Consider the following 72089-nt stretch of genomic DNA (forward strand, 5'->3'; position numbering starts at 1 on the left):
ATACTTATTCTTACATTTTCTTTTTATTTATTATGAACTTGAGTTTATTATTTATCATTTTATTTATTTACTATTATTATTTGTCTCAGTTATTTATTGTTTTATTTGTTTATTGTTATTATCTTTTATTTATTATTTATTGATTTATTAATACGGGGCATTACAACAACCTTTAAATTAGAAAACACACAAGCAATGTTTTAGTGATTGTGCCCTTAAAAGTACACAAGGATCCATAACTCAAAGAAGTACAGTGAGAATAAGTATGAGCATAAGTGATTTTGTGAAGCAACAAAGTCAAATTTGTAATAACTTGTGGGTTGAAAACATAGTGCCTTTCAAGTAAGTGATTATGTGATGCAACAAAGTCAAGTAGTATTTCATCCTAGGTAGTATTTCCAAAAATATTATTCAAAAGAATGTCCTCCACTCATTGAGAGAGATAGGTTCTATTTCAATGGTCTTCTTTGTTTTCATTGCTAGAATCAAATCCCTCTTCCTAGTAGAGAATATGACTTTACTAAGTTTCTTATGGCCAAATGCCACTCATAATTCTTGTAGATCAATAGGACATCAAAATTGTGGGGCATTTTTAAATTTTATAATCCATGAGAACAACCACTCAAATGACCTGTTGAAGACAGTATTGACCTTAATATAATTTTTGTTTTCAACTAAAGAAATCGCGTTTCGAGTGACTTTCAGGCATACATAGTCTTTCCTGGGATTGGACCATAAGATCCATGGGGACCAAACCATCTGTCCTAACTGTTGGACCACATCCCCAAAACTGACCTTAATATAACTGTTGTACACCACTTTGAGACACATTTTACCAACTTCCACTGTGTTGTATACACCAATTGTGCCAACTTAGGGTTCCATAAGTCACATCTATACCTGCGTTTGAGCACAAAATATGTCGAACTTAGGGTTCAATAAGTCACATATCTACTTGTGTTTGTGCAATATAATTGTACTTGCAAGATAATGCTAATATCTAGCAGTCGAGGGGCCATACGATTCAAATCAACTTGTAAAAATATGATGGTTTCCCCTCTCTGAATAACATCTTTCATAAGTTGAATGACTGAACCAACGACAACTTTACTTATGGTGTTGCCTATAAATACAATGACGATATCCATGGCCATAGCTTTCTTAGTGTTCATAATATCCATGCCCATCACTTGCCTAGTGTTCTTGTGGCAAGAGCATAGCGGAGTTGAAACAAACAGTGGGATAGAGTAGTAGACTCCGACAAGTGGGAGATAGATTTGACATAGGATCATCACAACAACGTGGAGCAGGACAAGCTCTAGATAGGTCATGGTTGCAATACATTTATGATTGTTGTTACATTTTTCTTGATGGCCATCGTGAACACGAAGTTTGCAATAGGAAAAGCCAAATGCATAGATCATTGGTACATGTAATGCGACATGAACTCTAAAAAAATTTGATTGAAATTAAGTTTAATAGTCAGTGTCCAATTTAATATTAATATAGTTTAATGTTAACACTGGTGGTGGTTTGAGCTATGGTTCTCACACTTGTATGCCAACTCTCAACTCCTTACCATCCATTCAAATTTCAATTCCTAATTAGGCCGATAACTTCGTTTTCAAATTTTTAATAAAAGTTTAGATAAATTTATTTATATAAATATAAAATCATTATTATAATCTTATAATTTTATATCTTAAGATTTTTCAAACACTTTCATTTTTATTAGGTAATGAATATTAAATTTTATTAATTTTATATTAAAAATATTATATTCAGTTGATACATATAAGTAGTGATGTTATGAATAGAAAATTAAAATAATATTATAATTTTTCAATATTAAATGATAAAAACCATTAACTTTTCTAATTATAGGGAATATAAAATTAATTAAATTTCATATAATAATATTATATTTAATTCATACATATTAACATCATTATTACAATAATGCATCCAAACAATACGTTCACGTCCAACAATATCATTGTTCCTCAATTAGAAAATAAATATTAAATAATGTAGGGCTTCAAGTTGTGCCTTCAGCCTCAATGGAAAAAATGGAAGGGCGGTGCTGTATCAATGACATCAGAAATGAAATTCCGGCAGCATTTTAATGATGGCGAATAGGTGTTGGCCAGCCAAATTGACGCGTAGGCATTCACTAGGGATTAATGAGTGAAATCCTTTTCCAATAAAATTCAATAGACGGGATTTGCTTATTTATTATTCATTCCCATGAAGGGAGAGTGATGGAGTCGACTGTGTTTCCACATTATCAATTTGAAATGCAAATTTTTGCCGTTCATCATAACAGCAGTTGAAATGGCCAGCTTCGTTTTACCTAGAAATCGTGATTTGAAATGGTTGTCAAAGGGCATTTGGTCTAGTGGTATGATTCTCGCTTTGGGTGCGAGAGGTCCCGAGTTCGATTCTCGGAATGCCCCCGTACCTGGTTACTCTGTGCGTGAGATAAGATTTGTCAAAAATGTTCGAGATCAAATTGTTTATCAGTGTAGGTGAAAGCGTAAGTATTCCTCACATCCGTGAAATTAAGAGCTGCAAGCGTTTTCCCAGGTCAAAATGTTTATCAGTGTAGGTGAAAATGTAAGTATTCCTTACCTCTTGGCTAAATAAATGCTCAACATAACAAGTGTTGAGATGGCTCTAAGAACTTTCAGGTGTTGAGATGGCCGAGTTGGTCTAAGGCGCCAGATTAAGGTTCTGGTCCGAAAGGGCGTGGGTTCAAATCCCACCCTCAACATTCTTCATCTGCCAGGGCTGGCTGTGTGGTCTATACGACTTTTGGTACTCCCTTTTAAAGAAAACAGTTCCGTTTTCCTGCACGGTTTCTGTTTTCCTTTGACATTATCATAGAAAAAGTAGTTCCATTTTCCTCCACCCCCATTCACCGTTGAATATACTAGGGTTTATACTGTTTGCGCTTTTAAAGATAAAAACAGTTCCATTTTCCTCCCCAGTTTCTGTTTTACGTTGACATTTTCATAGAAAAAGTAGTTCCATTTTCCTCCTGCCCCATTCACCTTTCAATATAGGGTTTATTTCAAAATACACTGCACAGTTTCTAGCTTCGAGCGCGGGAGGTCTCCATTTTGTTGCTTGAATATACAAGGGTTTATTTCAAAATATACCGCACAGTTTCTAGCTTCGAGTGCGGGAGGTCCTCATTTCGATGCTTGGAATGCCTCTGTTTTTGCCCTAATTAAAGCTTCCAATGCTTCTAATAATCAATTATGAAAGAAAGAAAACACAGCGTTCCAGCGGACAATGGTCTAAATCCCGAGTTCGAAGTTTGGAATACCCCTGTTGCTGCTCTATTTAGTTGCTTCTTACAAGTCTGGCTTTAATTAAAAGCACCATAGTTTTAAAACCGAGGCTTGACTATCGACCAACTAGGCTCTGGAAGGAGGACTAAGTCCCAACGCTGGAAGCACAGTATCAGCAGTAGCAGGGGCAAAGATAGCGAAGGCAGATGAAACAGTTGCAGCGTGTTTGAGTTAGGATCGCTTGGCAGCGACAAAAGGGAGACCACCCTCTAAGCCCAAGGTATTGGACTGAGAGATTTAGCTCAGAGAGGAGAACTTCATTGAGGCACTGCTTTCTTCCCCGACCCGAAAGTAATGACTCGCGGGAGGGCAACCCCACGACGCCTTTGCTAACCGGGCTCTCACAAGAAAGCTTTGGTTGTGTTGTCGCCTCCGCTAGGGTAGTCACATTGGTTGCTAGAGTCTGGGAAGCATGGACTCCTAAACCTATCCATCAAGATTACAAAGGGCCAAAGAAGAAGCTGCTTTGGTCCTAACCCTTCACCGTGGGGCATACGGTTGTGGGGCAAGCCCTATTCTTTGAAGAGTGAGCAGAGTCATTTTCACGTATATAAGATAGTTGGTCTTCACCGTAGTTTTAACGACAGCCGTTGTACTGAGTGTAAATGTGTGAAGTGGGTATTCTCTTCATTTGCGTAAGAGGTTCACTTGGTGAGCAGGATAAACATGGTATATATTTTACACAACTACCATATTGTACGATTTGCAATACAATTATGTATACTTTCTCGAAAATCATTGGAACTATACACTAGCATTTCATGGATATATATTTTTTGACCTTTTAGATATTCACCAACTAGAATGGCCCAAAGAGCTTTCAAGACTTGTAATGATCATCACGTTGTAGGTGTTTTTTACCTGGAAAACAAAGAGGACAAGGGTCTAAATCATCGTACGTGAGGATCCATAAGTTAGAGAAGTATAGTGAAAGTATGTACTAGCATAAGTGATTATGTGAGGCAACACAGTGAAGACTGTAGTAGCTTGTTGATTGAAGGTTGATTGAAGGCACAGGGCTTTTCAGGTAGGTATTTCACATTGCTTGCACCAAATGCTAGGCATATTAGGGAAGCTTACATTCTTCAGGGCCAAAAGAGGTTATGAAGATTTGTATCAAGCAAATATTTGAATATTATGTTGTCTTGTTAATTACCAATGGGTTGGTGTCATCGAAGAAAACAAAGTTCAGGAAAAAAATTAAAAATGAGATTGACAAGAAAAGGTTCACATTTCACTCATAAAGATAGTTTCATCATATTAGGTAGTACTTCCAAAAATATTCTTTGAAACAATGTCCATCCCTCATCTGGAGAGATAGGTTCTATCTCAAAAGACTTCTTTGCTTTCATCACTGGAATCAGATCCCTCCGATTAGATAATAGGACTTTGCTGTGTTTTTTATGCCCAAATGTCACCCCTATCACCCCTAATTCTTGTACATCAATAGGACTCCACAAGTCGTCTAATACCGAAGAAATACTTTGCTCTTTAAAGATGCAGACATCATCATCTTGTGTGTATCAATATCAAAATTGCTTCAAAAGTCTAAATTTAAATTTATTACAACCCTGCAATTTCGAAGTTCTATAAACTGCAAAAATAGCCGCATTCAGAGATGTCAACAGTTGCATATGGAAGACATGAATTGGCAAACAACACAAGAGGAGCTCACAGGTGCGGATCACCAGGAGCTCCTACAAGCAAATATGTCGCTTAGGCTTCACATTAAACTCCAATAATAAATAGATACACATTGTTAGGGATAGTAAATCAAATCCCTAAATGATAGGAACTGAATATCCAAGAAAATCACAATCATAACTACGTAACAATAATCACCTAATCTCCATTAATTCTAACACTCCCCCTTAATGGAGAAAGGGTTCTTAAACACACCTAATATGTCCCTAAACAAATCAAACTTCAGTCTTCCCAAAGGCTTAGTAAATATATCAGCCATATTATCACAAGAATTACAATATTCAACACAAATCTCTTTGGACTGCACCTTCTCCCTGACAAAATGAAATTGAGTGTCTATGTGTTTATTGTTTTTATGAAACATGGGATTATAGGCCAATTTGATGGAACTTTGATTATCGCAATTGATAACCATAGTTGTTGTCTATTCTTCTCCTACATCTTGGAGAAGTCTGTGCAACCAAACTGTGTCACATGTTGCTGCACACATAGCTTGATATTCTGTTTTTGCTGAGGATAATACAATAGTGTGTTGCTTCTTGCTGCACCAAGAGATGACCTCGAACCCAATGCTGAAGGTGTAACCTATAATTGATCTTCTATCATCTAAATTTCCTGCCCAATCAGAGTCTGTATAACCTGTCAAACTAATATCAAATGAGTCAGAATACAAAATACCAAAGTCTGAAGTTCCTTGCAGATACCTCAGCACTCCTTTCGCTACAATCCAATGGTTCTCATGAGGTCGAGTCATGAACTGACTCAAAACACTCACTGCATAGGCTAGATCTGGTCTCGTTGTAGTCAAATAAATAAGACTACCAACCAACTGTCTGTACAATGTTGCATCTGCATATTTCGAACCATCATTCACCTGAAGTTTGTTGTTCTGTTGTAAAGGCACAAATGCAGCCTTGCACTCATCCATTTTGAATTTAGTCAACAAACTCTTAGCATACTTACCCTGGGACAAGAAAGTTTGGCTTGAATCTCTCCAAACTTCTAGACCCAAACAGTGATGCATTTCTCCAAGGTCCTTCATCTCAAATTTCTGTGATAACTATTACTTGATTTCTTCAATGAGATTGTCTGCACTCCTGGTGATTATCAAATCATCTACATATAAAGAAATCAACACTATCTGTCCCTCATCATTAAACACAGTATACAAATTGGGATCATTTTTGCTCCATTTATAACCATGCATGAGGAAAAATGAGTCAATTTTTTCGTACCAGGATCTAGGAGCCTGCTTTAAACCATATAAAGCTTTCTTTAATCTACATACTAAGTGCTCTTCTCCCTTCTTAACAAACCCCTCAGGCTACACTAAGTATACTTCTTCTTTTAAATCACCATTTAAGAACGCAGATTTAACATCTAATTGATGTATTTTCCAATGATGCTTAGTGGCTAAAGCAATAATTAGTCTAATGGTATTTAGTTTTGCAACAGGGGAAAATGTTTCCTCGAAATCAATACCTTCTTTCTGGGAATACCCCTTTGCCACCAACCTTGCTTTATGCTTATCAATAGACCCATCTACTTTAAATTTCAACTTAAATGACCATCTGCAACCTATGGGTTGTTTATCATTAGAAAGCTTTACTAGATCCCAATTATTGTTCTTAATAATAGATTCATATTCATCTTTCTTTGCTTCCTTCCATTCATAACTCTTACTAGCTTCATAAAAATTAGAAGGTTCTGCAATGTTTAACATACCAGTGATGAGCGCACAATCCCTATATCGAGCTGGTAACTGTTTCAGCCTACTAGATCTCCTAAGCAGTGGGGGTTCAATTATTCTGTTGTGTTCTTCTCTTTGTGGACTAAACTCGATTTCTTCCTCTTTATCCTGCTATTGATGTTGCTGTTGTTGTTGCTGACTGATCCCTGTTTCACTATCCTCATCTGAAAGTAAGGGTACATGCCATTCTTCATTGTTTTGAACAGGATTTCCATCATCAACCTGTTCATGGAATACTACATCTCTACTAACAAACACCTTGTGAGTAGAAGGATCAAACATTTTATAAGCCTTATACTCACTGCAGTATCCAATGAAGGTACATTTAATGGCCTTTGAATCTAACTTCTTCCTGTTTTCTTTGGGAACATGCGCAAAAGCTTTACAACCAAATACTCTAAGGTGACTTACTGCAGGCTTGAAGCCAAACAATGCTTCAAAAGGAGTTTTATAATCAAGACTTTTAGTAGGACTCCTATTCTTCAAATATACTGCAGTATTGACAACTTCTGCCCAAAAACCATTAGTTAGATTCTTACCTTTCAACATACTGCGAGCACACTCCACCAGTGTTCTGTTTTTCCTCTCAGCTACTCCATTCTGCTGAGGAGTGTAAGGTGTTGTAAATTGCTGTTGTATCCCATGCTCGTTGCAGTATTTGATGAAAACCCCTTTCTTGAATTCTCCGCCTTGATCTGATCGAAGAATCCTAATGAACTTTCATGTCTGCTTCTCAATCATATTTCTATATTGCTTGAAATACTCAAAAGCATGACTCTTCCGTTTAAGAAAATATACCCATGTGAATCTTGTACAATCATCAACAAAGATTAAAAAATAGTAGACCCCTCCTAACGATCTTGTCTGCATCGGGCCACATAAGTCAGTGTGTACAAGTTCAAGTATATCCCTCTGTTTCCTATCTTTAAAGGCATGAAATTCATCTCTATGCTGCTTACTGAATGCACATGCTTCACAATCAATATGCAACTTTTTTAAAACAGGAAGACCATCTACCATACCTTTGTTCTGCAACAGAAGGAGGTCACTGAAATTGATATGCCCAAGTCGCTGATGCCACAAATTTTCAGCAGACTTATCCGATGACATCAAGGCTTGTTGTGGCGTACTCTTCACATCCAGTTTGTAGAGTCCTCCTATACGAATACCTGTAGCAATAGGCTTCATCTGGTCCAACAAGTCTTTAATAATACAATGAGATTTAAAGAATTCTACCTTGAGATCCTGATCTGTAATCTTTGACACAGAAATCAGGTTCTTCTTAATACCAGGAATATACCACACATCAGATATATTCCTGATCTTTCCATCAGGCAGAGTAACAAGGACATCTCCATGTCCCTTGATCTCGTACCCTCTATTATCTCCAAGGTATACTTTTACTCCAGTGTTGGATTCTCTAAAATTTCTGAACCATTGCTTTTTACCTGTCATATGTGAGGAGGCTCCAGAATCTACGAATCAGATATCTGATTCATCCTCCTCGGTAGCTGTTTAGTCAATTTAGTGTTATCTAAATTGCTAGTATTTATTGTCAACCCGGGGCTCGTAAGCTGATGAAGTGAGGGTGTACTATATGTACTTAAGTAACCTCTTAGAGTTTTTCTTATCGTTGGGGGTGTTGTTGTGGTTAATTATGTTCCTAGATGGAATGAGAATTTATAAACAAGTGAGTGATAGTGTGTGTGTAGAGTGAATTCTAAATGAGTGGAAGTGTGTGTGGAGTGATCTCTAACTAATTGCTTGAAAGGAAATGCTTGGAAAGAATAAGTGAAATTGAAATGACTTGAAATAAACTTGAAAGCAAATGACCACTACCAATGGCACTAGACACCGTTCAAGTTGCTGCTAATGAAAGAAAAGAGAATCACTTTTAAAACCCAAGAATAAAGATTATCTCTCTCTAACTCGATGCCTCAAAGCACATGTACTGTGTAAAGCACGGAAAGAAAGTAGCTTAAGTGGAATTATAAAAGTGAGAAAAATATGCTTGAAAGACTAATGATAATAATTTGCTATTTCTAATTCTCTACTTCAGCCATATGTACTATGGAAAGCATGATTAGAAAGTAGTGAGGAAATAGTCTAGGAAGCACTTTAAAATCAAAACTTCTACTTTAAAGACTAGTGGTAATGATTTACTCTTTCTAACTCGATACTTCAAAGCACATGTACTGTGTAAAGTACGGAAAGAAAGTAGCTTAAGAACAGTCCAAAAAGCATCCAAACAAGCTGCAAGTTAGTGATATTTTGATCTTAAAAGATAACAGTTTATGATGAAGATCATTCATGTATATTAACAGCTCTTTGAGAAATAAGATTAAAAACTAACTATAAAGACAAAATGGCAGCACTTGAATTGTCAACTTCAAATACCATTAGCTGTAAAGCAAACACAACACATATAAAAATAAATCCCGGGCTAAAAGAAACCTGCAAAGAAAGAACACTGATCAGCTGAAAATAAAGGAAAACAAGTAAATGAAACTATACATGCTTAAGGAAACAAATAAGAAAATAATGAAATGCTGCACATGAAATACTTTACAAAGGCTGAGATGAGCAGGGGCCCTCTGTTCATTCAGCCACAAGAGAACTCAAAGATCTGGAAACTTCAAAACAGTGCTATATTGATTCCTCCATTTGCAAAAAGTTTACAAAACAGAGTGCTGGAATAGCACTAGAAAACAGAGTTCACAAACGCTTCTAAATTCAACACAAGTGCAGCAAATTACAACTAATCAGAAGTTCTTTGAGCGTACGCAGACGCATCAATTTATAGGAGCTTCTAAGATAGCCTACGCGTACAGCTAGTTAACAGAAAAACAATAAAACAGTATGCGTATTAAAGGTCCTTTGACACATCACGGCTGCGTGGACGAGTTTAGTGGTTCTGTCGACATAATAAATCCTATGTTAGATTGCGTCCTCTGCCATCTGTAGAACATAGACAGATCACCATTTAAGGTGACGTGACCAAACAGCTCTCAAACACCGTTTAAACCACCTTGAGTTGACCGTGGCTAAACCAGCTTTGACCATGGGTGAAAGTGACGTGGATGGCTGGAACAATGGGACAGGAACCTCGAGCACACTGATACCTGAGTGCCCATGTGGCCCGTCTAGCAAACCGACACGTGGATCATAGTGTTTAACAAAAAGGCTGCAGGATCTTCAGATAGCTGCGGGATCATCAGATAGCTGCGGGATTCCTGCAAGTGAGTCAAAAACTAAACAAATAGTCATCCATTAGCAAAACTTGCTTGATCATGCTTATTGACACTGAATGTAATGATCTGAGAGGTTTTATGGTGAGAATGAGGCAAAAGTGAAGAAAAGATAAGGAAAAGTGGAGGAAAATGGTAGACAAATAGGTGTAAAATAGAGGTTCTACATACCCCCACTCCGAGGGTATTGCATGTCCTCATGCAATGAAAACACAATTCAGTCCATCTGCTGGGATGCCTCAGCTAGGACATCCAACCTCCTTCTCTTCCTTTGTGTAGAAACATTAACCTTTGGCCTCTTGAACATGCATCTGAATTTCAAATTAATTAAGGCTCTGTTCAGCCTTCTGCATCTCTTCTTGAGTTTGTTGTGTTTCTTCTGCCACATGCTCATGTGAAGATAGGTATTATCTTGGATTGCCTTGGCAATATCAGCTTGCTGCTTCATTTCTTCATTTCTCTGTTTAATGTGACGGTTCAGCACTTCAAGTTCATAGATTTCTTGTCTAAGTAAATCTATTTGCTGCTCATGAGGTATGACATTACTTGGGCCAGCAGTGTTTTGCTCTAATGTCTCATAATAGTTGTACACCTCTTGTTGAATTGGGTCAACAATTGGTGACTTCCTTGGACTATATTCATGTTCAATTTCAGTTTCAAACTCCGGCTGAAATGGACTGTCTTCTCTTGAAGGAGTAGCTGCCTCACGTGATGATGGACTATCCTCAAGGTCTGCTTGTGTAGCACCCTTCTCAGGTGTGCTAAGATCAACGAAGAGTGTCCTCGTGGCTTTCCTTTTATTCTGCAGTCTACTACTCCTTCTTACAGTGGCAGCACTCTGTGTTTCTTTTTGTGCCTTTTCCTTTGGTTTTTGAACTTTTATTTTCTCAGAGAGGGCAGTTTTCTCATGGAGTTTAGCTACCCTTTGTGCTAAAGGCTGGTTATCTCTTTCTTCACCACTAGAATGCTCTGGGGTCTGGTCAGTTTCTCGGATTATGGATTTCCCCTTATCTTGTTTTTGTTTCTTTTTGTCCTCTCTTTTCTTTTTGGCAGCTTCCTTGGCAAGTTCAGCGAGGGTTTCTGAGATGACCTCTTGAGCACTGTCTTCAGTGGGTTCAATCTCAGGTTCAGGATGATGGACTTCTATTTCTTCTACAGTTTGTCCTTCTAAGACATCAGTCTCAGAGATACTTTCCTTTCTCTTCCTTCTGCTTTTTCTAGTTATAGAAGACTCTCCAGGCTCTGCAAAATGGTTCCTTACAAGGAATTTTTCCCATGTGTCTTGTTTTTCTTTTAACTGTTCTTCTATCAATAATTTTACAAGACCATGGTGACAGAGGTAAGCTTCTACATTTCGTGGATTTCGTTGAGCCATGGAACACATTTTCCTAAGGCTTTGAAATAAGAAATAAGGAAGATTTATATCATGTTCTCCTTGAAACTGCAGCATAATTTTACCATGATAGACATACAACACTCCAAATCTCCCTTCACAGGTGAAAAACTTTTGTACTAATAACAATAGAATTTTCCATTCTTCTTTAACATGGGAAATTGAAATTCCTTTGGTGAAAACACTTGTGTCCATACCTGGGTTTTTAAAAATCCGCTTCCATTGTTGATCCTGGACTGCCCGGTTTTTGAACCAACGTTCACCGGTTTGTGGAAGAGAGGTAGCCCTTGCTATGCTTCCTTCGCTGACTGTAATTGTTAAATCACCCACAATTGCCTGACTGTCTTTATCCTCAAATGATCTTGCAAAGGCTTTGGTTACTTCTTTATGGTAGCCCTTAAACTTTCTGATACATTGTAACCAATTGGCCCTTTGTAGTGCCTCCTCAACCTGAGGATATGCCTCCAAGAATTTCGAACCTTCGGGTTCAGCCCTCAAAAGCTTTCCCATCGACGCCTCAGCTCTGTTTAAACACAAATTTGATGGTGACCTTACACAGTAACTCCGTAATTTCATACAGTAACTTCTCGGTCTCTGTTCAGACTCTGTGGAACAGAGGGTATACGGTGCATAAACAGCCTCAGACACCGGGAATTCACGGCTTGAATTTAGAGTTAAGCGGTGGAATTAGCGTGGACACGGTAAAAACGGTGACTAACAGTCGTAATACGACTGTATCACAGGTTTACGGGCTATACGGCAGAGGGAAAACAGAGGATGGTTTATGAAGGTAATCGTAGTGAGTGAAAACGAAACAAGGGAGATAATGGCGAGGAATAGGGTGTTATGAGCATAGAGGGTTTTAAAATGATGAACGGAACGGCTACATTCTCCAATTTCGGCTGTGGAATGACACATGGCTGCGGAACGAGAACTGAGAGACGTAATGCGGTAGGTTACGTCATTAGGGTACAGGACTTTAATGACCGAAACAGCCATATGTAATTTCAAAAATCGTGGTTATTATGAGCTGGTAGACGTGGAGGATTCGGAGATTTGTAGTCGCATGGGAAAAAGAAAATGGGTAATCATTACGTTTAGTGGCCAACAAGACATAACCCAGAAAGTTCGCATAATGAAATAACCATAGGTTTAGAGTTTTGAACATACCTCGGATCACATTTGATTTGGCTTCTGATGATTTACTAACCTTTTGTTAACTTTATTGCTAGCACATGATCTTTTCTCCTGGTCTTTGATGATTTTGAACTGTAAATATTTTCTTCAGACAAACTGTGTTTCTTGTGCAGGTACAGAAGGCTGCAGGAAAGCTAATTGGCTGCAGGATTGTCAAATGGCTGCAGAAACTGTAATGAAGTCTTCCAGCTGCATAAAATACTTTAGTTGCCTAAAAAAAACTTTATTAATGAAGTGAAATGGAATGAAGGAATGAATGAACGAATGAGTGAAAAGCGGTGAGGTGAAGTGAAGATGGTAAGATGGAAGAAAATGGTGAGATGAAATAAATGAAATGGAAATGAAAGAGAGAGATTTTTTTTGGAAAACATTAGGTGTCAGGTGACCCTGATTTTCACCTTATGTTTTCTACATGAGACTGCCAATCAGAGATTGGTTTTCAGGCTCATACATTTATTCATTTTTTTTCTCCCTTTTTTTTTCTTTTTTTTTTTTTTTTTTTTTTTCTTTTTTCTTTTTTTTTTTTTTTTTTTTTTTTTTTTTTTTTTTTTTTTTATTGAAATTGAAAGAAACAGAGATTAGGCTGATGGAGGAGAAGAATTCTTCTCCACCAGCCTCATTTCAGAATCGCCTTGGAATAACTTAACAAACTCCTCTTTTGAGAGTGGCTTGTGGTAGACTTTTAACCGGTGGCCATTCACAATAAAGGGAGTTTGAAGTTCATCAATAGTCTTCACTCTAACTGCTCCATTATTAAAGACTTCATCAATCTCATATGGCCCAAGCCAATGAGTTTGAAATTTTCCTTTGAAGTCCTTAAATTTTGAATCAAACAAGAGTTTCCAATCACCCTTTTGAAACTTCTTCTCTTTGATATGTCGATCATGCCATTTGCTTCTTTGGTGCTGAACTAGATCGGTTCTTAGAATTGCATCTTGTCTCATTTCATCTAGTTCATTTAATTGGTCCAATCTGTGCTTCTGGGCTTCTGTTAAGCTCATCCCCAATTGAACTGCTGTCTTGAAGGTCTTGATTTGGAACTCAATGGGGAACAGGACTTCCTTCCCATAAACAAGTTCATAGGGAGAATGTCCTGTAGTGTTCCTCCATGTAGTTCTATAGGCCCATAAGGCTTCAGGAAGCCTTTCTGCCCAATCTCTTCTATGAAGATGAACAGTCTTTGTGATGATGCTTTCAAGAACTTTATTTGTAGATTCTACTTGACCATTCGCTTGCGGATGGTATGGAGTAGATGTTCTATGCTTAATTTTATATTCCTCCATCAGCTTTTCTACCATCCTTGATGTAAACTGGCTTCCCTGATCTGTTACAATTTCTCTTGGGACACCAAAACGAGTGAAAATATCCTTGAAAAGAAATTGAACAACTGAATTTTCAGTAGCAGAAGTTAATGCTATAGCTTCTACCCACTTGGTAACATAATCAGTACAAACCAGTATATATCTATTTTGCTTGGATGGCGGATTAATTGGTCCAACAAAATCTAGAGCCCATTTCTCGAAAGGTTCGATGCATACCTGTGGCTGTAGTGGCATTTCATTTGAAAGAGTTGGTCTCCCAGTTCTCTGACAACTGTCACACCTTTTAACATATTGCTTTGCATCCTTAAAGAGAGAAGGCCAATAATATCCTGATGAAAGGATTTTATAGGCAGTCCTCTTATCAGAAAAATGTCCGCCACAAGGTTCGTCATGACATGCCTTAAGGATGTCAGGCATCTCATCCTCTCGTACACATCTTCTGATCATCAAATCTGGCCCTGTTCTGAACAATTCATTAGAAATCCAAGAATAAAGTGAACTATCCTGAATGATTTTCCTTTTCTCATTAGGAAATAAATGTAAAGGTAATTTTCCAGTAACTAAATAATTAGCAATATCAGCATACCAAGGGGTTTTGGTAGTTACTGCAAACAAATACTCATCTGGAAATTTATCCTCTACCGGAGAGTCCTCATTAGTGTTTTGGATTCTAGACAAGAAGTCAGCTACTGTGTTCTGTTTACCTGGTCGATCTAACACAGTTATGTTGAATTCTTGTAAAAGCAAAAGCCATCTTGTAACTCTACCATTAGTGACGGGTTTGTTCATGAGGTATCTAATGGCAGAGTGATCAGTGTGGACAAAGGTTTCATAGCCGGTTATATAGTGTCTAAACTTGTTTATAGCATGAACAACGGCTAGAAACTCCTTTTCAGTAACAGTATAATTTAACTCAGTAGGAGTCAAATTCTTACTCGTGTAATAAATGGCATAAGGGATCAAATCCTTTTGTCCCAAAACAGCTCCTAAAGCTGTATCTGAAGCATCAGTAGAAATGTGGAAAGGGAGTTTCCAATTTGGACCCCTTAAAATGGGTGCTTCAGATATTCTAGTCTTTAAAGCTTCAAAGGCAGATTGACATTCAGGATCCCATTTAAATTCACAATCTTTAGTAAGCAATTTGAAAAGAGGGGATGCTATCTTAGTGAAGTTTTCAATAAATCTTCTGTAATAACCAGTAAACCCAAGAAAACTTCTAACATCTCTTTGGCAATTTGGAACAGGTAACTTAGAGATGACTTCTACTTTAGATCTATCAACTTTGATTCCATCTCCTGAAATATGATGTCCTAAAACAATCCCTTCAGTAAACATCATAAAACACTTTTCATGACTTAAAGAAAGATTTGTTTCCTTGCATCTTACCAGTACTTTTTCCAAATTTGCCAAGGCTTCTTCAAATGTATTACCATAGACTGTGAAATCGTCCATGTATACCTCTACACAATCATGAATCAGATCTGAGAAAATTCCTAGTACAGCCCTTTGAAATGTAGCTGGTGCATTGCACAAACCAAAAGGGAGTACTCGATAGGCAAAGGTCCCCCAAGGACAAGTAAATGTGGTTTTGTCTTGATCTTCAGGTGCTACCTGAATCTGATTGTAACCACTAAAACCATCCAAGAATGAGAAATACTTTTTACCTGCTAAAGTGTCTAATACCTGATCAATAAAAGGTAGAGGAAAATGATCCTTTAAGGTTGCCTTGTTCAATTCTCGATAGTCAATGCAAACTCTCCATTTACCATTCTTTTTGGGCACTATAACCAAGGGAGAAACCCATTGGCTATCTGAAATGGGGTAAATGAAGTTTACCTTGAGCAATTTCTGAAGTTCTTCTTTCACAATTTCCCTAAGATTTGGATTCATCCGTCTTTGTGGCTGCCTAATAGGTCTGCTGTTTTCTTCAATGTAAATATGATGAATACAAGTCTTAGGGTCGATTCCTTTCATGTCAGTGTATTCCCATGCAAAGGCAGTGGAATGTTTTTGCAACAGTTTAGTTAATTCTTCTTGTTGTAGTCTTTCCAAGTTCTTGTTAATTACGCCGTAAGGCGTTCCCCTCTGAAATCAACCTCCCCAATTGCCTTTCTGTCATAATCTTGACCATTAGATGCATTGTTAGACGATTAAATGTTTTTCCACCGTTAGATGCTATCAAAGGCAATTAAATCGATTCAGTGGCTCCACTGGGTTTCCAGCAAATTTGTCGCGGTAGTGGATCCAAGCATTTTTCATTGGTAAGATGGATGGATTTTGTGCTCTGTAGGTCGGCCGTCTCCGTCCATGGCTTTTAAAATGTTCAATCAAAGTTCTTCCTCTACGACAATATAATGTGGATTCATATTTGAAGAAGAGGATTTTCTCAATGGTTTATAGCTTTGCTGGAGATTGGCGAGAGGAGGATTCGAACCGGCGTCAAAGGATCCATTTATATCGGCCGCTGTCCAGGTATTTTTGAGAGATTCTGTAAATTTTTTGAAAGTAAGGTGGCCTGATTTATGTTTTGGAGGAAAATTTTGCTCAAATCTTAGATCCGGCGATTCGATCTTCATTTTCGAGATGCAAGCTGTACTCTTGTATTTATAGATGTGTGATGTATAGGATTATTTAGTGAAATTTTATCTTTTTTATTGGAGATCGGTGTTCTGCTTTTTGATAATGTATTTTGTTGCATTTTTAAAGCGAGGATATTGTCATCTTTCTCATATGTTTTGGATATCTTCTCTGATTTAGCTGTTATTTGGGTTACGTAGGTTTGGATTTTTTTGAAATTTTGCAATTGATATACCTAATTGAGCTGAAACCCCAGCTGTGGAGGATATTCGCCGGTAATTTGTGGCCTTTGACGTCGGCTGCTTTTATAACAGGGTTTAATCCGTGTCTTTGAGGTCCCCGGCATCGCTTCTCGTGGAGAGATTTGGCTGGTGGTGTTCCAGGGCGGTGAAATCGGCAAGTTTGCCGTTAGCCATACATTTTGTCATTATTTGGGGAATTTAGACCGTGAAAAGTGCAGTAGGGAGATTAGGTCCCGTTGGTAGAAATTTGGTTTTTTCAGAGCTTGAATTGCCTTTTTTGAGATCAAACCTTTGTTAAGGTTAATTGTGTTTTTTGAGATTTGCGAATGGCTCCAAGTAAGGTAAGGAAAGCTCTCGGTGCTGTGAAGGACCAGACGAGTATTAGTATAGCAAAGGTTGCAAGCAACAATGCGCCGGATCTGGATGTTGCCATTGTAAAGGCAACAAGTCATGATGAAGTACCTATAGATGAAAAATATGTGTATGAAATTTTGCACCTCACCTCTTATTCCAGGGGTTATGTTAGTGCTTGTGTCCACAGTCTGTCCAAGAGGATCAGCAAAACACACAATTGGATAGTGGCAATGAAGGCGCTGATGCTCATTCATAGGCTATTTCAGGACGGTGATCCAAGTTTTGAGCGGGAAGTTCTTCAGGGAATGAGGCGTGGTGCACGCCTGCTCAATCTGTCTGATTTTAGAGATGATTCACACTCAAATGCTTGGGACTATTCCGCATTTGTACGCACATATGCCCTGTATCTCGATGAAAGATCAGTTGATTTGTCAAAATGAACTCGTGTTGTTGCTCATTTCTACACTGCTGTAGTGAGTGCCATGGTTGCTATATGATGTGAACTTACCGATTATGATAGACTTGCAACCATCTATGCTGCAAAAATGAAGTATATTCTTCATTTCTGAAAACATGTACAGCCTAGATAACTACCACCATGGTCTACATAGAAGGACAAGCTGCTTATTTGGAAGAAATCAACCCTTAATTATAGCAACGCCTTCAATCTGGATAAATTAGGTAGTGCACTTTCAAGAAATCATAAGTAGCATATTGAACACCTAAAATGCCAAGAACCTGGACTGGTGGTCTGCCGAGTAATCCAACTGCTTTATTGTTGGTAGACTTCTTGTATTAAATCACAAGGTGGAACTCCTACAAATAAGCTTTGCACTGCAAATGGACTTGCTGTTAAAGTTTGAACTGAGGGTTCAGGAGCTGGAAAAGTCTGTGATCTGTATGCAAGATTGTTTCGTTTCCAGCAAAATAGCATTGCAGAAGAGGAAGGGATTTGCGATTGAGATACACACCCGATAGCAGAATTGTGGGGTACCCACTCCAAATGATGATGATTAACCACTCTATGGTTGACCCATTTTTCTTGTTTCAGCACTGCAAATTTCTCATTCACTCAGTCATATCTCAATCGTGAAAGAAATGGCAAAGATGAATAATGAAGGAAAAGGTCCTATATAAGATTCAAATTTAATTTGAGATGCATGGATTATGGGAAAACCCATGGACTTGGATTTTCATATCCTGGAGACTGTTGCTCTATTTGCCACTGTACTAATAACAGCATGTATCTTACAGGTTTGAACTTTGGACTCTGGCCCCCTATTGCAATGTTATGATATCCAGAAACTTATTTCATTCATCATTTGTCGTAGGTGATAATAGACAAATCTAGACTCATTAGATTCATCATAACCCCTTGATTTGTAAAGAATCCAAACGTTAAGATAACTGTATGTTTATTTTTTGTTATAGCATTTAAATACATGTCCACTCTGCTTTTATTTGTATCATGTAATTGATTTTTGTACAGGATGGAACTTCAAACTACATGAAGGGTTTAGTGCTGCTGCTCTGTTACTTTGTCATTGGATCGTGCTTCTTTCTGTTGCAAACACCGCTCACAAAGGGTAGGGATTTGGTTTGAGGTATTATCAATATTTTAATCAAATGATTTGCAATATGGGTTTCTTCATTTCTAATACATTTATTTAATACATTGTGTGCAGGACATCGTCATCACCATCATGCTGTAAACACTCCAATCCTGGATAAAAGAGTTGTGACAAAAACAAATCCCATGCCTGCTAAACAGGCAAGTTCTACCAATTAAAATATGTCCTTATCACTTCGAAACCCACTGCTCATTTAAATAAATAGATAATTGCCTAATATGAAATAGAAATCTCATTTCGTCTGTGACATTGAAATTTTTCGCTAATATTATGCAAATGTGCGTTTCACAGTTCTAGAAACGGATAAGGAGACAGGAAATTGGCGTATGGTTCTGGCAAATGGGCATAGTTTTCATACGTGTGGAATGAGAAATCCTCTCCTTCACACTGAGTATTTCAATAAAGCAATCCGAAGTATTCTTTTTATTAAAAAACCGCTGTTGCAAGATTTATAGTTTGTTCTTTGTACAGTCATGGCTCCACAGAACTTTGTAGTTTGTTCTTTGTACCGTCATGGCTCCGACAAACCCATGATGTTCACCTTTTTCGGGAAAAATAAAGATGCTGGCATATTGTTCGTTCTGTTGTTTCTGTTAGGGATCAAAACAACTCCTCATGTCTCAAAAGTGTTTGTCCGTTTGTCAATCAATTATATATATATAAATGAAAGAGGAAAGGCCTCAAAACTATTCAGGATGAGCCCCAACCATAACTTTTATAAATTTTGAAATGCAATTTATATACCGTACTTGAACTTATCCCCATTTCAAATTCCATGGATGGGAAAACTACCTGGTAACTAAACCTACCCATTGAAAATATACATTGGTGTTTAATGTCAATGATAACAATTAAACCCTTATTCGCAAACCAATGTTAATGTGAATAGTCCCACTCGGGTTTCGGTCCTCCCACCACACAATATTAGTGCTAACAGTCCAATTTTCATTACAAATTAACGTTATCAACGAATAAAAAATTGGAAAATCCTATTTCCACCACTATAGGATCATTAATGCGTTCTTACATGCGCGGGAGATAGACGTTTATAACTAGATAATAAAAATAAAAACGGCGCGTTACCCCTGCGCGTGTTATAAAAGTCTATCTCCCGTGCATGTAAGAGCGCATTAATGATCCTATAGTGGTGGAAATAGGATTTTCCTAAAAAATTCATGGCCAGTATTAATGCTAACAGTCCAATTTTTATTCCAAATTAAAGTTATCAAAGAATCAAAAGTTTATGGCCAGATTTATGGTAGATGGAAATTATAAATGCAATGAGGAAGCCGTATTTAATGATAATGATTATCAATAAATTAAATGCGATCGATATTTGTTTAAAAGTATTTAATTATTAATTTACATGTTTATTTTATTTTATAAGAATAATGTGATATTTTACGGGGAATTATGACAAATGTAGTGAACTATTATTGATTTATTGTATGGTGGTTATTATTTATTTATTTTTACGCCGTAAGGTGTTCCCCTCTGAAATCAACCTCCCCAATTGCCTTTCTGTCATAATCTTGACCATTAGATGCCTTGTTAGACGATTAAATGTTTTTCCACCGTTAGATGTTATCAAGGCAATTAAATCGGTTTAGTGGCTCCACTAGGTGCATCTAACCCTGAGACTGTTCATTACCTGTAACAACTCGGTTCTCGGTTCGGTGGCTCCGCTGGGTGCATCTAACCCTAAGCCTTTTCATTAACAGAAATAACTCAGTTGTTCGATGCCAAGCTCTGTGAAAAAGCTCTGCAAAACCCTAACTCATCTAGGGTGTTCGATGCCATGCTCTGTGAAAACGCTCTGCAAAACCCTAACTCAGCTAGGGTTGCCTCCTGGGTGGCAGTTATTGCCTCTTGGCCACGACGTTGCAGTGAACCGGTCTATGCGTCTTGCCTATCCACTGCTACTACCAACTACTGCTACCGAATACCATCCAGAATCCAGTTTCACAGGGTGCAAGTAAGCTTAATTTTTGTTGATGGGTTAGCCGTCTTGTAGCGATTTACACATTAGGTATCTGAACATTCTTTTGTTTTCTTGTTTTCTTTAATCTGGTAATTCTCTGTTTCTTTTCCTGCCTGCAGGTCCTGGGGTTGTTCTGCAATTCAAGGACTTCCAGCACCGAGGAAAGCACTTCCCATTTCTTCTTTTTCAAATACCTGTCTCTGGAACACCGCCGAGTTGGGTTGCAAACTCACAAGCCCTGCCGATGACAGGGCCTATGCACTCTGTCCATGCTTCAGGGGAATCTTCAAGTAGGAGCTCACCGTCAATCTCAAACTAGGAAATAATGCAGAAGAGGATTCCAAAAGTCATCAAATTTTATTTTGCATTCCAAAATCCATCAATTTCCAGTAAATTTGTCGCGGTAGTGGATCCAAGCATTTTTCATTGGTAAGATGGATGGATTTTGTGCTCAGTAGGTCGGCCGTCTCCGTCCATGGCTTTTAAAATGTTCAATCAAAGTTCTTCCTCTACGACAATATAATGTGGATTCATATTTGAAGAAGAGGATTTTCTCAATGGTTTATAGCTTTGCTGGAGATTGGCGAGAGGAGGATTCGAACCGGCGTCAAAGGATCCATTTATATCGGCCGCTGTCCAGGTATTTTTGAGAGATTCTGTAAAGTTTTTGAAAGTCAGGTGGCCTGATTTATGTTTTGGAGGAAAATTTTGCTCAAATCTTAGATCCGGCGATTCGATCTTCATTTCAAGATGGAAGCTGTACTCTTGTATTTATAGATGTGCGATGTATAGGATTATTTAGTGAAATTTTATCTTTTTTATTGGAGATCCGTGTTCTGCTTTTTGATAATGGATTTTGTTGCATTTTTAAAATCTTGCAGAGATTTTGTTTGCTTTAATTTCAAGCGAGGATATTGTCATCTTTCTCATATGTTTTGGATATCTTCTCTGATTTAGCTGTTATTTGGGTTACGTAGGTTTGGATTTTTTTGAAATTTTGCAATTGATATACCTAATTGAGCTGAAACCCCAGCTGTGGAGGATATTCGCCGGTAATTTGTGGCCTTTGACGTCGGCTACTTTTATAACAGGGTTTAATCCGTGTCTTTGAGGTCCCCGGCATCGCTTCTCGTGGAGAGATTTGGCTGGTGGTGTTCCAGGGCGGTGAAATCGGCAAGTTTGCCGTTAGCCATACATTTTGTCATTATTTGGGGAATTTAGACCGTGAAAAGTGCAGTAGGGAGATTAGGTCCCGTTGGTAGAAATTTTTTTTTTTTAGAGCTTGAATTGCCTTTTTTGAGATCAAACCTTTGTTAAGGTTAATTGTGCTTTTTGAGATTTGTGAATGGCTCCAAGTAAGCTAAGGAAAGCTCTTGGTGCTGTGAAGGACCAGACGAGTATTAGTATAGCAAAGGTTGCAAGCAACAATGCGCCGGATCTGGATGCTGCCATTGTAATGGCAACAAGTCATGATGAAGTACCTATAGATGAAAAATATGTGTATGAAATTTTTCACCTCACCTCTTATTCCAGGGGTTATGTTAGTGCTTGTGTCCACAGTCTGTCCAAGAGGATCAACAAAACGCACAATTGGATAGTGGCAATGAAGGCGCTGATGCTCATTCATAGGCTATTTCAGGACGGTGATCCAAGTTTTGAGCGGGAAGTTCTTCAGGGAATGAGGCGTGGTGCACGCCTGCTCAATCTGTCTGATTTTAGAGATGATTCACACTCAAATGCTTGGGACTATTCCGCATTTGTACGCACATATGCCCTGTATCTCGATGAAAGATCAGTTGATTTGTCAAAATGAACTCGTGTTGTTGCTCATTTCTACACTGCTGTAGTGAGTGCCATGGTTGCTATATGATGTGAACTTACCGATTATGATAGACTTGCAACCATCTATGCTGCAAAAATGAAGTATATTCTTCATTTCTGAAAACATGTACAGCCTAGATAACTACCACCATGGTCTACATAGAAGGACAAGCTGCTTATTTGGAAGAAATCAACCCTTAATTATAGCAACGCCTTCAATCTGGATAAATTAGGTAGTGCACTTTCAAGAAATCATAAGTAGCATATTGAACACCTAAAACGCCAAGAACCTGGACTGGTGGTCTGCCGAGTAATCCAACTGCTTTATTGTTGGTAGACTTCTTGTATTAAATCACAAGGTGGAACTCCTACAAATAAGCTTTGCACTGCAGATGGACTTGCTGTTAAAGTTTGAACTGAGGGTTCAGGAGCTGGAAAAGTCTGTGATCTGTATGCAAGATTGTTTCGTTTCCAGCAAAATAGCATTGCAGAAGAGGAAGGGATTTGCGATTGAGATACACACCTGATAGCAGAATTGTGGGGTACCCACTCCAAATGATGATGATTACCCACTCTATGGTTGACCCATTTTTCTTGTTTCAGCACTGCAAATTTCTCATTCACTCAGTCATATCTCAATCGTGAAAGAAATGGCAAAGATGAATAATGAAGGAAAAGGTCCTATATAAGATTCAAATTTAATTTGAGATGCATGGATTATGGGAAAACCCATGGACTTGGATTTTCATATCCTGGAGACTGTTGCTCTATTTGCCACTGTACTAATAACAGCATGTATCTTACAGGTTTGAACTTTGGACTCTGGCCCCCTATTGCAATGTTATGATATCCAGAAACTTATTTCATTCATCATTTGTCGTAGGTGATAATAGACAAATCTAGACTCATTAGATTCATCATAACCCCCTGATTTGTAAAGAATCCAAAGGTTAAGATAGCTGTATGTTTATTTTTTGTTATAGCATTTAAATACATGTCCACTCTGCTTTTATTTGTATCATGTAATTGATTTTTGTACAGGATGGAACTTCAAACTACATGAAGGGTTTAGTGCTGCTGCTCTGTTACTTTGTCATTGGATCGTGCTTCTTTCTGTTGCAAACACCGCTCACAAAGGGTAGGGATTTGGTTTGAGGTATTATCAATATCTTAATCAAATGATTTGCAATATGGGTTTCTTCATTTCTAATACATTTATTTAATACATTGTGTGCAGGACATCGTCATCACCATCATGCTGTAAACACTCCAATCCTGGATAAAAGAGTTGTGACAAAAACAAATCCCATGCCTGCTAAACAGGCAAGTTCTACCAATTAAAATATGTCCTTATCACTTCGAAACCCACTGCTCATTTAAATAAATAGATATTTGCCTAATATGAAATAGAAATCTCATTTCGTCTGTGACATTGAAATTTTTCGCTAATATTATGCAAATGTGCGTTTCACAGTTCTAGAAATGGATAAGGAGACAGGAAATTGGCGTATGGTTCTGGCAAATGGGCATAGTTTTCATACGTGTGGAATGAGAAATCCTCTCCTTCACACTGAGTATTTCAATAAAGCAATCCGAAGTATTCTTTTTATTAAAAAACCGCTGTTGCAAGATTTATAGTTTGTTCTTTGTACAGTCATGGCTCCACAGAACTTTGTAGTTTGTTCTTTGTACCGTCATGGCTCCGACAAACCCATGATGTTCACCTTTTTCGGGAAAAATAAAGATGCTGGCATATTGTTCGTTCTGTTGTTTCTGTTAGGGATCAAAACAACGCCTCATGTCTCAAAAGTGTTTGTCCGTTTGTCAATCAATTATATATATATAAATGAAAGAGGAAAGGCCTCAAAACTATTCAGGATGAGCCCCAACCATAACTTTTATAAATTTTGAAATGAAATTTATATACCGTACTTGAACTTATCCCCATTTCAAATTCCATGGATGGGAAAACTACCTGGTAACTAAACCTACCCATTGAAAATATACATTGGTGTTTAATGTCAATGATAACAATTAAACCCTTATTCGCAAACCAATGCTAATGTGAATAGTCCCACTCGGGTTTCGGTCCTCCCACCACACAATATTAGTGCTAACAGTCCAATTTTCATTACAAACTAACGTTATCAACGAATAAAAAATTGGAAAATCCTATTTCCACCACTATAGGATCATTAATGCGTTCTTACATGCGCGGGAGATAGACGTTTATAACTAGATAATAAAAATAAAAACGGCGCGTTACCCCTGCGCGTGTTATAAAAGTCTATCTCCCGCGCATGTAAGAGCGCATTAATGATCCTATAGTGGTGGAAATAGGATTTTCCTAAAAAATTCATGGCCAGTATTAATGCTAACAGTCCAATTTTCATTCCAAATTAAAGTTATCAACGAATCAAAAGTTCATGGCCAGATTTATGGTAGATGGAAATTATAAATGCAATGAGGAAGCCGTATTTAATGATAATGATTATCAATAAATTAAATGCGATCGATATTTGTTTAAAAGTATTTAATTATTAATTTACATGTTTATTTTATTTTATAAGAATAATGTGATATTTTACCGGGAATTATGACAAATGTAGTGAACTATTATTGATTTATTGTATGGTGGTTATTATTTATTTATTTTTACGCCGTAAGGCGTTCCCCTCTGAAATCAACCTCCCCAATTGCCTTTCTGTCATAATCTTGACCATTAGATGCGTTGTTAGACGATTAAATGTTTTTCCACCGTTAGATGCTATCAAGGCAATTAAATCGGTTCAGTGGCTCCACTAGGTGCATCTAACCCTGAGACTGTTCATTACCTGTAACAACTCGGTTCTCGGTTCGGTGGCTCCGCTGGGTGCATCTAACCCTAAGCCTTTTCATTAACAGAAATAACTCAGTTGTTCGATGCCAAGCTCTGTGAAAAAGCTCTGCAAAACCCTAACTCATCTAGGGTGTTCGATGCCATGCTCTGTGAAAACGCTCTGCAAAACCCTAACTCAGCTAGGGTTGCCTCTTGGGTGGCAGTTATTGCCTCTTGGCCACGACGTTGCAGTGAACCGGTCTATGCGTCTTGCCTATCCACTGCTACTGCCAACTACTGCTACCGAATACCATCCAGAATCCAGTTTCACAGGGTGCAAGTAAGCTTAATTTTTGTTGATGGGTTAGCCGTCTTGTAGCGATTTACACATTAGGTATCTGAACATTCTTTTTTTTTCTTGTTTTCTTTAATCTGGTAATTCTCTGTTTCTTTTCCTGCCTGCAGGTCCTGGGGTTGTTCTGCAATTCAAGGACTTCCAGCACCGAGGAAAGCACTTCCCATTTCTTCTTTTTCAAATACCTGTCTCTGGAACACCGCCGAGTTGGGTTGCAAACTCACAAGCCCTGCCGATGACAGGGCCTATGCAATCTGCCCATGCTTCAGGGGCATCTTCAAGTAGGAGCTCACCGTCAATCTCAGACTATGAAATAATGCAGAAGAGGATTCCAAAAATCATCAAATTTTATTTTGCATTCCAAAATCCATCAATTTCCAGCAAATTTGTCGCGGTAGTGGATCCAAGCATTTTTCATTGGTAAGATGGATGGATTTTGTGCTCTGTAGGTCGGCCGTCTCCGTCCATGGCTTTTAAAATGTTCAATCAAAGTTCTTCCTCTACGACAATATAATGTGGATTCATATTTGAAGAAGAGGATTTTCTCAATGGTTTATAGCTTTGCTGGAGATTGGCGAGAGGAGGATTCGAACCGGCGTCAAAGGATCCATTTATATCGGCCGCTGTCCAGGTATTTTTGAGAGATTCTGTAAAGTTTTTGAAAGTCAGGTGGCCTGATTTATGTTTTGGAGGAAAATTTTGCTCAAATCTTAGATCCGGCGATTCGATCTTCATTTCAAGATGGAAGCTGTACTCTTGTATTTATAGATGTGCGATGTATAGGATTATTTAGTGAAATTTTATCTTTTTTATTGGAGATCCGTGTTCTGCTTTTTGATAATGGATTTTGTTGCATTTTTAAAATCTTGCATAGATTTTGTTTGCTTTAATTTCAAGCGAGGATATTGTCATCTTTCTCATATGTTTTGGATATCTTCTCTGATTTAGCTGTTATTTGGGTTACGTAGGTTTGGATTTTTTTGAAATTTTGCAATTGATATACCTAATTGAGCTGAAACCCCGGCTGTGGAGGATATTCGTCGGTAATTTGTGGCCTTTGACGTCGGCTACTTTTATAACAGGGTTTAATCCGTGTCTTTGACGTCCCCGGCATCGCTTCTCGTGGAGAGATTTGGCTGGTGGTGTTCCAGGGCGGTAAATCGGCAAGTTTGCCGTTAGCCATACATTTTGTCATTATTTGGGGAATTTAGACCGTGAAAAGTGCAGTAGGGAGATTAGGTCCTGTTGGTAGAATTTATTTTTTTTTAGAGCTTGAATTGCCTTTTTTGAGATCAAACCTTTGTTAAGGTTAATTGTGCTTTTTGAGATTTGTGAATGGCTCCAAGTAAGCTAAGGAAAGCTCTTGGTGCTGTGAAGGACCAGACGAGTATTAGTATAGCAAAGGTTGCAAGCAACAATGCGTCGGATCTGGATGCTGCCATTGTAATGGCAACAAGTCATGATGAAGTACCTATAGATGAAAAATATGTGTATGAAATTTTTCACCTCACCTCTTATTCCAGGGGTTATGTTAGTGCTTGTGTCCACAGTCTGTCCAAGAGGATCAGCAAAACGCACAATTGGATAGTGGCAATGAAGGCGCTGATGCTCATTCATAGGCTATTTCAGGACGGTGATCCAAGTTTTGAGCGGGAAGTTCTTCAGGGAATGAGGCGTGGTGCACGCCTGCTCAATCTGTCTGATTTTAGAGATGATTCACACTCAAATGCTTGGGACTATTCCGCATTTGTACGCACATATGCCCTGTATCTCGATGAAAGATCAGTTGATTTGTCAAAATGAACTCGTGTTGTTGCTCATTTCTACACTGCTGTAGTGAGTGCCATGGTTGCTATATGATGTGAACTTACCGATTATGATAGACTTGCAACCATCTATGCTGCAAAAATGAAGTATATTCTTCATTTATGAAAACATGTACAGCCTACATAACTACCACCATGGTCTACATAGAAGGACAAGCTGCTTATTTGGCAGAAATCAACCCTTAATTATAGCAACGCCTTCAATCTGGATAAATTAGGTAGTGCACTTTCAAGAAATCATAAGTAGCATATTGAACACCTAAAACGCCAAGAACCTGGACTGGTGGTCTGCCGAGAAATCCAACTGCTTTATTGTTGGTAGACTTCTTGTATTAAATCACAAGGTGGAACTCCTACAAATAAGCTTTGCACTGCAGATGGACTTGCTGTTAAAGTTTGAACTGAGGGTTCAGGAGCTGGAAAAGTCTGTGATCTGTATGCAAGATTGTTTCGTTTCTAGCAAAATAGCATTGCAGAAGAGGAAGGGATTTGCGATTGAGATACACACCTGATAGCAGAATTGTGGGGTACCCACTCCAAATGATGATGATTACCAACTCTATGGTTGACCCATTTTTCTTGTTTCAGCACTGCAAATTTCTCATTCACTCAGTCATATCTCAATCGTGAAAGAAATGGCAAAGATGAATAATGAAGGAAAAGGTCCTATATAAGATTCAAATTTAATTTGAGATGCATGGAATTAATTTGCATAAGGGAAGAGAAATGGTAGAGAAGAACAGAGCAAACCCTAAAAAAAAATAAAAAAATCAGAGCAAAGAGTAATGACTAACCCAAGCCAGGAAAAAATATAGTTGACAGAAAAAGAATGTCCAAAGAAGAGTGCAAAATAAGTCTACAATACCAGTTACCATGTGACGGAGAACGCTGATATTAAAGAATTAAAAATTCCATTGACCATATGGACAACTTTGCTTCACCATATTTTTAGAGTTGTTTGCAACAGGTGATGATCAAGATCTAGTATCCTCCTCTATCGCATAAAAACACACATACTCTGACATCCATGTAAACACACCAAAAACTCAAAAGGGAGTAGTTGCGTTGTTTTCCAACCTGTGGCTACTCGCCCATTTCCTCTTTTTCAAATACCTGTCTCTAGAACATCGCCGAGTTGGGTTGCAGACTCACAAGCCCCACCGATGACAGGTCCTATGCAATCTTCCCATGCTTCAAGGGCATCTTCCAGAGGTATTGAAAATTGATTCTTATCTATGTTATGTCGTTTTCTAGACTAACTATCTGAGAGCATTACAGTATGCAAGAAAAATTGTGACATTGTATTCTTTAGTTCAGGATTCTAGTAATTTATTTCAGGATTGTAGTAAAACATGTGGTTCTAATGAATTTTTTTGTCACTTCGTTCTGTTCCCAGATACTATCCCTTTGATAGAGGATAGTTTTTGTCCTTGGAAAACCTTTACAGTTTGCTAGCTGTTGTATGTATATCTACTGTTCAAGTAATAGTATGCAGTTTTTATTATATATTTATATATTTGCTTTATCATTGTTCCAACTACGGGCAGTAACTTAACATTTGTTTGTCATGATGTGGTGATTTGTTAGAGTAGAATTTGGAAAGGATACAACTCTGTGCCACATTATCTTTTGTTGACACATTCTTTTTCCATCTCTGCGGCCTTTGTATGACAGATCAATTGATTTGTCAAAATGAACTTGTGTTGTTGCTCATTTCTATACTGCTGTAGTGAGTGCCATGGTTTCTATATGATGTGAACTTACCGAGTATGATAGACTTGCAACCATCTATGCTGCAAAAATGAAGTATATTCTTCTCATGAAAGAAATGGCAAAGATGAATAATGAAGGAAAAGGTCCTATATGAGATTCAAATTTAATTTGAGATGCATGGAATTACTTTGCATAAAGGAAGAGAAATGGCAAAGAAGAACAGAGCAAACCCTCAAAAAAATAAAAAAAATCAGAGCAAAGAGAAATGGCTAACCCAAGCCAGGGAAAAATATAGTAGACAGAAAAGAATGTCCAAAGCAGAGCGCGAAATAAGCCTACAATACCAGTTACCATGTGAAAAAGAACGTTGATATTAAAAATTCCATTGACCATATTGACAACTTTGCTTCACCATATTTTTAGAGTTGTGATGATCAAGATCTAGTATCCTCCTCAATCGCATAAAAGCACACATTGACATCCATGTGAACACACCAAAAACTCAAAAGGGAGTAGCTGCGTTGTTTTCCAACCTGTGGCTACTCACCCATTTCCTCTTTTTCAAATACCTGTCAATCAAACAACGATCTGCCAAAAGGTTGAGATAAACCCCTCCCAGTGCGGATGGGTTGTAGCTAAGTTGATGGCGATCTTTTCTTGCCAACAACCCTTCTCCCACCCACAATGGAATCACATGGTTGGCATGAATAATTTGGTGTTCTGCAAATGTTGCAGCCATGCATAGAAAGAATAATTGCAAATGAATAGTCTCCTTACCTAGTGCATCGTAACTCAAGCTTAGACAAGCATCGAGGCTATGGTCATTTCGCAGTCTCTGAGCGGTCCATTTCCACTGTAGTGGATCAATACACCCTGCCTTTGTCCTCCCTACAACTTTTAGTGCCTGGGGAAGCTCACAGTTAATTCATGGGATAAATCTATGCTTTATCTATGCTTTATCTTCTTTTCAATGACCATTTAAATTTATGCCTTACGGCGTTTCCTTTGCAACATCTGATGCAAATGCTAGTATTTAATGTTTTTCCTGGAAAGACTTCAACTGTAGAACTACCAAACTCTTCCATTGAGAAGAGAGACATCTGTCTAGAGGAAAGATATTCAATATCTGCATCTAACTGGAATTGTGAAGAGTCATATTCTAAAGGTGCCTCAAAATTTTCTAATGTATTTAGAATTTGACTGTCCTCACTGATTTCAGAGATGGTTAGAACAGGTTGAAGAGTATCCTCATCATCAATCCACTCATCTTCTCCTATTTCTGTTATTGCTTTTGCGGGAGGATACAAGTTGAATTTCTTGGTAGAATTACCATCTGATATATACATGTCTCCCGACCTACAACTTATGAAAGCATCAGCTGTGGCCAGCCAAGGTCTTCCTAGAATAAGAGGATGTCCTCCTAGATTGTTCTTGGGAGTTAAAATCATAAAATCAACTGGATATTCCCAAGAGTCTAGTGAGACTGGAATGTCTTCCAATACACCATCAGGTTTAATGATTGATCTGTCTGCAAGTTGCAGCAAAGTAGGTGTAAAGAGAAGGTTAGGAAGTTTTAACTGATCCATGGTCTGTCTACTCATAATGTTGATAGCGGCTCCTAAGTCAATCAAGGTATTTGGGATTTCAACCCCATTAATGTGAGTTTTAACAATAGGGCTACCGGGATCTACATATTTTTGCATGGTAATTTTACCCATCATAATGTCTGCAATTTTTCCAACTAGATGTATCCTTTTTGTGTCTCTGGTTCTTTTTATTGTTTTTTTCAAACTCATCTCCTTTATTGTCTTTGCTAGAATGGGAATCTCCTTAATGGCTGTTAACAAGGGAATCTTGATACAGACATTTTTCAATTCATCTAGAAAGCTATAGTCAGGCAACCAAATCTGCTTCTCTACTCCCTTATCAATTTGCAATCTTTCAGGAAAAGGAGGAATAGCTGAAGATGTGGGTTGCTCTACTAAGGGAGTTGATTCTTTTTCTTTTTCTTTAATGCTTGGGTTTTGAAGGGATACTTCAGAACCCTTATTGGCTTTGAGAGATTCTTCCTCAGAAATGCTTGGTTGTTGAGCACTTGTAGAAGGTTGGTCTAGGATTCTACCTGATCTGAGTTGGACCTCATTGAGAGGGACAACCATATAGGTAGGGAATGGTTGACCTTCCATCACATAAGCATTTTGAGGATTCCTATTATTGGGGTTTGGTTGAGGTTGAGAGGGAAGTTGATTTGGCCTCTGCTGAGATTGTAACAAGAGTTGAGAATTTTGATTTTGTGGAGGAGGTTGTTGTTGTTGAGGGAATGGTAATGACAGTTGTTGACCTTGATTTGGAAGTTGGGGAGCTTGCTGATTCTGAAAGGATTGAGGATATTGATAGAATTGGGCAAATCTCCCATAAGGATTTTGCATTTGCATGCTTTGCAACCATGCTTGGAAAGGATTTTGTGGTTGTGACCAAGGTTGTTGCCAAGGATTCCAATTTGGTGGGGGCTGGAAATTCATAGAGTTGTTAAACCCTTGATTTTGCTGCCCCTGCCAAGGTCTTCTTGCAACAAAACAAAGAGATTCAAGCGTACTTGGATCTTCTTGAAAGACTGCTTTGAGGCCAGGGATTGAAGGACATTCCTTGGTCTCATGAGTTTCTGAGCAAATTACACAGGTTTCCACAACTTGTGCTTCCAAGGGACATTCCCTTAAAGCATGCTTCTTTCTACACTTCGGGCAAAAGATGGTCATAGCCTCGGCTTCTGCTTTTTGTTTATTCTGAATCTTAAGGGTATCAATTTGTTCACTAAGACTCCCTAAGATGTCAGTTTTAAATTCATCTAGCATATTACCGATTTCAGCCCTACTCACTGATCCTGTTGCAGATTTATTTGCCCTAAGGAGAGAAGGATCTCTAGGCCCTTTTTGAGTTTTTGATTTGCCTCTTGAGAGATGGGTACATAGTTCTGCTATATCACTGAGAGGAAGTTGAGAAATATCCCCTTTCCCCATCATGTTTAAGATATCTATCCATTCATCCCTAATGGCTTTTAATAATAGGGCTTTTAAGGTCTCTTCATCCAAGGTGCTCATTTTTGCTCTTTTTAAATTATATTGAAATCTCTCAAGTAAATCTTCTAAGCTCTCATCTTCTTTTTGCATCATTTTAAAAACCTCATCCTTATGATTAGTAGGCATACAATAGTCCAAATACCTATCCAAAAAGGTTTGTTTCATTTCATCCCAGGTCCTAATGGACTGAGTAAGTAACCCCATGAACCATTTCAAAGCTTGATCTTTTAATGTTGATGGGAACAGTTTGAGTTTCTGAGTATCATCCAGATAGTCATAAGTTCGACACACAACTTCAAATTCAAACAAGAATGTTTCAGGGTCCTCAGTTCTTAATCCATGAAAATTTGGGAGAACGGATGGTGATATGTTTTTCATGGTGGCTCGGGAGTCCTCATCAACAATGGGAAACCCAAATGTGTTATCCCCATCTCTATTTCCTCCAATGGGACCTCTACCTCCTCCATTATTATTGTTATTTCCTCCTCCTCCTCTACCTCTACCTCCTCCTTCTTCTTCTGCCATGATGATTCTCCTAGGGATTTCAAAATCTTCTGGTTCTTCTACAAAGGGTGAATGAGAAGAGATTTCTCCTTCCTCTTCAGGTGAGTCTATTTCTTCAATTACAATTGGTTGTCTGGTAGGAGAAAGAGAAGAGTCTCTTCCTAGTTCAAACTCAATAGAAGGTATAGGAGAGTCAACTCTTGGCTCTTGAATTTCAGGACTAGGAGTTTCGGTTGGAGATAAGGGAGGTATCTCTTGTCTATCTCTTGAAGCAGATGGACTTGTAAAAATTGAACTTCGAGCTCTAGCTAAAAACCTTCCCCTAGAATCTCTAGCTCTATGCATGTCATTTTTATTTTATCTTCAAGTCAAGTTAAATAGTTCTTTTTCTGATCTTCCAGTTCACTCTAGGTGCAAGAAGAGAGCATACTTAAGAAACTATTAGATTAATAACTTTCTCCTTTCTGATCCTCCAGATCACTTCAAAGTGCAAGAGGAGAGCATACTTAGATAGGTTATTAACTTCTTTTCTTGAAGTTGTTTTTATTTTTTTTTCTTCTAAGAATATGGCTACTTAATTTCACTTCCCCGGCAGTGGCGCCAAAATGTTTAGTCAATTTAGTGTTATCTAAATTGCTAGTATTTATTGTCAACCCGGGGCTCGTAAGCTGATGAAGTGAGGGTGTACTATATGTACTTAAGTAACCTCTTAGAGTTTTTCTTATCGTTGGGGGTGTTGTTGTGGTTAATTATGTTCCTAGATGGAATGAGAATTTATAAACAAGTGAGTGATAGTGTGTGTGTAGAGTGAATTCTAAATGAGTGGAAGTGTGTGTGGAGTGATCTCTAACTAATTGCTTGAAAGGAAATGCTTGGAAGGAATAAGTGAAATTGAAATGACTTGAAATAAACTTGAAAGCAAATGACCACTACCAATGGCACTAGACACCGTTCAAGTTGCTGCTAATGAAAGAAAAGAGAATCACTTTTAAAACCCAAGAATAAAGATTATCTCTCTCTAACTCGATGCCTCAAAGCACATGTATTGTGTAAAGCACGGAAAGAAAGTAGCTTAAGTGGAATTATAAAAGTGAGAAAAATATGCTTGAAAGACTAATGATAATAATTTGCTCTTTCTAATTCTCTACTTCAGCCATATGTACTATGGAAAGCATGATTAGAAAGTAGTGAGGAAATAGTCTAGGAAGCACTTTAAAATCAAAACTTCTACTTTAAAGACTAGTGGTAATGATTTACTCTTTCTAACTCGATACTTCAAAGCACATGTACTGTGTAAAGTACGGAAAGAAAGTAGCTTAAGAACAGTCCAAAAAGCATCCAAACAAGCTGCAAGTTAGTGATATTTTGATCTTAAAAGATAACAGTTTATGATGAAGATCATTCATGTATATTAACAGCTCTTTGAGAAATAAGATTAAAAACTAACTATAAAGACAAAATGGCAGCACTTGAATTGTCAACTTCAAATACCATTAGCTGTAAAGCAAACACAACACATATAAAAATAAATCCCGGGCTAAAAGAAACCTGCAAAGAAAGAACACTGATCAGCTGAAAATAAAGGAAAACAAGTAAATGAAACTATACATGCTTAAGGAAACAAATAAGAAAATAATGAAATGCTGCACATGAAATACTTTACAAAGGCTGAGATGAGCAGGGGCCCTCTGTTCATTCAGCCACAAGAGAACTCAAAGATCTGGAAACTTCAAAACAGTGCTATATTGATTCCTCCATTTGCAAAAAGTTTACAAAACAGAGTGCTGGAATAGCACTAGAAAACAGAGTTCACAAACGCTTCTAAATTCAACACAAGTGCAGCAAATTACAACTAATCAAAAGTTCTTTGAGCGTACGCAGACGCATCAATTTATAGGAGCTTCTAAGATAGCCTACGCGTACAGCTAGTTAACAGAAAAACAATAAAACAGTATGCGTATTAAAGGTCCTTTGACACATCACGGCTGCGTGGACGAGTTTAGTGGTTCTGTCGACATAATAAATCCTATGTTAGATTGCGTCCTCTGCCATCTGTAGAACATAGACAGATCACCATTTAAGGTGACGTGACCAAACAGCTCTCAAACACCGTTTAAACCACCTTGAGTTGACCGTGGCTAAACCAGCTTTGACCATGGGTGAAAGTGACGTGGATGGCTGGAACAATGGGACAGGAACCTCGAGCACACTGATACCTGAGTGCCCATGTGGCCCATCTAGCAAACCGACACGTGGATCATAGTGTTTAACAAAAAGGCTGCAGGATCTTCAGATAGCTGCGGGATCATCAGATAGCTGCGGGATTCCTGCAAGTGAGTCAAAAACTAAACAAATAGTCATCCATTAGCAAAACTTGCTTGATCATGCTTATTGACACTGAATGTAATGATCTGAGAGGTTTTATGGTGAGAATGAGGCAAAAGTGAAGAAAAGATAAGGAAAAGTGGAGGAAAATGGTAGACAAATAGGTGTAAAATAGAGGTTCTACAGTAGCTAAAGCAGTCTCAACCTCAACCATAAACAATCTGACATCCTGATTCTGATCTGCATCTGCATCAGCCAAATGACTTGCATGTCTTCTCTGCTTGTACCTCTCCTCATCTGCCTTTTTCTTATGGAAAAATTTAGCAATATGGCCTATCTTACCACAATAAAAGCATTTAGGAGCAGAGTCATGTTTATGCGAGGTCATACCTTGTGGTGTCCTTTTTCTTGATGCGCTGCCTCTCCTGTGATCAGCCACTGCTTTCCCTTTTGGCTTGAACTTTGTCATCAATGCAAGATCTGAATTTTGAGGTTTGAGAGACAACCTCCTTTCCTCTTCCTGTAGCAAAATCCCAGTGAGCTCTTCAAAGCCTGGAGGCTTTTCTCTTGCATTCAATCCGGTTATAAACATTTGATAATCATCCATCATGTTGTTCATGGTAATTGTCACCAGATCATCATTTGCCATGGTTTGACCGATATCAGATAGTTTATCTTTAACTTCCTTTATCCGGGATATGAATGAAGAAACAGACTCATTCTCCTCCATCTTGATTGAGAGAATCTTCTTCCTAAGGTACAAGGTTCGACTAGTGTTCTTGATCTCATACATCTCTTTGAGAACTGTCCAAATGTCATTCGTTGTCTTGTAATCTCGAATGTGAGGGATGATGCAATCTTTCACTGATAACTTGAATAGCACCTTTGCCTTCATCTCCCTTTTCTCCCAGTCTTGAATTTTTGTATTCGATCCACCAGTTGTAGTAGTCGGCTTGACTTCATCACCGGTGGCAATGCTATAAGCATTATATCCCTCAAGCAGAGTCTAGAGCTTAAATTTCCAATTTGTGTAATTGGAACCATCAAGCTTATTACTCTCATTGAGATAAGCTTTGGAAATTTGATTATTCATCTTGAATGAATAAAATCTTCAACAATTTGAGCAAACCTCAAATGTAAAAAAAATACCCTGTTCACTGCAAATTTCCTTCACAAAAAAAATTTCCCTCCTCCAATTTCACTTAAAAGAATTCCAGATCCTCTTTTTCTTTTTAAAACATCACTCCAAAAATACACACCTTTTTTTTTAAATAAAGATTCCTTCAAAAAATAATGAAATTCTTTTTTGTTTTTAATTAAAGAATTAAAATCTTTAATTAAAAAACTTCCCAAATTCAGAAATCCACGTGAAGCTTTAATGTAAAAAGGGTGGGTTAAAAAAAATCCACTTGAAGCTTTAAAGTAAAGAGTGGCTTTTAAAAAAGATGCATAAATACTTTACAATTTTAAAAAAAAGTTACGTGTGGCAATGTGAAAGACAACCACCGTTAATCTCCTTCAAACGCAGCCACAAATTTAATCTCCTCTCCTCAAATTTGACAAAAAAAACAAACGTAGTCTTTAACCACCCCAGCCACTGCTTTAATCGTCACGGCTGTTCACCTCTTTTTCGCGACTAGTCGCAGGTGTACACTAAAAACCTGCGACAATGTCCGAATACGATGTCTCTAATAGTATCGTCGCGAGTACTCTTCATTCAACCTGCGACGACCTCGCGATTTTATATTCCTCAACTCAGCCAACTTACAGGCCTCTCCTTCCTGCAACTCTGATACCATGTCAACAGTTGCATATGGAAGACATGAATTATCAAACAACACAGGAGGAGCTCACAGGTGCGGATCACAATAAATAAATACACATAGTTAGGGATAGTAAATCAAATCCCTAAATGATAGGAACTGAATATCCAAGAAAACCACAATCATAACTACATAACAATTCACCTAATCTGCATTAATTCTAACAAGAGATCCAAAAACGAGATTGCATAGAGAAATCCAAAATCCGAAGTGTAAGATCCAAATAAAATTCAAAAATGGAAAGAACTTCATCATGACAACGACACGAAATACTCAAAAGTTGTATATGAACTAATAACAAAATGGCAAACTTTTCTTAGACTTTTATTAAAAATTTGAAAACAAAATTACCTAAGTGATTGGGAATTGAAATCAGAATGGATGGCAACCAATTAGAGAGTTGGCATACAAAGTGTGGCAACCGTGGCTCAAACCACTAATATTAAACTAGATACTAATCAACATTAGACTGGATTATCAATAATATTAGTTACTAATTAAATTGTCTTGCAATTTTTGCAGTCCATGTTGTAGTTACATGTACCAGTTATCGATGCATTTTGCTTTGTGAATTGCAAATCATCAAGGAAAAATGCAAAAACAATCAATAAATGTATTGGCAGCCTTTACCTATCTGGTGCTTGTCTTGCTTCACTGCGCTGCTGTGATGATCCTAAGCTAAATCCATCTCCCCCTTCTCGGAGTCTGTTAGTCTGTCCAACTATTTGTTTCAACTCTGCTTTGCTTCTACCACAATAAAACTAAGAAAACAATGGCCATAGATATTATAAACACTCAGAAACTAGAAACAGCTATAGCCAGAAACTAAAAACAGCAATAGCCATCAATATCGTCAATGGAGTTAGGCAACATCATAAGCAACGTTGTCATTGGTCCAATCATTCAACTTAATAAAAGATGTTATTCAGAGAGGGGATAACCATCACATAAATTGATTTAAATAGCGTAGCCTAAAAAGAGCCATAAATTAGGTTGGAAAATAATGGAAAGATGTTATTCAGACGGGATAACCATTACATAAATTGATTTAAATAATGTATGTCTAAAGAGTTTATTAATTAGTTATAAGTTAGTTCGAAAAATAATAGAAATTTTGGTAAGATTATGATAAGAGCTGGCAATTCTTTTTTTAAATCTAGGTCACAATTATCAAACTTCAAAAGTTTGAGTACTCAAAATTTTTTGATTGTACTGAATTCATTTCAACCCTAAAAAATAATTCAAACGCTCCAGTGTTCTAATGTTTTGAAATATTTTTACAAGATCATAACAAAAATTCTACCGCTAACACTAATTTAAATCATTCAACTTAATAAAGATGTTATGCAAGGAAGAGATAACCATCCGATTTTGCAAGTAAATTTGAATCGTACGGTGACCCTTCTCTTCTCCTGGGTATTAGCACTATCTTCCAAAGACCAACAGAAAGCTCCCCCACAGACTATTAAGGATAGGTTGGAAGAGCTTAAAAAAAAGTCCCCTAAAAAGGCGAAGAACTTGGTCCATCACTCCCAGGCACTACAAAGTGAAATCTTCATGCGTTATATGTTTATGTGAAAATAACATAATTTTATATTAATTCAAATTTTAGGTATTTTATGTTTATGTGAAAATAATATAATTTTATATTAATTGAAGAGATGTTTTAAAATAAAATATATATTTTTTTTATTTTTGAATGTAAAAAAATATACTATTTTATAGGTTTAAAAATATTTTAATAAAAAAAAGCAAAACATTGATTTAAAAAAATATTGTGGTGAAAGGCGCTGCTTGCTGAAGGAGTTTACGCAGCCCTAGCCAGTGATCACAACAAGAAGCTTGCAGCTACTCACAGCTGCCCCTCAGCGGCCTCCTACTGCTGGGGACTGAGCACCATGGACGCTTCAGAGGACAGAGAGCCTCTCTCAGATCAATAGCAAGAAAATGAAGGATCAGCAAAAGCTTTTGCCTCTCTCATTTTTGCAATGGGCCCAGAAAAGAACACACCATCAGTAACCAACTTTGTTAAAAGATTGGAAGATATTCCTGAAATCTCACTCCCTCCTGCCCTTCCCTGTAGAGCAGCACTTTCTCTGGCGGAGCGTGGATTAGTGGGGCAATTTACGGGGTTATGGCCATTGCCCAAAACTGTGCAAAAACGGGCAGAAAGGAACTGGATTGCGTCAATAGATGGAAAAATCTCAATAAGGTTTTGTGGAAGATATTACTACACTTTTCACTTTGAAACCAAGGAGGATCGAAATCTGATTTTCAGGAATGGACCTTATTTTATGGATACAAGGGGTTTGTATCTAAACAGATGGACATCAGATTTCGACCTAGAAATGGATGTACCCAATGCTGTCCCCGTCTGGGTTAGATTGCCACACCTTCCCCTTCACTGTTGGGGGATGATTCAGTCAAAGCCATAAGAAATGTAGTGGAGAAATATATAGACAGGTGTGAGCCAAAGGAAAATATGCATGCATGCGCCAGAATCTATGTAAAAGTGGATCTTGGGAAAGGGCTACCAAAAGCTATCAAAATCAAAGTGGACAAGTGGACATACATACAACAACTAGACTATGAACAAATCCCCTTCAAATGCAAGGTATGTCACGAATATGGTCATTTTGCAAATAGATGTACAAAAAGAAAAATGAAAATGAAAATGATAAGAGTGAAGATCCAGAAAATAAATGAGAACAGGTTAAAATAAAGAAGACGGTCCATAAACAACCAAATCTATCTTCCTCGCAGCCCTCCACATCCTCTGATCTCCATCCCCCATCACCCAAAGAAGATAATAATCCTCTCGCTAGCCTTAACCCTTTTGAGCCTCTGGATCCTTCAACGCCCCCCATCCCTTGGACCAAGATCCAGATCCAGATCCCCACAACATACCCCCATCCCCCTTTCACCCCCTCTGTCAAACTCTCACACCCCTCTTCCCTCCTTAGTAGACAGAATTCTAACCAGAAGACAGTCAAAGGAAGCATCCCCAAAGTAGAATATCATAAAAAAGCAGGAAGAAAGACAAACAAAGAACTCAAGGATGAAGCAGCAGCAGAGGAAATGGCATTAGGAACGCAACAACCTATGGAAACCTTCTTAGGAAGGAGTACAGGAAACAACAAAAAAAGCCAGCAAAGAGGGAAAGGAGCCATGCACCACCCAACAAGTAAATAATGATAGTAGTCTCCTAGAATTGCAGAGGAATGGGATCATCCGCCAAAGGAAATGCCACGAGAGACATTTTGGCAAAAGAAAACCCAGACATCCTTATGATTTAGGAGACAAAAACAAATAGCCAAGAAACTGAAAATATCAAAAAAAAATTCAGAAATTATGAAGGGGAAGCAATACAAGCAACAGGAGCATCTGGAGGTATTTGCACAATATGGAAAAAAGGAACTTTGGAATTAATAAAACACAAAAAAGACCAGCATTAGATCCAAACGGATCTAATGCAAATCAATACAAAAGAGAAGTACAGTGTTATAAATATATATGCCCCAAATCACTACAAGGAAAAAGAGAAATGTTGGACCACCATAAAAGAAGCACTAAAATAAATACAAGCCGAGAAAATAATTCCAGGAGGAGATTTAAATTTGGTAAGAAGTATAGAAGAAAAGTTTGGAGGAACATACCACATAGACACATCAAGGGACGCTCTAGAAGAAATAACGGAACAACACAATCTAATAGACATCCCGCCAAGCAACGCAAAATACACTTGGAGCAATAAAAGAGTGGGCAAAAGCAACATAAAAGAAAGGCTCGATAGAATTCTGATACAAGAAAACATAGTAGCAGTGCACAGCTCCATAAAATCAAAAATTTTACACACCACAACGTCTGACTATAAACCGGTGACAATAGTCATGGGAAAAATGGAAAACCAGGGACCACTCCCATTTAGATACAGCTCAATTTGGGACAGCAACACAGAAATCAACGAATTAGTCAAGGAAGCATGGGAGCCAAGAGAAACAGGATCACCTCAATGTATTTGGAAAACAAAATTAAAAACTGCGAGAACCAAATTAAAGGAATGGACAAGATGAAAAAAAAAAAAAAAAGAGTTACAGTAGAAAATGGAAAGCATGCAAATTGAAAAAAAAAAGAGAAGAAGGCAAACAAGATTATCTAAGAGAGAAGGAAATCTTCTGGGAAATATATAGGGAGAACATGAAAGAAGAAGAAGAGGCAAGATTGAAATCCAGAAGTTTGTGGCTCAAGGCAGTGGATAAAAACACTTCCTTTTTCCACAACATAATGAAAATAAGAAGAGCAAGAAACCAAATAGAAAAAATTCAAGTTGAAAGCCAAGAGGTCAAAGGTGCGAAGGAACTAAAAAAAAGGCAGCCTATCAACACTTTAAAAACTTACTCTCAGCCAACGAAGAAATGGCTGAGAGTGAAGATTTTTTAAAGCACACAAAAAAAAATTAAAAAAGAACAAAATGTTGCAATGTGCAAGGACCCCACAAAACAAGAGGTAGTGGCGGCCATATGGAGCCTGCATCCAGACAAAGCCCCAAGGCCAGATGGTTTCACAATAGCATTCTACAGATCTAATTGGTATACCATCATAAAGGATTTCTTAAGAATTGTGAAGAAAGCTTTCAAAAAAAAAATAGGAGGCAACATAAAATCTTCCTACCTTGCCCTAATCCCAAAGGAAGCAAACCCCTCAACTTTCAACAAGTTTCGCCCTATCTCTCTTTGCAATTCATTTTATAAGATAATAACAAAAATAATTTCAAATAGAATCAAGATAGTACTTCCAATAATCATATCTGAAAACCAAGGAGGATTCGTGCCCAACAAGGAAATCATAGATAATGTAATTATTGTACCGGAAGTTGTACACTCTAGTATGGTAAGGCAAGAGAAAGGCCTCATAATCAAGCTAGATATGGCTAATGCATTTGACAGGGTCAGCCATCCATATCTAATGGTTGTCCTCTAGAAACATGGTTTCTTAAGAGATATAATGGAAGTCATACAGGCATGCATTTCTACTCCTTGGATTGCCCCCCTCATAAATGGAAGGACCAGGGACTTCTTTCAAAGCACAAGAGGCCTTAGGCAAGGTTGTCCTCTCTCTCCCTTCCTATATATTATAATGGCGAAAACCTTAAGCAGGGCTTTGGAAAATCAAAGAAAGGAAAAAAACATCACAAGGATCAGAATAGCAAAAGGAGTAAAAACAATAAACCACTCACTCTTTGCTGATGACACATTGCTGCTGGGAGGGGCTTCAACAATAATAGCAAGGAGGTTCAAAAGGTACTGGATGATTTTTTACAGGTTTCAGGTGGGCTATTAAACAATACAAAATGCAGGATATATGGATGGAATACCCCCCCAGAACTATGCAAAGGTTCTCACAAATATTAGACATCCCTGTATAGGAAAAATGGACACACTTCTTCTATCTGGGACTTCCAATCTCAAAAGAGAACATGAAGACAGAAATATGGACTAAACAAACTGAAAAAATGAAAAACAAAATACAAAGCTGGGGTATGATGTGGCTGAATATGGTAGGAAGGGTAATACTAATCAAAGCACTCCTTGTAGCACTACCTATCTACCAATATGCAATAATCATGGCCCTAGCAAGTGCCCACAAACAAATGGAGTTAATCTTAAGAAGCTTTTTGTGGCAGGGGAGAAGCAAGAAAACAAAAAATTTAGCCTGGCCAGGTGGGAGCAAGTAGTACTACCTTATGAACAAGGAGGACTATCAATACGGATATTTGGGATCATGAATGCAGCACTTGGAATGAATATAGTATGGAGACTAATTACAGGAAAACAAAGCTGGTGGAAAAAGACTCTTTTATCAAAATATATGGATGGCACTAGGGAAAGATTGCTTAATGGAAATATCCCAATAAGACAATGTACCCAAGTCTAGAAGCTGGTTAAGAAAACAATTCCAATAATGAGTAGATACATTTCTAAAATCCCAGGCAATGGAAAAACAATTTCAATTTGGGAGGACAGAATCATGGGAAAAGAACTATTTCAAACTCATCCAAAAATTGAAGACATACAAGAGTGGATGAAAGGTAAAGGTTTCAATACTCTACACTCAATCTCTCTATAGAGCCAAAAGGAGTGGCAAGACTAGAAAATCTCAACAATTCTGGTAGATCTGGAAGGGCAATGGAGCAAAATCAGACAACTCTTAAAAGGGGCAACGCCAATCCACCATGATGAAGAAGATGAATATATCTGGGACCCAAGTGGTGGACATTATACAATTAGGACTAGATATAAAATCCTTCAAGAATACCCAAATCAACAAGAGTGGGATTCTTGGAAAATAACATGGAAATCAGAAAGTTTGCCTAAGATAAAAATGTTCATCTGGACTCTTTTAAAAGGGAGAATATTGACCAGTGAACACTTAAGAAAAGCAAGCTTTCAAGGTCCAACATGATGTCCATTATGCATACAGGTTGAAGAAAACATACAACACATTTTCTAAGAATGTATCTTTCCTAAAGAATGTTGGCAGCAGCTGATAAGTCCTTTGGAAATAGGAATAAATTTCGAAAAGCCCTTGCCGGATTTTCTTCAGACCTTTGAGAAGGCCAATCCATACACAACAAAGAAAAAAGCCACAATTCAGAGAATATGGAAATGCATTCCAGTGGTTCTATGTTGGCAAATTTGGTTGACACTAAACAAGTGCATTTTCAAAAATCAAATCCCAAGGATAGGGAAGACCCTTTCAAAAACATGGGGTCTAACTTATGAAATACTCAATGTTAAAGGAACAACTCCAACATACTATAACACTCTTCAATAGGAAGAGCGATATTGGCTCAGCAAAGCCATAATAAATAATAATGGGCAAAAAGGACAGAGGAAGACAAGCTCAGGAATTATATGGAAAATAAGAATGAGTGAAGAGGAACTGAAGAATTGGAGGAAAAATCAAAATAGACACTGTCTATACTTTGATGGGACTTCAAAGCATAATCTAGGAAAGGCAAGGGCAGGGGAATAATCCTCAATCCTGATGGGAAAGAAAATGTCACTTATGAATGGGGATTGGGACAAATCTCAAATAATAAGGCAGAAGCTTACAGCTTGTTGATGGGAACAAGAATAATAAAAAAAAGAGAAATCCAAAATCCTATCATAATAGGAGACTCGGCCATAATAATAGAGGCAATGGCAAGAAACAAAAAACCAAGTAATGAGTTCATGAACAAAATCTTTAGAAGAATCAGGAAGAACTTGGAAGGCTCTGGCGATGTAATCTACAGACATGTCTTGAGAACCCACAATCAACAAGCAAATTACTTTGCAAACCAAGCAGTGAAAAAAAATGAAGGGCTTGTTCGGGAAAACCAGGAGGAATACCACAGCTTTGTTCCTTAATAACCAGTAAAAACCACAAGTATAAAGCTAACCAATTCCAAAGGAAAAATCACAATGATAAAAGCAATCAATCAAAAAACAACAACTATAAAACAAAAAAGGACTCTTCACTGTAGCAACAGCAAGGAAATCATGGGAAAGCAAAGGAAAAATCATGAAACTTCAGACTCTTGTATGAGCAACAACAAGAAAGAATATTGTGATCCTAGTCACAAGAACTACGTTGCAATCTATCTCATCAAAAGCAGGTTTTGGGCTGACATAAAGCACTATAAGAATAGAGGGTACATTCACAAAAATCGCAGCAGCAATTTCAGCGAGGAAATATCCATTTTCCATATTATTATAGTAATAATTTGGTTTCAAAAACCCTCCATGTCCATTCTAATAGCTAGCAATGTTTCCTCTGTTCAGTGCACAGACTTCATCTTAAGTCCCCACCCTTCTACTTACCCAGCTTGTGCACTTCGCAGCTCTTCTCTCCCTTCACTCCCTTCTCTCAACGAGCGTAATTCCCTTCTGAGCATCCACGCCCTCCTTCTGCCCCTCTTTATATCAACCCCCCTTGACTAATATAATCAGTCTTTGGCCCTCCTTCAAGTCTATCATTCGTAGAGATTTTAGCTCTTTCGGTTTACAAAGGAAAAACCTGTCTAAGCACTTTATCCAGGCCTCAAAAAATCACTCATTTGCATCTATTATTATCATTGGGCCCGCACTCCAAAGCCTTTTCCGCAGCGCTACCCCCTCCTTTCTCTGATCTTCGATCAAATCAGGATCATTGATCAGGCGCTTGATCTGACGGTCGTTGATCAACCTATTCAATCAAATATGCGCGCCTCTTCCCCACCGTCGATTTGTAACCATTGGATCGGACGGCTTCCATTGATTTCAGGCGGACAACGAGCACGGAGATTACCCGCCCGAAAAGCGGTTTTCTCTCTCTCCTTCGATGCCACGTGTCGCTCGGTCAGTGGAATTGGATGACCCCTCCCTTTTACCACTTATGGTTTATAACATGCACGAAATACCATCTCCGCTTTTATTCCCGCCTTTCTTCTCGGTTAACATGCAAACTTGTTCGCGCCTAATGACCGTAGATCTCAACCATCGACGGATGCAACGGCTCCTCCAGTCTCCTCTCCCATCAGTGCCTTTGGTAAATCTCCACCATTCATCCCCTAATCCCAATCTTTGTGGTTTAATCTTGGCTGCTACTCTTTGGACATCCTCGTCCGTTGAAAGGAAAGTGGTCAACAACAGCAATAGAAGAAGCATCTCAGGCAACAAAAAATCAAAGAAGCAGAGCGAAATTTGGAGCAGAGAGCAGAGACAAAGGAAGAACAAGCAAACAAACCACATGGAATTCAACCCTTTGAAGGAGAGAACTCGAACAATTATGACAAGAAGAGTCAGTCAAATCAAAAGCAATCAGTCCACAAACCTTGAAAATCTGTCAGAGAGCCCATGACATGCAAATTTCTCTTTCTAGTAGGTCAGTTTGTTAGGTAGTACTCTAAAATATACATAAAAATACATGAAGTCCTAAACACAAGCCTAGGAGAAGAGACTACGTTCCTATCTCATGGCTTAGATGTTTTTCATAGTACAGTCTTTTGTAATAGGAGCATGCTCCATCAAAGTTTTTGGTAATATACAATCTACCTGACCTTATTATATATATATATATATATATAACATTTAAATTTTATATATATATATATATATATATATATTTTAATATAAAAATAAAAATAAAAAATGTACTTCTTAATAAAAGCAATAAAAAATAAAATGCATAATTTATTAAACTTTTAATATAAAATTAATATGAATCATAAACAAAATATTTCATTATCCATATTACCTAAATATTTCAGTGTGACATATGTGTGTGGAGTAAACAAAAAACTATGTTGATATTATATAAAGTAATACAAATAAATAAATATATAATATAAAGTAATACAAATAAATAAATATATATGTGTATGTGGGGTTAAACAAAAAAAAGTTATATAGATATTATATAAAGTGATAAAAAAATAAAATTTAATTACTATTTTATTTTAAGTAATTTTACTATTTCTATTTTGGCATATTTTTCCATTAATTTTATATGAGAGTAAAGAGTTGTTGGAATTGAAAGATTTAGCTATATAGTCTATACAATCCAAGTGGCCAAGGGAATTTTTTATGGATTTGAATCTATTAATGCATTCAATATAAAGGATTTTAACCGAACTTCTTGAAGTGCACTCTAAAAAATTTTGAACTTTAAAAATTTGATCACCCTAGATTCATGATTAAGATGGATCTACATTGGTATTAAGGTTCCTCTAGATTTTCAATCGCTCTAAAGTTCAATATTCTTCTACATTTAAGAGTTTGAAATTCATATTTTCAAGTAAAGTTTCTTCTGTTTGTAGAGAGTATTAAATTGTAAACTGAATAATGAGAAAACTTTTGGTGAAAATCACATCATAAGTGTTTTGCCGACACATCATATCTTCTAAGTCAGAGAAGATTTAGTGAAATTTAACAATCGTGAACTATAAGGGCATTTTGGTTTGATTTGATGTATAAGATTTTCAATTTCCACTTCCTTTTGTTTTGTTTTGTTTTTTGTTTTTTTTATTTTTATTTTTCTTCACTTTTTTATTAATGATTTTGGATTTTGGTTTGATTTGTTGTATAAGATTTTCAATCTCCATTTCCTCTTCTTCTTTTTTCAATCACTTTTTAATTAATCATTTTGGTTAGCTTATATCAGCTTAGAATTAAGTTTAGACCACTCTATAAGAGATTATCTATTTGAAAGAATCCCTCAACTAATTAGCCCTCAACAATGAAAACAAACTCCTCAACAACCTCCTAAAGAATAGGAATAGATTCTTCACTTAGAGCCTAGAACTTTACCAATAATGACCAATATACCCAAGAATAATGATCACACATACATATAAGACAAGTTATAGTTATATATTCTAATACATAAATCCATCCTAATTACAAATCTACCAAATGCTTAGAGGAATCAAATATTTCAAAGTCTCAAACTTATTTTTGAGTGCAAAAATTGAAAAAATATTTATAGACATAAAACTTTTCACACCAATTAAATTCGAAGTTTAAATAGATTTACATTAATTTTTTAGGATATTATTTATATTACAATCATACATTTATTATTCATATTATTATATTATATTATATTATTATTAAAATATTTATCTTTTTAATTATTATTTATATTACATATAAATTTAACATATTTGTATATGTAAATATTCTTATTTCTAATTTATTAAAATTAAAATATATATATATATATATATATATATATATATATATATATATATATATCCAGTGGGAAAACACATCATAATTTAATTGTTAGACAATTAATAGGGACTGCTATCCAATGTAACTTGACACATCTTTGTTATTCAAGGAAACTCATTCCACTTAGAATTATCAGCTAGTGATTCTTAATCGGGTGGGCTTTCACTCCTAGATTTGAGCATTAACATGTTTCCTTGAATCCTACAAAAACAAGCTCTTAGCCAAACATAAATAGTTTTAAGACATACTCCATGCCTGGCTTATGTATATGTTATTTTTCTTTTACATATTATATAGTTTTTTTTAATTTAATTGTTATATATATGTTTGGCTAAAAGCTTGTTTTTGTAGGATTCAATTTTGAAATATAATATTAAATATAAATCATTATTTTATATTATATGATAAAATAGTTATATATATATATATATATATATATATATATATATATATATATATATATATATATATATATATATAATTTTATTAAAATCTAAGTAATATATAACCATATGCATCTCATCCCATAACATTTAATTTTATTAAAATCCAAGTAATATATAACTATATGCATAGCATCTTGTTGTTTCTTAAAAAACCAATTTCTTGGTTGTAGCGAGATTATGCTCAAGACATTAATAGAATTTATTTACTATCACTTATTATTTATTATATTCTCAAATGAAGGATTTGGAAAACTTGGCCTTAGACTCTTAATACATGTAGGATCAAAACATCTCAGAATGCCATTTGTTGCTAAATATAAATGATGAATGAGGAAAGTTTTGAAGAGGAAGTTAAAGATAATATGTTGATCTTTCACAGGAACTACTATCCGTAACTTAGAGGAATTATGACAATGAGAACTGAATCATAAACAATATGCTGGTTTTTCACAGAAACTATTACCTATAACTCAGAAAGGAGATGAAGGTTTCAAGTATAGGAGCGCTCTTTAAGGGATTTTAACTTGCAGCTTCATTACTATACTTGAACAAAAGGATGACACATGACAGAGAAACTTACAAAATTATATGTAACAACTCGTGGAAAATTCTACTTCTTTCCTTAATCAGTGATGATATCAGGAATACAATGGCCCGGTTCTCCAAAATTCCAACCCTTACTTAGTAAAATTTTCCACCTTTATACATTTGTGGAACAATTATTGATTTATGAAACCTATCTAACTGCTTTCTAACTATATGGAATAAAATTACTACAGAATTTATAGAGGGTATAACACCTCAAAGAACATGGAATAACAAGAACAAAACTGAATTTAGAAGGAGATGATAACTACTGGCTCGCTCTGCTTAATCTGCTGTTGAATTCCTCTGAAGGTGCCTCAATGGTAATTAATCTACTTTAATCGTAACAACATGTGTTTAATTTGTGCATAAGCTGGCTTACGCATGTATCAGGCGCATTTCGACTAGCTAGAATAGCAAGAAATTCGACCAATTGCCTTCTTCTTTAAATCTGTCTTTAACATTGATTTTCCTCTTTACACAGCAAAACCAATGCAAAACAGGCAAAGCGGAACTGAAAAGGGATTAACCTGTTTTAATAAACTTATCGCATCCACCTATTTAGCGTTATGTTGACTTCCCCTTATAAATCACAATCGACGCTTATTTATTTTATAATCCCTTTATAATAGAAATATATTAAAAATGCATAATCATTATTGCATATGAAAAACTTTTTAATATAGCGGACCTGCCGGTACTCTACAACATGATATATAATATTTCGGGTCCACCATATCAAGTCGCAATCGGTGGTTCTTAACGTTCAAGGCTCTGTGGCGTGGCGAACCTGACGAAACTTTAAACCATGGTGTATATACCTTTCAGGTCCGCCTTACCCCTATCACTATCGGGATAGTTATATGTGTATATATTTAAAACTATGCGATAATGCGGACCCGCCCGTTTAGAAAACATAACCTATATGTGTTTCGGGTCCACCATGACAAGTCGCAATTGGCGGGGTCATATGTATATAATATAAGCGTTTTATATTATTTCAGACCCACTGATGTTATAAAATATGGCATATAAATTTTTGAGTCTGGAACCCAATCGCTAATCGCAATCGGTGCTTATCCGTGGTGCCAACCATCCATATTGCGGACCCGCCAAACTTTTAAACGCAACATATAATATTTCGGGTCCGATGTTAATGTTTTAACACTTGTTTTCTTTTGTAAATCCAATCTTTTCCTTCATTTCATTTGTATTTTGATTTCCGATATACTTGTATTATCTCTTTTCAAAATGTTTTTCAAAATTACTTTAACACATGTTTCTTTGTAAATCTGATACGGCTATGCTTTGCGATATATATATATAACCATTAGCTTCTGATATACCATTATTGTTCCTTCCTTTTACTTTACTTTGTCTCCTTCTTCTTCTTTTTTAAAGTATTTTCAAAAAATGAAAGTTATACACAATAAAAAAATGCATGCTACAACATCTGGCTCCACTTGGGGATAGTGATTTTGCCACAGAAACACTAAGAACCGCAGATTAGTGCCTTCACCTCAGGCATGGAGTCATATATTTCTCTGCATAAACTGAAATACTATGTCATTTGTACAATGGCTTCACTCAAGTATTCACAATGAAATGATGCTTATTCTTTAGAACTGGAAGTAGTGTTTTAAATATTTCCCATTGACAGGCAGTTGTAAAGTCTCAACATCAAGATTTTCAAGGATGAAAGTATTATTGGATCTCACTTCAAAAATTCTAAAAGGGCCATACCAGAGAGGATCAAACTTCCCATGCTTACCCTTATCCTCTCTTCTGGTATCCCATCTCAATACTAAGTCTGCAACTTTAAAATCGATTTCCCTGGCTTTTCTATCAAAAATATTTTTCATCTTGGATTGATACATAATCAAGTTGTCTCTTACCTTGTCCCTGTTTTCGCTAAGCTCCACCGCTTTGTTCATTCTTCTTACCAAAGCATTTGGCTCTTCTTTCGCCTCCTGAATCATCGCAATCACTGGTTTCACAAGTTGACTTGGAAACAGAGCCTGAGTTCTGTATACTAATTCAAAAGGTGATTTCCCTATGGATCTTCTTGTAGTTACTCTAGCAGCCCACAAAGAAAACTTTAACTTAGAATCCCAATCTCTTTGATTTTCTGCAATGGTTTTCTTTAGGATCTTCATCAAAGTCTTGTTAGTAGATTCAACTAATCCATTTCCCTGAGGATGGTAAGCTGTTGAATGGGACAAAATAACATTATACTTTTGACAAAAAGCGATGAACTTACTTGAATTGAAGACTTGAGCGTTGTCTGTTATAATTTTAACAGGACATCCAAATATGCTGAAAATATTTTCTTCCAGGAATTTCATCACTACCTAATCGTTTGCTCTCTTAATAGGAATTGCCTCTACCCATTTGGTGAAGTAATCTGTTGCTGTGAGAACCCACTTGTGTTGTCCGCTTGAAGGTGGATTTATTTCTCCAATAAAGTCTAATCCCCATTGTCTAAATGGCTCCTCTATGAAAACTGGAATTAAAGGTAAAGGAGCTAATTTCTTCTTCTCAACAAAAGGCTGACACTTTTGGAAACTTCTAACAAACTTATAGGTATCACCAAATAAGGAAGGCCAATAAAATCCAGCCTGAAGGACCTTATGTGCAGTTACTTTCCAACTATAATTTCCTCCACAAAATCCCTCATGATAATCTTTGATTGTTTCTGTAAATTCATCTTCTGTTAAACATAGTAATAGAATTCCAGCAAGGATCCTTCCAGTACAATCTGCCTTCTACAATCGCATATGGTTGTGCTTTGATCTTTAGTGCCATATACTTTGTTCTGTCTAAGGATTGAGGACAAGAAATAAAGCACAAATAATGAATTATATGTTTATACAATTCTAAACATAGAAATTTATACCTGATCTTCATTTCTGGATTTTGCCCTCCCTCATTTTCTTCTGCTGCTTTTCATCTACAGGTGCCAACAAGTTAATTACCAATGCCTAAAAGTTTTATTCTGTTAACATTTTTGTCAGTCCTTGTCCTTTTACCAACTTTGTGGGTTTTATGTCCAAAACATATTCTTGGATCTTGGCAATCCACTTTCCTCTCTTGCCTTCTACATCTCCCTGTAATAATACACCTTTCACTGCAACATTAGGCACATAAGAAACGATTTGGGATTGTAGCACATAAGTTCTAAAAGCTTTCAGGGCTTTTACCAAGGCATACACCTACTTCTCAAGAATATTATATTTTAGCTCATAATCCCTAAGAATCTTACTGAAGAATGCAATTGGCTGCTCTCTCTCTTCATCATTCTTCTGCAGCAAGATAGCAGCTATCGAACTTGATGAGGCAAATTAAAAAACTTGGAAAGGCTTATGATAATCAAGGATGATTAAGACTGGAGTTGCCTGCAATGCCTCTTTAATCTTGGAAAATGATTCTTTAGCTTCCTTGGTCCAGCGTACTTCATTCTCCTTCTTCAGCATATTAGTGATTTCTTTCAATATTTCTGCATAATTGGATACAAATCTTCTCAGGAAGTTTATCTTTCCCAGAAAATTTTGAATATCCTTTTTACTTCTGGGCAATGGTATTTTCTGCACAGCTTGTACTCTGGCTGGATCTATCTTCACTCCTTCTCTGGAAACAATGTGTCCCAACAATTTTCCTTCCTCCAGAGCAAAAATTGATTTCTTGGGATTTAAATAAAGTCCAAATATTCTACATTTATCAAAAGTTATTTTCAAATGATCTAAATGTTCTTCATCAGACTTAGAAAAAATAGTAATATCATCCAAATATATTACTACAAACTTATCTCCAACAAAAGCGATGTCCATAGCCCTTTGAAATGTAGCTCCTGCATTCATCAATCTGAAAGGCATTCTGGCATACATAAATGTTCCCCAAGGAGTTGTGAACGTTGTTTTCTTCTGATCCTCCTTGTCCACAGCCACCTGGTTATAACCAGAAAATCCATCTAGCATTGACATTCTAAAAGATCTTGTTACCTTTTGCAGCACATGATCCATTTTAGGCAAAGGATAATTATCTTTCAAAGAAGCTCTATTTAGATTTCTAAAGTCAACACACAACCTTATTTCTCCATTTTTCTTTCTCATAGGTACCAGATTAGCCACCCAATTAGAATATCTGAGTGGGACTATTATTTTGGCATCAAGCAACTTCTTGACCTCCTTTTCAATTGATGGTAGAAGTAGAGGATTAATTTGCCTAAGCTTCTGTTTGTAGGGTTTAACCCCCTCCTTCAAAGGAATCTTATGCTGAATAATATTTACATCATAGGTTTTGAGATCTTCATAGGACCATGCAAAGAAATCAACATAATTCTTGAAAATTTTAATATATCTTTCTTGAAAATTAGGTGAAACTCCAACATATAATTTGACTAACTTGGGATTCTCCTGAGTGCCAATGTTGTGATCTTGAATATGTTCATCCTGTGAGATTTTCCCTGAGTCCACAACCACATCCTTAGAATTAAAAAGCCTTTCAAGAGCAACAATTCCCTTTGGCAGAACATTATCTTTCAATTGAAAGATCTTCTAATTTGCTATTGAATCTTTTAAACCACCGACTTCTACAATTGTTGTTGTCTCTTCTTCGTTCTGGTCAATTTCTGTGCATTGGAACTCTTCAACCATAGTAAAAAACTCCTTAATTTGTTGGTCATCTTCAAAAACTTTCCAATTCTTAACATTATCAGAAATAGAAGGTTTGTGTCTCATTTCTACCTCATATCTTAATCTTGGATTAATAGGAGGCTTGAAAGTGCTAGCAGCCACAGCCAATGAGTCTGCCAATCTATTTTCATCTCTTGGAATGAATTGAATGTTAAAATCTTCAAAGAAGTTTTCAATCAAATCCCATACCTCATTTCTGTATGCCCGGAGTCTAGGATGCTTTGTTTGGTAGTGATCTTTTATCTGCTTAATAATTAGCTCTGAATCTCCAAAAGCAGAAATTGATTTGACTCCCATCTGTTTGGTTGTTTGTAGCGCAATAATCAAGGACTCATATTCTACCATTTTGTTAGTTGCCTCGAACTCTAATTTGAAAGAAAAGGAAACAAATTACCCCCATGTGCAATTAGAAGAAAACAAGCACCTGTTCCTTCTTTTGAATAAGCTCCATCAAAGAAACATTTCCACACTTCTTCCATTTGCAGCTCTATAATTACATTAGCTGAAGCAAGATGCTTCTGATTATCTTCAACCAGCTCTGCATTATCATGTAGTGTGAAGCAAGCGAAATCATCCTTCTCCTGACTATATACAGGTGAGTTGCTTGCTCTTTTTTTGTAATTGTTTTTACAAACCTAGTTTCTATGTACAATCTCCTCTCCTCCCCACCAAAAACTGTTATAACAACATATGTAAAATCTAACTTCAAAAAACCTCCCAATTTAGCCCCTCGGGACCTATATAGAAGCATTCCAAATCTAGCAGGGATATCTGCTACTACAACATCCATGACCAAGCTTCTAGCGGGAATTTGGGCTAGTGACACTGCTAGATCCTTAATAACCCCCAGACACTTGACCTTGTTTGAGTCAAAAGAATACAAATCCCTGTAAGGTTTGGTCACTTGTAAATTTAGTTGCTTCATCACTAATACAGTCATAAGATTATGTGAAGCCCCTGAATCAAACATGCAATTATGTAGAATGAAATCATGAACCAATAGGGAAATATAAAAAGGAGGTATTGAAGAATCTACTTCCTCTACATGCGGGCCAAAAACCACTACTAGTTTATCTTCCTGTAGATTTATAGTATCACTCTCACTTTCTTTTAAATTAATAAACTCAGCAATCTCCTTTTGATAAGTAGATGATTTTGCCAATTCTGTAAGGGGAACCTGTATTCTTACCTTTTCCAACTCCTTGGTAAGACTAAACAAGTGACCATGTTTAGCAATCTTTTCATTCTCATCTTCACCTTTTTTCATGACTGGAATTGTTTGAGGTATTGAAACAAGTTTCTCCAAATGAATTTTTCCAATTTGATCTTGAGAAGACTCCCCTTGAAGTATATGTGTCTTTTTATTCATATTTTGCTGTTGTTTTCCTTTATCTACTTGTTTTGCAGACTGAGATTCTTGTGGAGTCGCCTTTGATGAGGAAGTTGAAACTTGCTACTCACCTTCATTTTCTTGATTTCTCGATCTTTTCCTAGATCTTAGGTCATATTTTTTATGTAGTTCATCCTGCATAAAATCAGAAAATTGTTTCCAATATTCATCAATTTCATTTTCATTATGAATAGCATCTGCTTCATCATACACATACTCTTCTCCTTCAATGCCAAGTCCATCTTCATCAACTGCATATAATGTGGAAATTTGATCTTCAAGTTGTTCTTCAGCAAGATTTGCTTCTATATATAATGGTGCTTGAATTTGATTTTGATCTTTTCTTTCATTTTGCAAAATTTGCAAAGGTTGCCTTCTAAATCGAGGATTAAAATTCTTATTATACTGTGTTTGTCTCTGAGAGTTCTTATTTTCTAACTCCAACCCATTTAACTTATCTGACATGGTTTTAATTATATTACACATATCCTCCAATGATTGACTTTGAGAGGACTCTATCTTTTCCTTTCTCTTGTCTTGGGAAAGCTGTGTTTCTGGTGCTTTTCCTGTAGCCACCAGATTCACTTCTATCTCTAAAGCATCTATTTGGATTTGATCAAGGGTTGGAGCTCTCCTTTCCCTTAATGTAAATCCAAAGTTTGATTCAAAAGCACCTACAAAAGTTATTTTCGCACCAGCAGGAGGAGGCTTAATCTCTGCTGGGAGACTATTGTACAATTTGTTAAATCTTCTGACAAATTCAGCCACAATTTCATCAGACTTCTTCTTTATGGCATTAAATTCTGTTAATGAATATCCATGGTCTCTTTTTTCTCCCCATCTCTGAATAAACCCATGTTCCATCTCTTCCCAAGAAGGAATGGTATTATTGGGAAGTCCTTTGAACCATTTTCTTGCTTCTCCATCCAGGGAATGAACAAAAAGTCTTAGAACAACATCTAAATGTTCAACATTTAGGCTTTCTGCAAAATTACAAAATACTACTACATGATTCTCTGATGTTTGTTCATCTTCTTCTGAAAAACAAGGAAGAGTTTTGAGGTAATCCTGTGGCATTTGATTGTAAGGTTGTGGCAGTTGAAGAGGTGCATACCTATTCACTAAAAATGCAGTTGTTGCCATGTTTACTGAACTTTGATTACCAACAAATGTGGAACTTGATTGAGAGGTAAATGGACTATGCAAAGGAGGTAATGTGGTTATTGGTTGAGGTTGAATGATTACAACAGGTAAATGAAAAGTAACAGACTCAAGAGATTGGTATTGACAGCTAGGTTCCTGAAATGAGGATGATGAAAAAGATGTCTCTATATCAAATGAATGTTTATATAAGTTGCTTCTTGATGTAGACAATGTAGGAATTGGTCTATTTGAGATCTTAGACTTCCTAGCCCTTCTTGAAAATAGCCTTTCAGGATTTGAAAAAGCTTAAACCTTCTTTTGTGAAGTGTCTAATCTTGTATGGGGTCTTCTTGAAGCCAGAGCTATTACTTTGATTCAGAACAACCAAATATTCCCTCCTCACTAAACAACCAGAGGAAAATATTGAAACCCAGGGAAAAACCTTCTTGTCTTCTCTCCCCGGCAACGGCGCCAATTAATGTTGTTCCTTAAGAAACCAATTTCCTCGCTGTAGGGAAATTGTGCTCAAGACATTAATAAAAGTTATTTATTGTCACTTATTGTTTATTATATTCTCAAATGAAGGATTTGGAAAACTTGGCCTTAGACTCTTAATACATGTATGATCAAAACATCTCAGAATGCCATTTGTTGTTAAATATAAATGATGAATGAGGAAAGTTTTGAAGAGGAAATTAAAGATAATATGTTGATCTTTCACAGGAACTACTATCTGTAACTTAGAGGAATTATGACAATGAGAACTGAATCATAAACAATATGCTGGTTTTTCATAGAAACTATTACCTATAACCCAGAAAGGAGATGAAGGTTTCAAGTATAGGAGTGCTCTTTAAGGGATTTTAACCTGCAGCTTCATTACTATACTTGAACAAAAGGAAACATAGCATGACACATGACAGAGAAACTTACAAAATTATATGTAACAACTCATGGAAACTTCTGCTTCTTTCCTTAATCAGTGATGATATCAGGAATACAGTGGCCCGATTCTCCAAAATTCCAACCCTTACTTAGTAAAATTTTCCACCTTTATACATTTGTGGAACAGTTATTGATTTCTAAAACCTATCTAACTACTTTCTAACTATATGAAATAAAATTACTACATAATTTACAGAGGGTAAAACACCTCAAAGAACATGGAATAGCAAGAACAAAACTGAATTTAGAAGGAGATGATAATTGTTGGCTCGCTCTGCTTAATCCGTTGTTGAATTCCTTTGAAGGTGCCTCAATGGTAATTAATCTGCTTTAATCATAACAACTTGTGTTTAATTTGTGCATAACTTGGCTTACGCATGTATCGGGCACATTTCGACTGGCTAGAATAGCAAGAAATTCAACCAACTGCCTTCTTCTTTAAATCTGGCTTTAACACTGATTTTCCTATTTACACAGCAAAACCAATGCAAAACAGGCAAAGCGGAACTGAAAAGGGATTAACTTGTTTTAATAAACTTATCACATCTGCCTATTTAGCGTTACGTTGACTTCCCCTTATAGATCACAATCAACGCTTATTTATTTTATAATCCCTTTATAATAGAAATATATTAAAAATGCATAATCATAACACATGAAAAACTTTTCAATATAGCGGACCCACCGGTACTCTACAATAGAATATATAATATTTTGAGTCTGCCATATCAAGTCGCAATCGGCGGTTCTTAACGTTCAAGGCTCTGTGGCGTGGCAGACCCGACAGAACTTCAAACCATGGTGTATATACCTTTCGGGTTCGGCTTACCCCTATCGCTATTAGCATAGTTATACGTGTATATATTTAAAACTATGCGATAACACAAACTCGCCGGTTTATAAAACATAACCTATATGTGTTTCAGGTCCACCATCACAAGTCGCAATCGGCGGGGTCATATGTATATAATATAAGCATTTTATATTATTTCAGACCTGTTGATGTTATAAAATATGGCATATAAATTTTCGAGTCTCGAACCCAATCGCTAATCACAATCGCCGTGTATCCGTGGTGCCAACCATCCATATTGCGGACCCGCCGAACTTTTAAATGTAGCATATAATATTTCAGGTCCAGTGTTAATGTTTTAACACTTGTTTTCTTTTGTAAATCCGATATTTTCCTTCATTTCCTTTGTATTTTGATTTCCGATATACTTGTATTATCCCTTTTCAAAATGTTTTTCAAAATTGCTTTAACACATGTTTCTTTGTAAATCTAATACGACTATGCTTTGTGATATATCTATATATATATATATATATATATATATATAACCATTAGCTTATATATATATATATATATATAACCATTAGCTTCCGATATACCATTGCTGCTCCTTCCTTTTACTTTGTCTCCTTCTTTCTTTTTTTTTAAGTATTTTCAAAAAATTAAAATTATACACAATAAAAAAAATGCATGTTACAACACATCTCATCATATATATATATATATATATATATATATATATATATATATATATATATATATATATATATATATATTTATTTATTTATTTATTTATTTATTTATTTCTATTTTAAAACTTGTTATAATTATGAATCAGTATTGCTTAAAGTAACGCCAAGGTCCAAGGTGAAGACAAAAATGTTACAACCATTAAGTCAATACCTTTGTTTATTCATATCTAACTTCTCAAACCAGTTATTTATATATATATATATATATATATATATATATATCATTTTAAAGTGATGCCAAGGTCTAGGTGAAGACAAAAATGTTACAACCATTAAGTCAATACCTTTGTTTATTCATATCCAATTTCTCAAACCTATATATATTAAATTTTATAGTTCTATTTTAAAACTTATTATAATTATGAATCATTATTGTTTAAAGTGATGCCAAGGTAAAAGGTGAAGACAAAAATGTTAAAACCATTAAATCAATCCCTTCGTTTATTCATATCCAACTTTTCAAATCTACAAAATCATTGAGTTGTTTATGCATCCACAACAAAAATTCCTAGACTTAACTGTATAGTAAGGATCATATCTACAAATAATGAACTTATAATTTGTCTATTTCGATAACCACATATTGTAGTTTGAAATTGAATGGTTTTCAATTATAAAAGGCTGCTCTAGTATTGGTAAATTAATAAAAACACATAAATAAAGAAATTTCATGTATCTAATCACTACAACATAATTATTCATGATCCCTAGTCCTATTATATCCCTACTAAGTATATGTGTTGTGTTTTACTTATAAATCAAGTATGTACATGGAAATTACCTTGTTGCACTTAGATAGAGGAAACCCTATTACACATTAGTACAAGATCTCTTGATATCATTCTTCACAAGAAGAGTGGGTTACGATTTGTTGAATCATTCTTGCTATATTTTCAATGTTGCATTTCCCAAGCCCTTTTCATTAAGGTAAATATCAAGGGGAAAGAAATTTAATGTTGTTAGTGACACTAGTTGTTTTGAAGACATTGACTCAAAAGGGAATCTCTAAAGAAACTTTTATTTGGAGAATTCATAATGTGTTTTTCTTTCAAAGACATTCACTCAAAAGGGAATAATTAGAAAAAATAGAGTTTAAACACAACATAACACTTTTATTAATTCAAGCCTAAGCATGCTCACACCTGCTCACGTTGAATACATCACAATGTGTCCCATTATATAACGATGGGATCACTAGACTTGATGGACATAACAACATGAAAGATACACACTCTGACTCAGCTACAACTCACTTACATTGGAAAACGATGAATTCTACAACTACACCTCGTAACTCACATAGATCTAGAACATTTCCTGACAACTAAGAAGACAACTCAACAAACGTATCACATTTCCATTTCTACATTATTCTAACATCCCCCCTTAATGGAGAAATGGATTTGCTACAATACATAACAATGCATGTTGGTCTAAGTCTCAGCTAGGCTTACAAATATGACTCAAATATTTCATTTTGACTTTCTTTGCTTCAACATATTGATGAAATTTCTTCTTGGACTTGTTGCTCCAAAATCTCACGCTTTCAACCTGTTTAGTCTTCCTACTCCAGATTATGAACTCTAGATCTTGCATCTAATTGCAACTAGAATGATGTCAATCCATTTCAACTCCATTTTCAAGAAGTTCATTTTCATCATCAATAGTTTCTTGTTCATTGGACAACTCCCACATCAATCCATAATAATGTTTAATCTCTTCAGGACTCCAATACATGAAAATTTCATTAACTTCTTCAATTTCTACATCATCCATGTTGTCTTCAACATTCATTGCTGCAACTTCTATGTTGACTTCATCAAAACATGGTGTTTCAAGCCATGCTTCGAGGAATTTTAATTCTTCATCAAATTTCAGGTTGTTGCTAACATCTGCACACTGAGAACCATTTATGAGATTCACAAAATCATCATAGTTTGAGTTCTTTCCAACTTTATCTTCTTCTGCCAAATCTTTGTACTCAATTTCATGTGGCTCATCCAATTGATCTTGAACCTGTGTTACTGCTCCATTGAGCAATTCATCTATGAGCTTATTTTCTTGCAACATTTGGAACCAACTTTCTCTTGAAAGTTGTTCATTATCATATTTCACTTTATGTTCTTCAGTTCCTTCACATTCTTTTCCTGTAACATTCTCTGTAGATTCTTCTTATGACTCTTAAGACATCTTACTCCCCCTCACAACATACTTCATCTCTAGGATATCCCAAAATACTTTTGCACTTGTTACTTCACCAAATTCATTTAAAATACTAGAACAAATATTTTCATCTAGTGTTTGATATAAGGAGAAGCAATGCAACTTCACCTTTACTCTTATCTTGGGGATTTATAGGAGTTTCTTGAAAAAATTCCCATAAATCTAGTGAACCAAACAGTCCCTCCATTTTACTTGCCCAAAGCTTAAAACTTTTGCTTAAGAAATATGGAAAAACTAACATTAATCGTTTGAAATCAGTTTCTTCAAATTTTTCATTTATCTGATCCAATTCTACATTTTGATCCTCATGTATGGGTTTTCCTGCAGGAAATGTTCCATATTTTTCTGTAGCTTCTGTCCTTTGATTCTTTCTCCTCAATTTTCTTCAAACTTGCTTAATTCTCCTTTAGTGACCCATGATTTCTTTCTCCTTACCTTTTCTTATACCAACTTAAATAGAAATAAATACACATTTCTAATACATCACTTTATTTTTATTAAACCAAATCTCAAATAAATACTATTTACAAAATACGAGATAATCCTTATGTAAACACCAAATATCCAAACCGTTTTTCTAAACAAAAATATCTCCTAACAAATACTTTTACCACATATTTGTACTGCACCATAAAAGAAAAATCTGCCAAAAAGACTCTTTAAAGCTACCATATATAAAATATTCTTTTAAAATAATACCCTTTAAAAGCAATATAATAATATCTCCATATTCCAATTAATTGAATTATTCCAAAAAGATAAGAAACTAATCGAGGCTTTTAAAAATAAAACCTCGTGTTTGAAAAAATCCACGTAACCTTTCAAATTAACTGCAAGTGGTGCTGGCTCACGTCCAAATTCCACCCAAAAAAAAATACCCCAAAGAGGATGACTCATTCATTTCCCTATGATGCAGGGATGGCTCTCCTTATTCAACGATGAATTTTCCGGTTCTGCTCACTAAACTTCATAACGTTTCAACCAACGATAAAGAAGTATGCAGTTTCCAAGGAGCTTGCAAAACCCGCGGCTTTTTCTCCCAAAGCCAAGAAGTGATATCTTCCACCTTTACCAAAAATCCTGCCGCTCATACCCAAAAAATGGCTAGAAGTGGCTATTGATTTAACCAACGGATCTTAGAGAGAAATAAAATCTATGACGATGGTTTACATCACAACGTCAACGATGAAAACTTTCCAAAAAAAAAAAATCGAATGGACTTTGACTGAAATAATCTCCTGCAACCTAAGAGTGTAGAAATGTGATGAAAAGAAAAATAGGGGTATATTCAATTTCCCCTTTCATATCAATATTCGATTCTGAGGCCTGTGGGTTATAGCGCACAAACCTATCGGGAGCGTATTTGAGGTCTGAAGCCTTTAAAACCCAACCACAACACTTTATCGGATTTTCCTTTAAAAACCCGGGACCGTTCATTATATTGAGATACACAGGAATACAGGGAAAACCATGAAAAACCCCGCTACGACCCTTGTGCTGGACATCAAAATCTATAACCTCGTACCTATATCTCCGCCGGGTCCGCTCCTCGGTCCAACTCTTTCCGTTGCTCCAACCGCCCTGACTTTCAATCGTTGATTTATCGCTATCGGGTTATCGACGTTCCACCACATCGACGTTATCGCAACATCCATTACTGTTAGCCCTTTGACTTCCCTGATATGCGATAAGCGATTGCTTTTGGACCGTCGATCTGGACTCTCAATCCAATGGTCCAGGATCCATCGCATTATCACAGTCGCTCTTCTCGATGGTCAGGGTCCAATAATACCCAAAGGGTTTCGCCGATGTGATAAAATCCTGGCCATTGATCTATAAGATCCAACGACCTTGGTTTACCGATACTTCATTTCTTCGCTATTCTTCCTTGGCTTGATCTCGCCTGTTTTGATGGAATCTGCCTCAACCAGGGTTCCTGCCATACTCTGTCTACACACGGTCATCACTCCATACAACGCACCTATAACAATTCATTGAGATATCTTTGGATCGCCATCGATCCTCACAGTGATCGATGGTCGATCAACCACTTACAAACACGATTTAAATGAGTAATGCATATATACAACATAATTGGAAAAGGTGTAAATACACAAGCACGCGGAAATCCACACAACACAGTTATATTCATTATACAGTATTTAGTACAGACTAAGGCATTTCAGCCTTAGAGACAGTTCCCTCTCGACTACATTTTGATTACTCTTGGCTTACACAAATTCTATCTATTCGCTCTTTTTCCCTCTCTGTTTCATGATATATATATATATAAGGAACATTGGATCGGATCACTATAAAGGATCCGATCACATCCTTTCCTCAAAACTCTTAACTAATTGCATACATGGCAGATTACATTTAAGTCCTCTAGAGACTTATCCATTCCATCATTTAAGCCCTATTTTAATAGAAATGTCCCTTGTTTTGCTTCGATGGTCCACGTTCTCCTCGCTTTGCTTTGGATTCCTCCTTTAATTAAGGGTATCGGATGCTCCTGCATCAAAATGCCTCGCACAGAGCCTTGTAAACTGTAAGGAATTTGTGGCAACTTGATTGCATTTAACAGTTGTAGATGTCCAATGCTTAACAATTTTTCAGAGTTCAATATGTTGATTGATGTCGACCACACACAACATCTTTACACTATGTCAACCATATGCAAATTCCTCTCTCATATATAACCGATTTGAGCCACATATATCATACCAATCTGATAGGGTTACTACTACACAACCCCCAAACACAATCTACCTTCAAAACTCTTTCGTACAGAGAGAAAAAAAAAAAAATCTCAAATCCAGATCCACACACCTCACAAGCACCAATAACAAACACAAATGGATTTTGATATGCCAAACCCAAATTTAACTCCTTCGCAATCCTCGCAAATACAAATGCAAACTTAACTTTATAGACAACATGCACACCACAACTTCGCGACCTCCCATATGACGACCAATCTCTATGTTGGGAGATCTCCACCCTCTTGATAGGCTCAACTCCACAACAACCACAATAGGGAATTTCACCGATGGCCTCAATACCCTCATTAACAATCCAGATATAGATTTGAACAACCCATATCTTGCCTCTCAAATATCATCCTTATTGTCGATCCTTCTCCGCTACGTGTGCACGATCTACTGGTGGATACCAACCACAAATATCACAAGCGTCGCACTGATCCAACAGGTTTACAAACACGTGGTCCCCAAACAGGAATCCTTTGAAACCCCTTCACAATGATAAAATACCATAACAGAATCTCAGATTCGCCCACTTCTCGACAACTTTAACAACAAAAGCTCAAACGAAACAAAATTGCACACTCAGAACAACTCAAATCTTATCTCTTAGATCTCACCCTCATGGCTCCGATACCAAATTAGAAAAAACAGAGTTTAAACAAAGTTGAACACTTATATTAATTCAGGGCTAAGTCTGCTCACACTTGCTCACACAGAATACATTCCAATGTGTCTTATTATATAACAATGGGATCACTAGACTTGATGGACATAACAACATGAAAAATACACACTCTAACTCAGCTACAACTCACTTACATTGGAAAACAATGACTTCTAGAACTACACCTCATAACTCACATAGATCTAGAACATTTCCTGACAACTAAGAAGACAACTCAACAAACTTATCACATTACTAAACTCTTTCATTTCTACTTTATTCTAACAGCGATCTCCAAAAAGACCCTTACTCGAAGAATCCATAATGTCCTTCCTCACTTTAGCATAAAAATCACTTATTTCCTAAATCAATTCAATCCACTTCTTCCTATATTTTACATAAAATTTACTTGTCTTTATGAATCAATTCAATCCACTTCTCCCTGTCTTGAGCATAAAAATCACTTGTTGTCATACATGCTAGGCAATGCAAAAATCTGGTTGAGGTATTTTATCAAATAATTGTCCTCATATTAGATAATTAAAATCTCTTCACAGAATGAGGTACTCCCAAAAATTTATAAATTCTTCAATAGCATCAAAAACCCGTTAAAAAATGTTCTTTGCTTCCTTCATAAGCAACCTGAAGTCTACAACCTCTACATTCCAAAAACGGTTATGTTTTGGGAATTTTTGGACGTTATTTTCACTTATTAGGCTCTTTAGATATTCTTCATATTCCTAGTTACCTCGTGATACTCTCAGTTTTCTCTATAATGCTCCCAACTCCTCCAATATGCACACGCCTTGTCCCAAAAACGTTTTTCCTTGCTCTAAAACATTGTTTTCTTCTTGCATTTTGCACGTCTGAAACCCAAGGATCATTATTGTATATGTTGGTTGGCATCTCAAGAAGGTTCTCCACTCTCACGAACGCTCCCAAATCCTCCAATCTACACACCCCTTCTCCTAAGCATGTTTTACCTTGTTTTCTTTTGTGTTTTCTAGGTCTGAATCCCAAGGATCAATTGATCCAGGTGGATATTGGTGGCCACCTGCCAAGTCCACCTAGACCCCCACCATTGTCTTTCTCAGCATTTTCAGTTTCCTTAATTGTAGCACAACTTACTATTTTTAGCAGTTTTTCGGGTCCTGAACTTCCGGAGCCGTTTTGAGGCCCTAAACGACGTTTTTTGGGGAATCCGGGGGCAACATGGGTCCATGGATTGGACCGATGTTGCCCGTTCCAACAATGATAGTGCTCGGATAGATCTTTCTAATGAGCTATTGTACGCGTCAAACGGAGATCATATGCCAAAGTTACGACCCCGGGAAGTTGATGTACCAACTTACCCCCAAACGGGGCCCACAGTTTGGCGTTTCATCTCCTAGGGTTAGGTTTTGGAATGTTAAGGGTTTTCCATTGTTTCTCAACAATAAATAGGCCTTCGAGCCTCATTGTAACACAGTTCAGAGGCATGTAGCCATCACATCTCTTCGAGATAAGCTACCATCGCCCTAGCTGGTTTATTTCCATTTCTGGTTGTAAGCATATTTCAGTATTTTCCATTAATGAAATGAAGTATTATTTCCGCTGCATCTTTGTGTATATGGTTATCTCTGTAATTTGTTGCGTTTCTGTTTAAATTCGGATCAGTGGTATCAGAGCGGTATGCTTTTTCTCTGTTTTTCTTTGCATGTCCCCAACAAGGTCGGGATATAAGGAGTTAGGGCTTGAACTAGTTGAACCTTTGCAAGACCAGCGTCGCAAATCCCGACGGCCTCCCATGGCAGACGAGAAGAAAGACGAGGGGGCAGGAGATCCCATCAAAATATTGCTCGAAGAAGCCCTCGAGCGACAACGGAACGCGATGATGGACAGCTTTGCCCAGATCCTTCAGCGGCTACCCAGAAGCAACGCATTGGCTTCCAGCAGCTACTCTTGAAACGCCACACCCTTTAAGGTACAAGTTAATTTTGAAATCCCCATATTCGAGGGTCAAATAGACGCAGATGCCGTAGATAAATGGTTAAATCTGCTAGAGGGTTATTTTTCTGTTCATGAATTTTCGAGTCGGGAAAAGATTGTTTTTGCTCTCCTCAAAGCAGCCCCCCACGTCAAGGACTGGTGGGAAACCTACTGCGAGCAGAAGGATGAAAGTACTGGCTCACTATTTTCAGCCGCACCCACCTGGGATTCGTTCCGGGATTCCATCAAGGAGCAGTACTACCCTGTCGGGAGCTATGAGGATGAATACATAAAGTGGACCACGCTGCGGCAGGGAAGGGACCAAGACGTGCCGGAGTTCACCAATCTTTTCCATACCCTTTGCACAAAGTTGGGTATCAAGGATTCGGAGCAACATTTGATACTCAAATACCGTGGCTGCCTGCACAAGTACATCTAGGAAGAAATACAATTCCTAAACATCCCCTCGCTCGGCGCAGCATACCGATATGCCGTCAAGGTCGAGCAGAAGTTTAAACAAAAGAAGCGAGACTTTGGATCTGCGAATCCAAAGCAGGGGAAAGGTGTCCCTAAACCACAGAACAAAGGACAAAGCTAAGGCAGGACAACCCAAGACAACCAGCCAAAGCTGCAAGCAAAGAACAGCGCCGCGAAGCCGAGAAAGGACACTGGAAAATGGTGTGAGTTCCATAAGAGCTCCACTCACAACACAAGTGAGTGTCGGGCCAAGCAGTCACTGGTGGCTGAGCTAAAGGTTTCAGAATCAGATGCATGTTCCGACTCTGAGTCAGAACCCGATAAGGGGTATGAAAAAGGGAAGCAGATCATTGATGCGGACCCCAGCGCCACTATTGCTACCGCAAAGATCCAGAAAAATGAACCCGAAGATCCAGAGGAGGAGGAGCGTCTCTTCCACTCCCATATGTGGGTAAAGGGCTCCCCGATACAGTTCATTGTTGATAGCGGGAGTCAAAAGAACCTCATTTCGGCAGAAGTCGTGAAGCGGTTGGGCTTACCGACCACAGCACATCCACAACCATACACCATTGGGTGGCTTCACCAAGGAAGAGATCTTCGCGTGAGCCAGCAGTGTCGCCTTCCATACAACATCAAGCCCTTCGCGGATGAGGTATTGTGTGACATTGCTCCCCTTGAAGTTTGTGATGTATTACTAGGACAACCATACTTGTGGAAGCGACATGCTGTGTATGAATCAAGGCCCCGTGCTGTTATTATTACATTGGGAAATAAGTTGTTCAGGATACCAGAGGTAGCACCACCTGCCGCCCTCTCTTTGATTACTGCAAAACAATGCAATAAGATCATTTCCAAAACCAGGAAATTTGTTTTCCTGATGATACGCCCTCAAGGAAAGAAGAAGACAGTGGCCGCGGCCTCCAAACGGGGCCCCTCTGCACGACAACTACAGATGGACAAGATTGTGGAGGAGTACGAGGACATCTTCACCTCCCCGGCAGGGGTTCCTCTACACTGTCAAGTCAAGCACTCCATCGATCTGACCCCAGGTGCGCTGCTACCCAATGGACCAATTTATCGGCGCTCCGTTCTTGAGAACGATGAAATCAAGAGGCAGATTCAGGAGCTCCTGCAGAAAGGTCACATCTGTCCGAGTTCATCGCCCTGTGGGAGCCCGATCGTGTTGGTACAGAAGAAGGATGGGACGTGGAGACTCTGTATTGACTATCGGGCGCTGAACAAGATCACTGTCCGTAACAGGTACCCTATCCCGCGGATTGATGACCTCCTAGACCAACTAAAGGGGGCGAAATATTTCAGCAAGATCGACCTGAAGTTGGGATATCACCAGGTACCAATCGAACCCTCTGATGTGTGGAAGACTGCCTTCAAATCCAAGGAGGGCCTCTTCGAATGGTTGGTCATGCCTTTCGGATTGACGAATGCTCTTGCAACCTTTATGAGGCTAATGGATGACATCTTGCGGCCATTCACCAACTCCTTTGTAGTAGTATACTTGGATGACATTCTGACCTTCAGCCAGAGTTGGGAAGAGCACCTCCACCACATCCGACAGGTTCTCCAAACACTGCGGCAACACAAGCTATGTGCCAATTTGGAGAAATGCACTTTTGGCATGACCCAGGTTCAGTATCTGGGATACATCATTGATGAACAGGGGGTGCATGTCGATCCAGCCAAGATCCAAGTCATTCGGGATTGGCCCTCTCCAACCACTCTAACAGAGCTCCGCAACTTTCTAGGTCTTGCCAACTTCTACCGCATGTTTGTGTTGGGGTTTTCTCATATTTCTTGGCCCTTGAGTCAAGTCACCAAGGGCGGGGCGAAAGCGAAATTCTTTTGGTCATAATCTCAACAGAAGGCATTCAGGGAGTTGAAGGATCGCCTCTGCACGACGAAGTTGATGTACCAACTTACCTCCAAACGGGGCCCACAGTTTGGTGTTTCATCTCCTAGGGTTAGGTTTTGGAATGTTAAGGGTTTTCCATTGTTTCTCAACAATAAATAGGCCTTCGAGCCTCATTGTAACACAGTTCAGAGGCATGTAGCCATCACATCTCTTCTCAGAGATAAGCTACCATCGCCCTAGCTGGTTTATTTCCATTTCTGGTTGTAAGCATATTTCAGTATTTTCCATTAATGAAATGAAGTATTATTTCCGCTGCATCTTTGTGTATATGGTTATCTCTGTAACTTGTTGCGTTCCTGTTTAAATCCGGATCATCAATATTGTTGGGCATCTCAGGAAGCTTCTCCATCATTCCCTCATGTAGCCACTATCTTCCTCCTTATCACCATGGCTACGATCATGTCGCCACTATCTTCCTCCTTATCACCATGGTTGAAATTGTTCCCATGAAGCCATGACTCCAAGAAATTCCTACCAATTATCTTCAAAATATTTTCTTTTGGAGGCTAGGCTAGTTTAAAGCCTGTTATAATTATGAATAATCACTGTTTATATTTATATTGATTGACATGCCTCGCACACATATATTATATTAGTTTCTCATAGAATTTGTTTCTAATTTTATTGATAAAACAAAATTATAATTTAATAAATTCAATCTAGTTAATTTATAATTTTTATTGTTATTACTCTCTTTTTTTTAATTATTATTTTAATCAACTTTATAATCCCCACTGACTGATTGGGCAAGGCACATTTAGTGTAGGTGACAGGGAGGCGAGTCTCCCAAGGGTGACCTTGACAAATCATGATGGAAATTAAAAGCAAGTGGTGGCGAAGTAGCTAGCCGTATCAAAAATTCATGTGACGGGCAAGAGTTAAAGGTTGTAGGGGTCTTCTTGTAGCAGTTGTTCTTCTTGGTTATGGGAGCGTTGGAGGGTGGCGAAACGGTCGTCAAGTATGCACATGTTGTGAACTTGTGCATGCGCATTCTTTCAATATTGGAAGAAACATTGAGGATGTTGGACAAAGGGGTGGAAATCTAGTTGTGTTTACTGGAGACTCTTGACAGGCAGATACAAAATATCACAGTGTTCTTAGTAGACTTATGTCAATATTGACATGTGGTAGGAATGAAGCAATTTCCTTCGTGAATGATTTGTAGCACAACTAGTGGGTTATGCTGGACAGAATAGATTTGATTTAGAGGAGCTAGAGACACATAGTTGAGATGCTCGATAAGATTGAAGGCATAATTGACACTTGGAGTACCATGCTCACTGTGGACCAAGGCTCCCATGACACTTTAAATGCTGGGCATGTCTTGATTCTTCCTCGTAATCTCTAATGGTGGTTGGTTATGTATGTACTCTCACTATGTTTTGGAGCTTATGTGCTTTTGGGATATGAACCCACTATAATTTCTGACATTTTGCTATGAGTTTCTGTTTATCTCTCTTGGCCAACAAATCCAGTCAGAGTGAGATCGAAAGAATAATGCTTACACTGCAAATCCTATACAATTTTTTTGATCAACTAATAAAATCCATTTGAATGACAAAAAAAATTAATTAAAATTATATTTTATTATTATTAATTTTTATTTAACACTTTATTACAAAATCTTATTTAATGCTTTACAACAACATCTCCCCATACTCATATGTAAAACACCACTCCACTCATTAAATTGTGTTTAATAATATAATTATACTAGTAAAAAATATAGTAATTGAATAATATATATTTATCATCATAATAACTAAATCTAAATGCTCTATTATACAAAGTCTTAATCAAGAAAGAAAGAAACTATAACTAATTTAATGAACCATATTCAGTGTAATGAACGATATTCAGTGTCATAGTTTGAATTACATATACTGAATATTATTTAAAATTTTTATTTTAGAAGCAAATAGGGTGTAGAGAAAACAATGACAAGTGTTCTATTAAAACATTTTGTGGTGTAAAGATCATTGCTTTGAAATTCTATAGGAAAAAGTCTATCCATGTTAAGGACTAGAGTGACCTAGATTAGGTGCAATCTCTCACGCTTATTCAAACTACATATTAAGGTGCATACCAATCATATTAAAGATCACATTACTTCGCAAAAAAAAATATTTTAATATAATATAAATATTTTAACACTAATTCTCTAACACATATTATAATAATAATAATAGTTAAATAATTTATATTTTTAAATATTTAAACTTTTATATAAATAATAAATTCATTCCTAATAATAATAATAGTTAAATAATTTATATTTTTAAATATTTAAACTTTTATATAAATAATAAATTCAAAATAGGAATGAATTTATTTGAATTTATCCTAATTTTACATCATAAATTTTTATTAAATGATTTTACCTTACCAATAAACTCATAAAAGTTCTGTTCATAATGATTTTCCATGGTAGAAAATTTATTACATTGTAATAATAGCAATCGTGTATATCTTATTGAAGTTAAATTGTTGTAAGTTTAGGAGTATGGTTATTTTAAGAGCGGATGTAATTTGTGGTTTTGAAACTTTTAAATCAGCAATGAAATTTTATAAATATTTTTTTAAAGATGTTTATGATTTTATTCATATTTTAGAATTTTTTAAATATTTAAATTTTTTGAACAACATTTATTAATATAATTATGTTAATGGTAATATTACAAATATAAATGAAAATATTTTTATAATATTTGACATTTAGTATTTTTAATATTATAAATAAAAAAAATATTTTTATAACTTTCAAAATCTAAATCTAAAAGTGTTTAAATCATTGTTTTGGGTTGGAAACAACAAATTCTAATGGTAACATATATTTTCAAAACTTCTCACAATTTTTTCAATATCATGCCAAAAATTCTATTGCCTGTAGTCTTCTATTGTCTGTTTAGACTACGCGTATCTTTTCTTTATAAAATAATATATGGGTTAAGATTATGCCATGCCATGCCATATATCTTGAGACTCATGACAAAAGATTGAAAGGCTGTACGGTACCAATGACACCAAAAATGAAATGCGGGCTGCATTTTAATGATGGCGAATAGGTGTTGGCCGGCAGGGTTGACGCGTAGGGATTCACCAGGGTTTAATGAGGGAAGGGTAGTCCCTTTCCAGATGAAATTCGAGAGACGGGATTTGCTTATTTATTATTCAATCCCATGAAAATGGCGAGAGCGATGGTGTCAACTGTGGTACCACATTATCAATTTTATATACACATCTTTGCTTTTCAGCATAGCAGTTGAGGTGGCCAAGTTGGTGTTACTGTAAAAATCCGGGTTTCGCATTTTGTGTTACTATAAAATCATGGTTCATTTTTGTTGTCACTGGGCATTTGGTCTAGTGGTATGATTCTCGCTTTGGGTGCGAGAGGTCCCGAGTTCGATTCTCGGAATGCCCCCTCCGTTGACATAATGAAAAATATCAGTTGTGACTTATGGGGGTCAATTTTTGAGTCACTTACGTCGCCAAATGGTTTTGACGTCGATCAGACTGAAATCCTTTTTTCAGTATGTAATA

The 72089-nt window shown here is 36.9% G+C and overlaps 3 protein-coding genes, 1 long non-coding RNA gene, 3 other non-coding genes and 2 pseudogenes across 13 annotated transcripts; all 9 read left to right on the plus strand.

Moving 5' to 3' along the window:
* Positions 1–2384: 2384 nt before the first annotated feature.
* On the plus strand, positions 2385–2456 carry TRNAP-UGG (transfer RNA proline (anticodon UGG)). Its single transcript has one exon. It is a non-coding gene; the product is annotated as a tRNA-Pro (tRNA).
* Positions 2457–2692: 236 nt separating this feature from the next.
* Positions 2693–2773, plus strand: TRNAL-AAG (transfer RNA leucine (anticodon AAG)). The gene has a single exon. It is a non-coding gene; the product is annotated as a tRNA-Leu (tRNA).
* A 13378-nt stretch (positions 2774–16151) lies between these two features.
* Positions 16152–19356, plus strand: LOC149257488 (putative clathrin assembly protein At2g25430). 4 transcript variants are annotated; one of them, XM_089414367.1, is made up of 5 exons: positions 16152–16442; positions 16748–18397; positions 18657–18729; positions 18829–18914; positions 19066–19356. In XM_089414367.1, exons 2-5 carry the CDS (start codon positions 18311–18313, stop codon positions 19069–19071), a joined length of 252 nt encoding a protein of 83 aa, XP_089270493.1. In that variant the 5' UTR covers positions 16152–16442; positions 16748–18310; the 3' UTR covers positions 19072–19356. The 4 variants fall into 4 exon arrangements, with proteins under 4 accessions (XP_089270493.1, XP_089270489.1, XP_089270486.1 ...); XM_089414363.1 differs by having other exon boundaries at positions 16153–16442; positions 18633–18729; XM_089414360.1 differs by lacking the exons at positions 18657–18729; positions 18829–18914; positions 19066–19356 and having other exon boundaries at positions 16174–16442; positions 16748–18385.
* A 1029-nt stretch (positions 19357–20385) lies between these two features.
* LOC149257489 (uncharacterized) lies at positions 20386–20975 on the plus strand. Its single transcript, XR_016245959.1, has 2 exons — positions 20386–20749; positions 20875–20975. It is a non-coding gene; the product is annotated as an uncharacterized LOC149257489 (long non-coding RNA).
* Positions 20976–22100: 1125 nt separating this feature from the next.
* Positions 22101–22568, plus strand: LOC149257490 (putative clathrin assembly protein At2g25430 pseudogene; annotated as a pseudogene).
* LOC149257491 (vacuolar cation/proton exchanger 1a-like) lies at positions 22312–24341 on the plus strand. Of its 2 annotated transcripts, none has more exons than XM_089414384.1 (4): positions 22312–23382; positions 23642–23714; positions 23814–23899; positions 24051–24341. In XM_089414384.1, exons 1-4 carry the CDS (start codon positions 23296–23298, stop codon positions 24054–24056), a joined length of 252 nt encoding a protein of 83 aa, XP_089270510.1. In that variant the 5' UTR covers positions 22312–23295; the 3' UTR covers positions 24057–24341. The 2 variants fall into 2 exon arrangements, with proteins under 2 accessions (XP_089270510.1, XP_089270507.1); XM_089414381.1 differs by having other exon boundaries at positions 22314–23382; positions 23618–23714.
* Positions 24342–25135: 794 nt separating this feature from the next.
* On the plus strand, positions 25136–26891 carry LOC149257492 (uncharacterized). 3 transcript variants are annotated; one of them, XR_016256753.1, is made up of 3 exons: positions 25136–25734; positions 25860–26380; positions 26832–26891. XR_016256753.1 is itself a non-coding variant. In XM_089414375.1 (2 exons), the coding sequence occupies exons 1-2, from the start codon at positions 25499–25501 to the stop codon at positions 26032–26034; spliced, it is 411 nt and encodes a 136-aa protein (XP_089270501.1). In that variant the 5' UTR covers positions 25136–25498; the 3' UTR covers positions 26035–26503. The 3 variants fall into 3 exon arrangements, 1 of the variants encoding a protein (XP_089270501.1); XR_016256752.1 differs by lacking the exon at positions 26832–26891 and adding an exon at positions 26718–26793; XM_089414375.1 differs by lacking the exon at positions 26832–26891 and having other exon boundaries at positions 25860–26503.
* A 193-nt stretch (positions 26892–27084) lies between these two features.
* Positions 27085–27552, plus strand: LOC149257493 (putative clathrin assembly protein At2g25430 pseudogene; annotated as a pseudogene).
* Positions 27553–71898: 44346 nt separating this feature from the next.
* TRNAP-UGG (transfer RNA proline (anticodon UGG)) lies at positions 71899–71970 on the plus strand. Its single transcript has one exon. It is a non-coding gene; the product is annotated as a tRNA-Pro (tRNA).
* The last annotated feature ends 119 nt before the right edge of the window (positions 71971–72089 follow it).

Source organism: Pinus tabuliformis, chromosome 6 (assembly GCF_031772625.1).
Source record: "Pinus tabuliformis cultivar Carrire ecotype Pingquan chromosome 6, CPIR1, whole genome shotgun sequence".
In the NCBI taxonomy this organism is placed as follows: Eukaryota; Viridiplantae; Streptophyta; class Pinopsida; order Pinales; family Pinaceae; genus Pinus; species Pinus tabuliformis.

Bases quoted from the DNA above. Each gene is read 5' to 3' on its own strand.
- LOC149257492 (XM_089414375.1), top strand. From the start codon at position 25,499: ATGCCAAGCTCTGTGAAAAAGCTCTGCAAAACCCTAACTCATCTAGGG. The intron at 25,735-25,859 runs GTAAGCTTAATT...TCCTGCCTGCAG, and splicing joins TCCAGTTTCACAGGGTGCAA to GTCCTGGGGTTGTTCTGCAA.
- LOC149257488 (XM_089414360.1), top strand. From the start codon at position 17,116: ATGGCTCCAAGTAAGGTAAGGAAAGCTCTCGGTGCTGTGAAGGACCAG.
- LOC149257491 (XM_089414381.1), top strand. From the start codon at position 23,296: ATGGGAAAACCCATGGACTTGGATTTTCATATCCTGGAGACTGTTGCT. The intron at 23,383-23,617 runs GTTTGAACTTTG...ATTTTTGTACAG, and splicing joins TAACAGCATGTATCTTACAG to GATGGAACTTCAAACTACAT. The intron at 23,715-23,813 runs GTAGGGATTTGG...CATTGTGTGCAG, and splicing joins GCAAACACCGCTCACAAAGG to GACATCGTCATCACCATCAT.